At 40.9% G+C, this 72,089-nt stretch overlaps 1 protein-coding gene across 1 annotated transcript; it reads left to right on the forward strand.

The window, feature by feature from the left end:
- Positions 1 to 16,764: 16,764 nt before the first annotated feature.
- On the forward strand, positions 16,765 to 48,383 carry LOC119262340 (CD276 antigen-like). The gene is made up of 9 exons (XM_037533789.1): positions 16,765 to 16,875; positions 40,719 to 41,084; positions 41,605 to 41,859; positions 44,071 to 44,164; positions 44,500 to 44,554; positions 45,485 to 45,618; positions 45,856 to 45,910; positions 48,137 to 48,192; positions 48,323 to 48,383. The coding sequence occupies exons 1-9, from the start codon at positions 16,773 to 16,775 to the stop codon at positions 48,381 to 48,383; spliced, it is 1,179 nt and encodes a 392-aa protein (XP_037389686.1). The 5' UTR covers positions 16,765 to 16,772.
- The last annotated feature ends 23,706 nt before the right edge of the window (positions 48,384 to 72,089 follow it).

Raw genomic sequence — 72,089 nt, forward strand, 5'->3', positions numbered from 1 at the left:
CAAGTTCATTACGCTACCCAGGAGTGGTCAACCAACAAAGATCACACCAAGAACATGGTGTGTAATAGTCTGTGAGGCCACAAAGGAATCCAGGGTACCTAAAGGCCTTTTTCACAGTAGCTACTGTTAATGTTTGAGTCCACCTTCAGGAGAACATTGAACAACAAAGGTGTGCATGGCAGGGTTGCAAGTAGAAAGCTTCTGCTCTCCAGAAAGAACACTGCTGCCCATCTGCAGTTTTCTAAAGATCACATGGACAAACCTAAGGCTATTGGAACAATGTTTTGTGGACGGATGAGATCAAAATAGATTTTTTTGTTTAAATGAGTAGCGTTATGTGTGGAGAAAGGAGAACACTGCATTCCAGCATAAAAGCCTTATCCCATGTGTGAAACATGGTGGTGGTAGTTTCTGCTGTGTCTGATCCACTCGCACCAGCACAACACACACCACCACCACATCAGTGTTACTGCAGTGCTGAAAATGACCCACCACTCAAATAGTACCTGCTCTGTGAAGGTCCATGGAGGTCCTGACCACTGAAGAACAGGGTAAAAGAGGCTAACAAAAGTATCAGAGAAACAGATGGACTACAGTCTGTAACTGTAGAACTACAAAGTGCACCTGTATAGTAAGTGGAGCTGATTAAATGGACAATAAGTATCCATCTAATGTTGCAAAGTCAGTGCAGATCAGACACTCGCAGATAAAAACAGAAGGTTTAAGTTTTCTTGACTGCTCAGGACAGTTAAGGACAGGCAGGATAACCAAAACAAGAGTGGCATCTAGAGAAAAAACAAAACTAGTCCAGGATTGAAAACCAAGAGAGCAAGTAATGCACAGCAATTCAATCCAAAAGGGCAACACAAAATGGCAGGTCATACAAAAAAAAAGGCTTTTTTCACAAAAAATACAGCTCATTATTCCACAAAAGGGGTTTGCAATGCTTCACAAAGAACTGGACTAAAGCCTGGGCTTTTATTCTAACTAACTAATGGCATGAAATGACGTGAAAGCTTAGAACTCCAGTGAGGAGGAGTGCTGGAATGAATGTTCGTTGGTGGTTGGTGATGGTAGGAGAGTCATGTGATCTCCCATTGACTCATGGGAGTTGGAGTCCTCTAGTCAGTCCATGTACTCAAGTGACTCTGCAGGAGAAAGGGAGCAGACAGAGGAGGTAACCTTGGCAGGAGGCGTGGCAGATAACACTGATTAAAAAGAAAACTAAATGTAATAATAATGATCTTACGTATCTGACAGGTTGTTAGAGTGAGAGAGAAGATTTGAGTTAAAAGTTAAAACATAACATTTTTTTTCTTCTTCAGTCCTCACTGATTTCTTAGATTTTATGACACTCATATTTTGCAGGTGTTCTCTCAGATGGTGAATATGGTGTGAATTATCCTGAGCCTGAGATCTGCACTGTGAGAGGATCTGATGTCATCATTTCCTGCACTTATTTCTACCCAAAGTCAGTGCAGCAGGTGCAAAGAGTTTTCTGGTGCTCAATGAACTCAAATTCAGAAAAGTGTCAGAACGGACCGTATGTTTATAACAGTACCTCTACTGCAGCTTCAGGAGACTTTAAGTATGTTGGTGACAAAACATCAAACTGTACTTTATTAATCAGTAATGTACAGTTCAGTCACTCTGGAGAGTATAAATTCAGATTTATAACTAATGTCGAGAAATGGACAGGTGACCCTGGAGTGACTCTTAAAGTGGCAGGTAAGCATTCAGATTAAAATAAAGCTCCAAATTATTAATGTGTATTAAAAACACCTACTTTGTGCTTCCGCTCTGGCCACTTTATTAGAAACACCTACCTTATAGGCTCTGTTCTTCACCTCCCTGCTCTGACTGTGAGGAACTCTGGGAATTATTTCTGTGCTTTGAGGAACTACGAGGCCTTCACGTCTGAAATGATCAGCCTTGATGTGGACGGTAGGCCAAGCTGCTCTGAACATTGTCTACAGAACAAATACAGCCATTATAATTACATTAACTGAAGTAAACTGACTAAGACTAGCTAGTTCAGTGGTCTGCATGTTCGTGCAGACTATATCTCCAGAATCTGGACAAAAAATACATTTTTTTACAGTTTTATTAACCACTTAAATAGCCAGGGCCCACTGGTTTTATTACACACTTCTAAAACCTAAGAGTAGCTCAGCTAATTTGCACTTAAATTCTTGTAGTTACTGACTAATAAGGCTTAGTATGAAACAAGCCTGAGATTTTAAGTGGTTGAATCATGTTTTTATAGAAATGAACAAATATTTAATTAACAAGCAGCAGTTAACAATTATTAACAAGCAGCAGTGACCTTGACAGCCTCAAGACTGAAGCTTTAGCATTAGCAACTGTTCTGCTGCTCTTGGATCAGAATTCATGGCTTCACAAGAATCGTCTTTTAGCCGCTGCTACTATACACTAGCCTAGCTCACAGTAGCCTTAGCTCACAGCAGGGGTCGACAATATGCACCTGTTGTGGCTCCACAGCAGAATTTATAGGTAAAAATAAAATAATCCTCCTGTACAGTAAAATAAAGCTCTGCTGATCGTTCAACATAGTTTAACAATAAATGGTCTTAAATGGCTGAATTAACTGCTAATTAATCTGCTGACATTTAACCCTGAAGATCAGACTGTTGGTTACATAGCAACGCAGACAACTATCTCGCCTAGCTAGTAGCTAACGAAACGGTAAGGATTTTAGATGAACATCAATAATTTGGAGATGAATGGACTTCTTTGCGTTTATATTCACTCCAGCTGGTTTCCTGATACGTTTTATCTTCAACAAGAAACTGACAAACACTAAAAAGTCATGAAGCTGTATTCAGCTTCTTGTTCGAATTTTCACATTCCACCTTCAATTGTGCAACAGTTAACTCAGTTCTAGTGCCTTAGACACCATTTAAGGTGGAACAGAAAAATTAAAATAAGAAGCTGGTGAATGAGAGGCTAACAGCATCTAGATATTAAGCCGATAAAGCTTTTACATAGTCAAAATATCTCAGTAACCCTTTTTTTGGATTGTCCACTTTGAATGCTTTGTAAATATTTAATGTACATTCAAGTTACATTCAACTACATATCTACTAAATTGACCATTGACTCTAAACCTGCTCTTATCCTAACCCTCACCTTAACTTCAACCCAAAACCTAAACCCAACCCTCACCCAGCTGCTAGCCCTAATCCTGGACCAAATCTTAACCCTAACACCACCACTGTTTAGGGTTTCAACGGATAGTTTGTTAACAATTTGAACATCTGTAGTTGATCTATAGGGGACTATAGTGGACTATCCAAATAAAGTGAGACCAATATCCCATAATTATTTGCAGTAATAAGCTGGTCAGTAAAACATTTTCACTGTAATGTCACATTTAAGCAGGAAAGTAATTAGGAAACACCTCCAAGTAACAAGGAAGTTATACGGAGTAAAATAACAATATGAAACTAGTAGAGCCAAAAAAAAGCCCAGATTCACTTTAGTTTATAGATCATAAACAGCCATATGCTGTTTAAGACTCTGTACTTTATTCATCTACAATCTTTTAACTAATAAAATAACAGTTTTCACCGCACACTTACTCAGTTCATATCTAGAACCTGTTGGGTATTTCAGTGTAATTGAGTTACTTGCTTATCATCATATTACCCAAAAAAACTGCCTACTTTAGAGTTTAACCTGTATAACCCCTTAAAATCACAGGCTTTTTACATACTAAGGCTTATTATTCAGAAACTACAGGGGCTTCAACGCAAACAGGCTGAGCTGTTCTTAGTTACAGAGTCTCAGAAATAAAGGTAGTAAACTGTAACTGGGGCAGTACCTCTCTTGTCACTGAGGCGGGACCCTCGAGGGTACAGCTCAGTACCTTTAGTCTTGTCTCCAGGACTTTTATTTTACTATTCTGTTTTAAAACATTCAGTTATGAAAAGGTACAAATACAAACTTTTCACCTGGAAAAACTTATTTAAAGTTCACAATCAGACCTTAAAACCACTGTAGTCCCTTTGAGGGAACATTTATAATGTTTGTACCTTGATGAACGAAAAATGTACCTGCATAGAACCTTTATTTCTAACTGTGTAGTAGCATGTAATAAATCTTTGGGTCTTGTCATATGTGTCAGTGAACTAAACTAACTGGTTAAACCAAAACCAAACTGTTATTTGTTTCTTTCAACAGGACCTTTCCCAGTTTTGGGCATTGTTTGGATTGTCCTTGGAGTAATTCTATTTATGCTACTTGTGGCTATCTTAGCTGTAGTTTACAAAAGGAGGTGAGACTGAACATATTTGCACACATTACGAATGTATACAGTGTAAAACTAAAAGATGACAACAAGTGTGTTACACTTTAATCAGCCTACAGGATTCATAATTATACTGGGTGCTACTTGAAGTACTTTGACATGTGACACTGTACAGCTGAATACAGATACTTTAATAGATTAGATTTGGTCTTCTAACATCAGATATTCAAAAGGGTATTGGTTTAAATGTCTCTGTGGTCAGTAAAACAGTCTAATCAGAGATGTATCAGATGATTCTGTATGCCCTAGATGCTGTTCCTCCAACTGTATTTCATACTCTTCTGTATCCATTAGGAAGAAGGCAAAAGCTCCAGAAGAAGACATTAGAGGAAGTGACAGGGAAACCCAGGTTAGACCCAGAAAAGCATTTCTAGATTTAATTTCTACGTGGCTGCAGTGCTACTGTTACTCTAACACACCTGGTTCAGTCTTATTACTAATCTATTTATGCTCCACTCACAAAAGCGATATGATGTTAATGGAGCTAGCTAGCAATGTTAGCATATCAATCAAATGTTTAGCCTTAAAAAGCATGACTACATGACAAATGTATCCTAACTGAGTGAACTTTCACAAAGTAAGTCATTTAGCAGCTGCACACAAGCCTAAGATCAAAATGCAAAAGGCCAAGCGATGGATGGAGTGGTGTAAAGCGCCACCACTGGACTCTGGAACAGTGGAAACGTGTTCTGTGGAGTGACCAATCACACTTCTCTGTCTGTCAGTCGGATGGATGAGTCTGGGTTTGGCGAATGCCAGAAGAACGTTATCTGCCTAACTGCACTGTGCCAGCTGTAAAGTTTGGTAGAGGAGGAATAATGATTATGGGGTTGTTTTTCATGGGTTCGTTTAGAACCCTTAGTTCCAGTGAAGGGAAATCTTAATGATTCCGCAAACCAAGACATTCTGGACAACATACACTTCCAACTTTCTGTGAACAATTTGGGGAAGATCCTTTTCTGTTCCAGCATGACTGAGGCCCAGAGCACAAAGCAGCTCCATAAAAGCAAGACTGGGTGAGCCTGGTGTGGAAGAACTTTATTGTCCCTCACAGAGCACTGACCTTAACCCCATCAAATGCCTTTGGGATGAACTAGAACAGAGATTGTGATCCAGGCCCTCTCGTCCTCACAAATGCTATTCTGGATGAATGGGCAAAAATTCCCACAGACTGTAATGGTGAAAAAAAGGGGGGGGGCGAGTGGTAGAAGAGATAGCAAGGATTCCTGGCTTCTTTGGAGGCACACAGAGAGGAATACACTCCGTGCGGGGTAGAAGACGTATTTAATGGTAGGTCACCCACTTATCTCACCATCACTGTCCAGATAACTCAGAAGATATTTACAGCAGACCGGCGGCTGGGCTACAGCAGCTCACCATCTTGCACGGAGGGCCTACAACTCCCTCGCGCATGCACAGTAGTACAATACATGTAGGCAATCGTTACAAGACACACTCCAAAATCTTGTAGGAAGCTTCCTAGAGGAGTAGAAGCAGTTAGAGCTGCAAAGGGGGACCAACTCCATATTAATGCCTATGGATTTAGAATGGAATTCACAGAAGCTCCTGTAGGTGTAACGTGTAGGTGTCCCAATACTTTTGTCCATATAGTGTATGGGACAGGGACTCATGCCAGATTATCAGCACCTGTGTATTTTTGTTATGAACTAATGCTGACAAGGTCATGTTTTTATAGGTTGGAGAAAGAACACAGGGTAAACAAACAAAGCTTCAGGATAACCATGTTAATGAGGCTGCTGAAGCCGAGCTGCTGGAGGACGAAATTACGTATGCCTCTGTGTGCACAAAACCTAATAAACCAAAAGAAAGGTAAGAACTAACATCATATATAATGTCTAATTCCTTTCTAGACATATTTCATTTGATATGAACCAAGAGCATTGTAACAGGTTAGGGGACTGTAAAAAGTCCATAATGCACTTCATACCAAACAAAGAATACTTGGAACATCAGTTTAGAGATCTCTGTGGTTACTGAGGTGTATGAGATTACACTGGATCTAACTGAAGCTGCTCTTTCCTCTGTGTATTTTTCTGCATCTATCAGGGAGGTAAACGCTCGAGAAGAAGAAGAGAACAGCAGAAGTGGCTGGAAAACCCAGGTTTGACCTAAATAACTGTTAAAACTCCAATCCTGTGTGAATGCAGTGCTGCAGTTTACTGTTTTGCACATTCAGCACATCAGGTTTAATCTGAGAATTACATTGTCCAGGCTCCGCCCACAAATGTGGTCTTCCATAGCTACTGTTGTGAGGTTGGACAAAAGTGTTACATATAATTAGAAAATGTAGCACAAGTTGTCAAATAACTAAATATGTGATATTTGAAATGATATCTATTTTGTATTTTTTTGTGTTGCAAACTTTTTACAGATAAATATCTGCTATTCTAAGCAGAAGGTCATCTCTTTTAGATGTTTTAATATTGCTTACTAAACTTCCATTTGTCTTTCTTTGCTGTCGCAGAAGAGCTTGACTTTCTGTTTTTTTTTTTTTGCCATAATGTCAAAATATTGCTGCTGTTGGAACAAAACCTCCAATCTCCAAAATAGTAACTTTACAGGAGAAGGAAAAACATAATTTACTTTTACTGGAAGCCAATGGAACCAGACCTTTTGTCTAAGTATTTTGGACCTGTATTGATCTATTGAAATATTGAAATATTGAACATGTATTTTCAAATTATGCCATACAACTGAAAAATGACAGATACAAGGTTTTGTTCTGACAGCAGTGATATATGGCATTACATCATGGAAAATGCTGTTAGCAAATTAACTTCAGCAAAGCTACATTAGTTATTAGTGCATGGCTACGGTGTTAACTTAGCTACCTAGCAACCTGAAAACAGTTTAAGATAGTGAACGTTATTGCTTAGCCTATAAATGAAATAAAAACTTGTAAAAACTTTGATTACACAAAAAATAAACACACAGCCAGTCTATGTTATCATTACCTATGTTTTCATGCTCAAAATAGCCCAAATAAGTTCTTAGTCTAAGACTGAACACAGACGTTTACAAGAGGTGTATAAAGGCCAGTCCATTTATAGTCCCACTTACAAACCATTAACGTCACATGCACAGGCTCATAAGGAAGGTCCAGATCAATGTTTAGGCCTCAAATGCAAAATCAACGATATTCCGATGAAGATATGATACAATGGCAAGTTTGATTCCCGGTGATGCTTCAGAGTCCAAGAGAGCACAGTTGGTCTCGCTCTCTCTGGGTGGGTAAGATGGCCCCCTTTTCCCTCCATCAATCAACGTGATGGTTGTCAGCACAGGCGTCTCTTAGCTGATGTAACAGATCTGGTGGTTGCCGCTTTCCTCCGAACTCGTTTGGCTGTCCAATGACGTTGCGTGAGCGGTGGTTCGAAAAGATGCGGTGATGCTTCACAGATCTCAGAGGAAGCCTATGTTAGCCTTCGCCCTCCTAGCGTTGGTAGTGTCGTGTGACTGGGGGAGGTCCTAACTAGCGGGTAGAATTGGAGACAACTAAATTGGGGAGAAAATTGATATGCTAATAAAAAAGATATGATCGCACACACACACACAAACACACACACACGCTTCTCCTTCTGGAGCCTATCCCAGCTGTCAAAAGATAAGATGCAATAGATAATTCACTCACATCCTCAGAAGCTGTGTTCTTCCCTAAATTTGATTCTGAGTTCTCTTCGAATTCTCTTTCAATCAGAATAATTTGCTCAGGGAAGGGCACTGAAGCACAACTCGTGCTACAAAGTGTTCTTCCACACATTGCGTGCAGTTACACATTTCCGCCAGAGAGGTCTCCAAATCCCAAAAACTTACATAGTGTAGTTTTAAAATAGGTATTATGTTTTTTACTTACGGCTAAATGTTTAATATGAGGGATGTATCTCCTCCTCTACACACTCTGGTTTGTTTTGGTGTCATATAGCTTTCATCACAGATGAGATTCAGCATAAATGTTGCAATAACTGCAACTGTGTGAAAGTCAGTGGAGTGATGTGAGAGTTTACATCCAAATCTATCTTGAATAGTCCGATCAATATCGTCCACATTTAATCACATTGAGGTTTGGTTTGCTAAGACTTTAGTCATTTAGATATTTTGTAAGTTGAGTTCTGACGTTACATTTTCTCACTAGTTTAAACTGTGTTTATTCATGATTCATGTATTTTAACTCTGTGCTGTAACTGGTGGAACATGACCTTTGTGACCACTGAATGAAGCTATATTATAATCATTATTAAACCTGAGAACAGTGTCAGTGTAGATTGTCAGCAGGTTTACTGCAGATCTGATCAGGTTGATGTTGGATCTCTGCTGCAGGATGAAGACGTAATGTACGCTTCTGTGTCCATCCAACCCACTATACCTAAAAAAGGGTAAGAACTGATGGAGAACTGTAAAGGAAGTTGTATTTTCTATGTTCATTCTCTACAATGATCTGCTTTAAGGTGCTAAAAGCAATTTAACCACACAAAAGCATTTTGTTGCTCATAAATAAGCTTCTGTATGATTGCAGACCTGTCCACACTGTCCAAGAAGATGATTCCATTATCTACAGCGAAGTGAAGACAAACTGATCACAGCTCTGCACGTCATGTAACCCCAAAGCATTTGGGCGTATTTGTATATCATTATAAAATCGCTTGCTATGAAACATCTGCTGGGAACCACTAGGTGGAAACTATAAAATAAATTTATTGAAACTTAAACCTTGCACTTTCTGATATAATTTAGTTGCTTCTTTGTTTTAATTTAGTTTTTATAAGAGATATACATTTTTATGACTTTTTTTAACAGCTTTTTGGTATAAAAATGTACTGTACAAACAAAATGGACTGTAACCATTAAAGTATTTGCCTCCCTGAACTGTTCCTGTGAGTCCTCAAACATCTGAAGAGCCGTGAGAATGTGTGGATAACTTATCACCAATGGTTAGCATAAGAACTGGAATGCACTAATGGTTTTAGCAGAAATTTCTGCATGTTCATCTGTGCCAAAGCAGCAAAATGGAAAAGTCAGAGACTTTGATTGTACAACTTAACGCTTTACAACAGCGCACCTAGCACCTGCCCAGCTGTTATCAGGACTAGACTAGCTAGCATATATTTTTTCCGATGTAAAAAAAAAAAAGCTACCACCTATTAACATTAAATTGGAGTCGGTTGACTTCAAATAAAATACAGAATGATTTTTATTTGTAAATTAAATGTTAAGTGGTTTTATATTTTGTAGTTGCAACTTGTACAAGAATACTGGCGCTAGCTAACTAGATGCTACATTATTAATTCCAGAGAACTCGTAGAGGAGAATTCTGGGTTTCTAAACTCTAGAGGGCGCTCCTGAGCAAGCCCAGAATGAATGGGTTAAGATGGAGCATTTGAGCAAAATCGTAGTTTATAAATACTTAAACATTTTTAATGCATAAGAATACAATCCTTTTCTGAACACAGAACAGCATAAAACGTTTTAGCACCGCTGTTATATTTTTTAAGAGCTTATAGGTTATAGGAGTTTAAAACGGCGCCTCATGTAGGTCCATGACGTCAGAGGGCGCGAACAGCCAATGAGCTGCTCCGCTCGCCAATCAATCAGCACTCAGTAGCAGTAAAGCCCGCCTCCTGCTGCCCAAAACCCGTTTGTTGTAGAATAAATTAAACAGTTTCCTTAAACATAGTTTCCTTTGCTTTTTAAAAATAAAATACACCCTTCTACTTTCTAAAACTAAAGGAAAGTCCTGGGCGAGTGATAAGAAACTATTTGAACTTTCCGTTTTTAGCCGTTCATTTACTCCCATTCACTGAGGACTCGCTCGTGTGCGCCCTCTGGCGTTTCGCAGCCCTGTTTTTGATCAAATTGATCAAATAGGCCGGACTCCTCGTTAACCGGCTGTGGTAATTCTCCTCTCTGCAAGTTCTCTAGTATTGTTTTCATCACAACACGTGTTATTTTCCTGACTTTATCGCCGACTAGAGGCCAGAACTCACGCTTCAGCCGTTACCATGGCGACGACGCGCTAACACGGAAGTAGACTCAACGGAGCAGAGCAGCCGTCCACATAAACAAACACGGAGGTGCGTAGAGAAGAATAAAACTGCACTAAAATCTGTTAAAATCAACAAAAGTGTTCTTATTTCACTGAAATTGTGACTCAGGTAAAAGTAAAAAGTGACTTTAGTACTATTTCAGGCCCAGAGCTTCCCCTATACGACTGCAGAGGAAGTTCTTAATCTGTAATATAAGAGCTGAAATTTATTCGACTCTTCAAATTTTTTAGACTGTTTTGGTGTAAAATAAAACCCCACAGCTACAAAATGAGAGGAGTGATCAACAGTAAATCCGAACAGGCGCTCAACCAACACAGCAGAACTAAGTTAAATCTAAGAAAAGAGAGAAATGTTTACAAAGACACATATATTTTAGTAGGAATTGAAGTAAGAAAAGTAGAAGTGCCTGTAACTACTTAACACCTCCCTCTGCACTTAAACCCTGTTATTTATACTGGATTATATTTAAGAAGTCACACTGCTAGCATAAATGTGTGAACCTGTCACTTTGTCTAAACACACTTTTTATTGTGTCCCCTCAAGTGATTGTGAGCCACCAGCCAGGCCAGACTTCCACTCCCCTCTACCATAACTTGTATTGTTTCCCATATGAATAATATGACATTAGCAAATAATAAGGCTATCTAAATTCTCAAAGGTTAAATACAATAAGCACAATAATCTTAAATAAAAATGAACAAAAAATGTAAAAAGAAAATTTACAGACATCATTAACAGATGAATGTGTGCCCAATCCTTAAGCTTTTAAGTTATCCTTTAATAATCCCACAACTAGAAAATTTGCCTCTGCATTAAACCCATCTGTGCAGTGAAATACCACATGCAGTAGGGGGCAGTAAGCACACTTCTCCAGAGCAGTGGGCAGCCATATCCAGAGCACCCAGGGAGCAGTTGGGGGTTAGGTGCCTTGCTCAAGGGCACTTTAGTCATGTACTGTTGGCTCAGGGGATCGAACCAGCAACCTTCTGGACACAGGGATGGGTCCCTAACCTTCAGCACACAACTGTCCCGAATGACGACTTGTCATTTTAAGTTGGACATATGCTGAATGATTTTAGAAATCTACTCAAATGAAGAGCTAATGATCGAATGAACATCCAGATCGACAAATTTCAGTTCACATTTACAAATTACATGTTGACCATGTTCAAACTGTTAGATTCTGTGCAGCTATTATAGATATTATTATTATTCCTTTTGCACTACAGAAGAAACCAGTAATGACTGAAATACGCATACATCCATTTTATGTTCTTTTCATGTAACTCTGACGAATAAGGGCCATTCTGTATTGGAACATCCTCCCATATGTGTAGCGTACTTTGATCAGGCTGCAGGTTTTGGTGAACAAAGAGTTTGAATGAGTTTGTGATACTCCAGGTTGTGTTCAGACTTCAGGCAAATCAGATTTATTTCTCAAATCAGATATTTTGAGACAAATGACCTCTCTGTTAATTGCGAGTGATCAGATCTGATTTGTGTGTCCAGACATCACCAGTCTATCTGCATGGGTTCTTAATCCAAAGGGTTTAATATGATGTTGGCCCACCTCTGCATTTAACCCATCTGAAGCAGCTATAGCAGCTTCAACTCTTCTGGGAAGACTTTCCACAAGGCTTAGGAATGCGTTGTCAACAATGAATTCAACAATGTGTTTATGGGAATTTTTGGCCATTCTTCCAGAAGTGCATTTGTGAGGTCAGGCACTGATGTTGGATGAGAAGACCTGGCTCGCAGTGTTCGCTCTAATTCATCCTAAAGGATTCTTCCACACCACACTCACTCATCCATGTCTTTACGGACCTTGCTTTGTGCACTGGTGTGCAGTCAGGTTGGAACAGGAAATGGTCGTCCTCAAACTGTTCCCACAAAGTTGGGAGCATGAAGTTGTCCAAAGTCTCTTGGTCTGCTGAAGCATTAAATGTTCCTTGCACTGGAAATAATCGGATTGCCAGACGGATACGCGTGATTAGTCACTCCAGAGAACACGTCTCCGCTGCTCTATAGTCCAGTGGCGGCGCTTTACACGACTGCATTCAACGCTTTGCATTGCGCTTGGATGTAAGGCTTGGATGCAGCTGCTCGGCCTTGGAAACTTATTCCACAATCTGAATCTGAAGTCCACATGAAGTTTGGAGGTCTATAGAGATTGACTCTGCAGAAAGTTGGCGACCTCCGCGCACTATGGGCCTCAGCCTCCACTGACCCTGCTCTGTCATTTTCCGTGGTCTACCTCTTCATGGCTGAGTTGCTGTCATTCCCAATCGCTTCCACTTTGTTATAATCCCACTGACAGTTGACTGTGGAATATGTAGTGAGGAAATTTCGTGACTGGACTTGCTGCACAGGTGGCATCCGATCACGGTACCACGCTGGAATTCACTGAGCTGAGAAGACTGAGGAGCAGTCTGCAGGCCTAGGTGCTTGGTTTTATACATCTGTGGCCATGGAAGTGATTGGAACACCTGAATTCAATGATTCGGAAGAGTGAGTGATTACATTTGGCAATATAGTGTATGTAGCTGTGCTGGCTTGCCCTCCAAACTCTTCAAAATTCTCTTCATAATCCTGAATTTTGGAGCTCTTCTTCAATCCCAGCAAAACAAAGTAGACGAGCTGAATGCACAGATAAGGTTTCAGCGTGACATCGAGAGCTGCTGTGTTTTAGCGCTCATAGAGACGTGGCTCTCTGCGGCAATACTAAATAATGGCATCACACCAGCCAGCATCTCCATCTATCACCAGGACAGAACTCTGGACTCTGGTAAGGGCAGAGGCGGCGGATTATGTGTTATGGTGAACTCTCAATGGGGAACAGATGTAACGGTTCTTGCCAGTCACTGATCTCCAGACATTGAACTCGTAACAGTCAAAGTTACGAGTTTTGCACAGAGACTTTAGCTCAGTCATTCTCACTACAGTCTACATCCCACTCAGGCAGATAAGTCACGTGCATTGGAAGTTTTGCATGAGATCATTGATGGACTTCAGAACATTCGACCTGCGGCTGTTTTCATTGTGGTTGGGGATTTTAACAGGGCAAACTTGAAGAAGCTTCTGCAAAAATACTACCAGCACATTAAATTTCCCACCCGAGGAGAACAGACTCTTGACCACTGCTACACCGCAATCAAGGACAGTTACAAACTCCTTTGTACAAACTTAGGATGCTGTTGGCTGGATACTTTTGGTTGGTGGAATATTCTCAGGCTAGCAGTGACACAGCGACACAGCAGCCCTGCTGTATCTGATCCACTCAGACCAGCACAATACACACTAACACACCATCACCACGTCAGTGTTACTGCAGTGCTGAGAATGATCCACCACCCAAACAGTATCTGCTCTGTGAGGGTCCATGGGGGTCCTGGCCACTGAAGAACAGGGTAAAAGGGTCCTAACAGAGTGTGCAGAGATGGACTACAGTCTGTAACTGTAGAACTACAAAGTGCATCTATATAGTAAGTGGAACTGATTAAATGGACAATGAGCGTCAAAACAAAGATCATGCCTGATCGGTGTATATTGTGGTGTTAATAGTGTTAATGTGCTTTTTGGGCTAATTGGGCTTCTGTGATTGCAGGTCTGTCGGCACTGACCAGCAGAAAGAAGACACCTACACCACCATTATCTACAGTACAGTGACCACAGAATAATGCCTTTAAACACAAAAGTACACAAAAGGCCTAATTTATAGTCATTATCATTATAAAGACACCGGCTACAAAACAGATATGATATTTGTTAGTGTGAACTTGTTTATTTATTCCACTATGCTGGTTTTCATAATAAACTATTATAGGAACAAAAGCTAGATTCTGATTTATGACAATTTCATGCTTGGTGCCTTATTTATGATTATTTTGATGATGATCTTTGATGAGATGATCTTTGGTCTGTGTATCACTATATGAGCTATTTGGGCCTTAAGAGTTCTTGAATGGACTATAGGATTGAGAATGTAAGCATTAAATAAACAATGTTTTCCTCCTGAACTGTTTCTGTGGGTCCTTCAGCATGTGATGATTTCTAGGAATGTGTAGCTGACTCATATCAACAATAATCAGAGGCTGAAATGAGCTGGAATGTATAATCCCATATTCTCTTTTCTGGAGGTTCCTCAGCAAAACTACGATGGTTTTTGCTCTTAAATATTGTTAAATTATACAATATATTTCAAAGAAAAATTGTATGATTTAAAAAAAATGGAAGTGAATCAGATCTTCATCAACATATAACATTGCACAGTACTAGGCCTCATTCACCAACATCTTCCTAAGTGTGTTCATGATAAAGGTCCTAAGAAAAAGTCAGCGTCAGATTCATGACGTGTTCTTAAAGCGCAGAACTGTTCTCACCTTTCTGCTCTTCAGTGTGTGTAGATTATTTTCTATATTCTATAATCTAAGAATAAATCCAACATGAGAAGAAATTTCTTCTTAAGAACGGTTGGAGAATGAGGCCTGGTGTTGTTAAGTTTGAGTTGGTGAGGTGCTGCTGTCTGTCACCAGCTCTCAGACGACACTGCACAAAAAAGTTGATCCTTATCTCGTGACAAATTTGGCCTCAGTGGTCACCACTTTAGGTTTATCTGCACTGCGGTTGGACTGAAGCGAACAGGGAGCAGGTTATGAGGAAGAAGTTGGTCTTATGGTGGTGGAGGGGGGATGGGTTGTTGATGGTGGTTGCAGTTCAGTGATGTCAGATACCAAATTACCAGTGAGAAACACTGCCAAACATCCTGAAACTAAAGATGTGGAAACCTCACTTGGTGAAAACATACAAGAGTGAGGACAAACGTGAAACAGGGGTGCAAAAATATTCTGTCTTGTAGGGAGGGGCCAAAGTGCAATGATAAAAAAAATGTAATGAAAAATGAAACAACATTAAGATTTTAATGGTCATAACAATAAATTCCATCACTCGTAAACAAGACCCAGAGATACTTGAACTCCTCCACTTGACAGGCGGATTGGTGCTGGGTCAGCAGTGATGCGAGCTCTTTACCGGTCTGTTGTGGTAAAGAAAGAGCTGAGCCATAAGGTAAGGCTCTCAATTTACCGGTTGATCTACGTTCCCACCCTCACCTATGGTCATGAGCTTTGGGTAATGACCGAAAGAATGAGATCGCGAATACAAGGGGCCGAAATGAGTTTCCTCCGCAGGGTGTCTGGACTCTCCCTTAGAGATAGGTTGAGAAGTTTGGTCATCCGGGAGGGACTCGGAGTAGAGGATGGATGGATAACAATAAATTGCTGGTCAGTAAATGAGCCAGAATTAAACAAACAGCTGCCGTAAGTTAGTGTGGGGCAGTTTTTCTATTTGATTTCTTTAAAAGTTGAAGTTTAAACTAGCAGATGGTCTTTTACAGAAAGAAGAGTCAGTGTTCACTTTAGTTATAGATGCACTACGTATGATTTGGGGATTTGGAGACACCTCTGGTGGAAATGTGTAACTGCATGAACATTTTGTAGCATGGGTTGTGCTTCAGATCTCTTCCCCAAACAAATGAATTCAAAGAGAAACTTTAAATATGTTCATTTTTTTTACAGAAAGAAGAATAAATATTGTTTCACTCAGCACTGATGGCTTTATACAGCTGAAAAACATTGCAAAGCTGGTTTGTGTTTAACCAAGCATTCTCTATAGGGTTTAAATCAGGACTTTGAACAACCAAAACCATCAGTTAATACCATTATATTTTGGGCTTGGCCCATTTTTTTGGGCCACAGGAGTGTAAAAATAAAACAAAATGTATGTTGTAACTTTATGCTATACATTTGGACTAAAATACTTCAAAATTATTTTAAAAGGAAACTAAGAATGTAATAATTTACATTCTTAAAATTGCATAAAATACATAAAATAAATATATGTTTGTTCCATCATTGGTTCAGTTGAGGTATCTGCTCTAAAGTCATTTCCTACATTTTTAAGCAACAAACAAAGTGGTTCACCTTACTTACAACTGCACGATTTGGGGATTTGGAGACCTCTTTGGTGGAAATGTGTAATTGCATGAAAAACATTTAATAGCGTGGGTTGTTGTTCGTACCCCTTCCCCAAGCAAATGAATCTCACAATTGAAAGAGAATTCAAAGTGAACTCAGTCTAAACTTGGTGAAGTTCGTGTCTTCTGAGGATGTGAGTGAATTATCCTGTGGTGGACAAAGTACACAAACCACGTACTTGAGTTAAAGTAGAGATACTGTACTCCGCCTCTCGTTCTAATGCTGGGAATGTACATTTGTGGTATTCGGGTTTGTGGACTTCCTTCTTAAGACATGGTTTGTTTTATTGTTCTATAAAGAGAAGCTCTTTTAGTTCTCACTGTCAGTACAAGACCCCACACTGAGCACATGTTCTCACAGAACCTGCACTGCCTTCTGAGAAGTGGCATGCGCTCCAGAAGAGAGATGAAAACGCTACAGCTTCTGGTTCTGACTCTGCTCACACTGACCGGTAGGAATTATTGCTGCCCCTTTAGTTTCCTACATTCATTATAGCTTTGACATTTTCATTACTTTTTGTTTTTAGGATTTTTTTCATTTTGAGTTTTGATTCTACTTAGTTTGAGGTAGTTTTAAGGGTGTATGAATAGTTCTAGGTTTGTTTTTATTTTCTGAAAAATGACTTTTAGTTTATCTTTAGTGTAGTTTTACTTTTAGTTGTTAGTATTATGATGAATGCTACTATAGTAGGTGTTTGATAAAAGTGGAATAAAACGAATGAGAGTCCTTAAAGACGGCTGAACACAGAAGAGTTTCACATTACAGTTACACTTTTATCAATACTATTGTGATGTTCTGTTATTAACATTGGGCAAAAGGGAGAATTCCAGTGGTCAAGATTGTCGCCGCAGTGTTTATTTGCACTTTCACTGTTCCTGTAGGACAGTAAAGAAGGAGTAAAGGACTTGTATCGTTTGGCTAAACAGAGAGATAGAGCTGGAAAGGATGTACAGCAGGTTAGGCTGATAAAGAGAGGGAAATGTATTAGTGAGTGAACAGAGAGTGTTGAGTAGATGGAAGGAGTACTTTGAAGAACGAATGAATGTGGAAAACGAGAGAGAGAGGAGGACAACCGGGGGAGAGGTAGTGGATCAGGAAGTGCAGAGAATTAGTAAGGTTGAAGTGAGGGCAGCTTTAAAAAGGATGAAGAATGGAAAGGCAGTTGGTCCAGATGACATACCTGTGGAGCTAGCATCCATGCTGGAGAACTACTCCCACCCCATGTGTGAGACTCTGGCAGCACTGGGCAGTTCCTTCAGTGACCGGCTCCTTCACCCCAAGTGTGTGAAGGAGCACTATCGCAGGTCCTTCCTTCCTGCTGCTGTGAGACTGTACAACCAGCACTGCTCCCAGTAGACCACATACAATATACACTTACATTCAGAATGCGAACATTTTTCATTGTGCAATATGCTAAGTGCAATACAGATTCCTATGCAACTCTTATTTTATTTTATTATTATCCTTATTTTGTTGTAAATAGTCTAGAGATTTAGCTTAAATTTTTATTATTTATAATGTTGATAAGGTTTATACTGTTTCCCGTTTCTATTACTGAGTGCCTTACTCCTGTTACTCTGCTGCTGCTGTAATACTGTGAATTTCCCTGCTGTGGGACTAATAAAGGATTATCTTATCTTATCTTATCTGAAGGTATGGGAAAGCGTTGTTGAAGCAAGGCTAAGGTGAGAGGTTCAGATCAGTGAGCAGCAGTTTGGTTCCATGCCCAGAAAGAGTACCACAGATGCAATTTTTGCGTTGAGAGTGTTGGTAGAGAAGTACAGAGAAGGTCAGAAGGAGCTACATTGTGTCTTTGTGGATCTAGAGAAGGCATATGATAGGGTGCCAAGAGAGGAACTGTGGTACTGTATGGGGAAGTCAGGTGTAGCTGAAAAGTATGTTAGGGTGGTGCAGGACATGTATGAGAATAGTGAGACAGTGGTGAGGTGTGCAGTTGGAGTGACAAATGGTTTCAAGGTGAAGGTAGGGTTACATCAGGGATCAGCTTTGAGCCCCTTCTTGTTTGCAATGGTGATGGACAGGTTGTCAGATGAGGTCAGGCAGGAGGCTCCATGGACCATGATGTTTGCAGATGACATTGTAATCTGTGGTGAGAGTAGAGAGCAGGTGGAAGAGAATCTGGAGAGGTGGAGGTTTGCACTGGAGAGGAGAGGAATGAAGGTCAGTAGAGACAAGACGGAATACATGTGTGTGAATCAGAGGGAGGCAGGTGGAAAGGTGAAGATCCCAAGTTTTAAAATGAGGTCTACTAGGGAAATAGGAGGGTTCGAGGGAAAGCAATCAAAGAATGATGTTACAAAGCTTCGCAGCTGTAAATAACTGAAAAAATGTGTCCTAGGGATATTAAATTTATTCACCAGCTGTTCAAAGGATCCAAAATGTTTATTTATATATATATATAGATTCTGTACATGTTGGGGTTTTCCCCGGTGGACGAGAGGGTAGCTTCCCTACGCCTTCGGGTTGGGGAACGGGTCCTGACTGTTGTCTGTGCTTATGCACCGAACAGCAGTTCAGAATACCCAGCCTTCATAGAGTCCTTGGGAGGGGTGCTTGAAAGTGCTCCTCCTGGAGACTCGATTGTCCTACTGGGGGACTTCAACGCTCACGTGGGCAACGACAGTAAGACCTGGAGGGGTGTGATTGGGAGGAATGGCCTATCTGATCTGAACCCGAGTGGTGTTCAGTTTTTGGACTTCTGTGCAAACCACAGTTTGTCCATAACGAACACCATGTTTGAACACAAGGATGTCCATAAGTGCACATGGCACCAGGACACCCTAGGCCGCAGTTCAATGATTGACTTTGTAGTCGTGTCAGCGGACTTGCGGCCATGTGTATTGGACACTCGGGTAAAGAGAGGAGCTGAGCTGTCAACTGATCACCACCTGGTGGTGAGTCGGTTCAGGTGGTGGGGGAAGATGCCAGTCAGACCAGGCAAACCCAAACGTATAGTGAGGGTTTGCTGGGAACGTCTGGCAGAAGAACCTGTCAGATTGATCTTCAACTCGCACCTCCGTCAGAACCAGATATCGGGGGAGGTGGGGGACATTGACTCAGAATGGGCCATGTTCCGCTCCTCCATTGTTGAAGCGGCTGACTGTAGCTGTGGTCGCAAGGTAGTTGGTGCCTGTCGCGGCGGTAATCCTCGAACCCGGTGGTGGACACCCCAGGTGAGAGATGCCGTCAAGCTGAAGAAGGAGTCCTACCGGACATGGTTGGCCTGTAGGACACCAGAGGCAGCTGTCATGTATCGACAGGCCAAGCGATCTGCGGCTTCAGTCGTTGCCAAGGCAAAAACCCGGGTGTGGGAAGAGTTCGGTGAGGCCTTGGAAAGTGACTTTAAGTCGGCTCCGAAAAGATTCTGGCAAACCGTCAGGCGAATCAGAAGGGGAAAGCAGTGTGCCACTAGCACTGTATATAGTGGAGATGGTGTGCTGCTGACTTCGACTGAAGACGTCATTGGGCGGTGGAAGGAATACTTTGAGGACCTTCTCAATCCCACCAACACGTTCTCCAGTGAGGAGGCAGAGTCTGAGGACACGGGAATAGGCTTGTCCATTACTGAGGCCGAAGTCACTAAGGTAGTTAAAAAGCTCCTTGGCGGCAGGGCTGCAGGGGTGGATGAGATCCGTCCCGAGTTCCTCAAGGCTCTGGATGTTGTGGGGCTGTCTTGGCTGACACGCCTTTTCAACATTGCGTGGACATCGGGGGTGGTGCCACCGGATTGGCAGACTGGGGTGGTGGTGCCTCTTTTTAAAAAAGGGGACCGGAGGGTGTGTTCCAACTACAGGGGAATCACACACCTCAGCCTCCCTGGTAAGGTCTATGCAGGGGTACTGGAGAAGAGAGTCCGGCTTATAGTCGAACCTCGGATTCAGGAGGAGCAGTGCGGGTTCCGTCCTGGTCGTGGAACACTGGACCAACTCTTTACCCTCTCCAGGATTCTGGAGGGTTCATGGGAGTTTGCCCAACCAGTCCACATGTGCTTTGTGGATTTGGAGAAGGCATTCGACTGTGTTCCCTGGGGTATTCTGTGGGAGGTGCTTCGGGAGTACGGGGTACATGGCTCTTTGCTACGAGCCATTCAGGCCCTGTACAAACAAAGCAGGAGTTTGGTTCGCATGGCCGGCAGTAAGTCAGACTTTTTCCCAGTGAGAGTTGGACTCCGTCAGGGCTGCCCTTTGTCACCGATTCTATTCATAATTTTTATGGATAGAATTTCTAGGCGCAGTCAGGGGATGGAGGGTGTCCGGTTTGGTGACCTCAGGGTCACATCGCTGCTGTTTGCAGATGATGTGGTCCTATTGGGGACATCAGGCCGTGAACTTCAGCTTTCACTGGATCGGTTTGCAGCCGAGTGTGAAGCGGCCGGGATGAGGATCAGTACCTCCAAATCCGAGGCCATGGTTCTCACGCGGGAAAGGGTGGAGAGCCCTCTCTGGGTCGGGGATGAGCTCTTGCCTCAAGTGGAGGAGTTTAAGTATCTCGGGGTCTTGTTCACGAGTGATGGTACAAGGGAGCGGGAGATTGACAGGCGGATTGGTGCTGGGTCAGCAGTGATGCGGGCTCTTTACCGGTCTGTTGTGGTAAAGAAAGAGCTGAGCTATAAGGTAAGGCTCTCGATTTACTGGTCGATCTACGTTCCCACCCTCACCTATGGTCATGAGCTTTGGGTAATGACTGAAAGAACGAGATCGCGAATACAAGCGGCTGAAATGAGTTTCCTCCGCAGGGTGGCTGGACTCTCCCTTAGAGATAGGGTGAGAAGTTCGGTCATCCGGGAGGGACTCGGAGTAGAGCCGCTGCTTCTTCACGTCGAGAGGAGCCAGTTGAGGTGGTTCGGGCATCTTGTTAGGATGCCTCCTGGACGCCTCCCTTGGGAGGTGTCACAGGCAAGTCCACCGGGGAGGAGACCCCGGGGAAGACCCAGGACACGCTGGCGTGACTATATCGCCCAGCTGGCCTGGGAGCGCCTCGGAATCCCTCCCAGGGAGCTAGTGGAAGTGGCTGGGGAAAGGGAGGTCTGGGCTTCATTGCTCAGGATGCTGCCCCCGCGACCCGAACCCCGGAGAAGCGGAAGATGATGGATGGATGGATGGATGGATAGATTCTGTATTGATGAAATTCCATTCCTAGACCAGTTATTAAATACTCCATCTACTATTGAGGGGGTAAACATATGATTTTTTAAAATATTGGAGTATGAACTGAGGCACAGAAAAGAGCGAAAGCCTGTTTAAACTGGTTCCAAATTTTAACTGATTGTATAACAATGGGATTCTTGCTGTAATAGGAGATAGGCTTTTCCCATGGGAGCCTGGAGCATAATAGTGCTGACAAGGAGGTGGAGTTACAGGATGAATTTTCTAAGATCACCCGCTTAGGGGTGTGAGACTCCTCTATACTCTCCATCCAGTACAGCAAATTTCTAATATTGGCTGCCCATTAATAAAATCGAAAATTGGGGAGCGCCATACCATCCTGGGATCGAGATTTTGGCAATATACACTTCTGTATACGTGGAGTCTTTTATTCCATATGAAGTCTGAAATTAGCGCATCCAAATATCTAAAGAAAGAACTGGTTAAGAAAATAGGAAGGTTCTGAAATAAATATAAAACTTCTTAAAAAATCTTAAACTGTATTGATCCTTCCACATAAAGAGAGGGGTAGCAAATCCCAATGTTTGAAATCTTGTTTTAAGCAGGATATCATGGGAAGAAAGTTTAATTTACAGAGATCTTTGTAGTTGTGTGTAATCCATATTCCCAAGTACCTAAACATCTCTTTACTAATTTTGAAAGGGGTTAAGCTGTAGCGAAAGCCCTTGGCAGTGGCATTAACTGGCATCAGTTCACTTTTAGAAAGATTTATCTTGTAGCCCGATATTTTCCCAAATTCACCAAATAAATCTAACAACCTAGGAAGGCTCTCCATAGGATCAGAGATGTAAAGTAATAAATCGTCAGCATAAAGTGATAATTTATGCTCCTGGTTCCCATGATAAATACTTTTATAAGAATATCCTGACGCAGGGCTAACACTAATGGTTCGATAGCTATATTGAACAATAAGGGGGATAATGGACAACCTTGTTGCGTGCCTCGTTGTAGATGAAAGTGAGCAGACAGGTTTTTATTCGTGCGTACCACAGCCATAGAATAATGAAGAATATATTGTCTTAATACAGGATATATATTTTGGTCCGAAACCAATCTTCTCGAGCGTACAATAAAGATAACCCCACTCCACCCTGTCGAAAGCTTTTTCGGCATCGAGTGATAGTAAAATCTCGGGTGGCGGATGGAGAGGGGTCATAAAGAATATTAAGAAGACGCCTGCTTTTAAAGAAAGAATATCTATTCTTCATAAAATCTGTTTGGTCTGTAGAGATAATGGAGGGTAGAGGCTGTTCAAGACGGAGGGCTAAAAGTTTTGCAAGAATCTTTACGTCTGTATTCAAGAGTGATATTGGACGATATGAACTGCATTGAAGAGGATTTTTGTCCTTCTTTAATATAAGCAAAATGGTTGCTTCACGCACAGTAGGGGGGAGGGACTGAGAGGCAAGCGATTCCTGAAATACAGATAAAAGGAGTGGAGCAAGTTGTTCTGAAAATGCTTTAAAGAACTCAGAGGGATAGCCATCTGGCCCAGGAGATCTACTGCTTTGCATACTCCTAATCGATTCTTTAGAGACTTAACATTCCAGCTTATAAAGTTAACCAAGCAACCTTTAGGTCTTCTTAAGCTATTTGTATCTTCCATTGGGCATAATAAGGAATAACATAATCACAGTTCTGACCCATTGAACCAAATAATAGAATCAAAAGCACATAAAGAAAAAAGAGATAGTAAGTTAGCAAAATAAACAGTTGTAAGTACAGGTCTGATAGGTCCCCAATCCTGTTAACCAAAAGAACATGGTGACTATCACACCCCTCACAATAAAGTTCACACATGACGTCTTAGCAATGGGGAACGACTCAGTGACAAGCCTGTTGGCTCCTGCCAAACCCTCTACAATCAAAGAAACAAGAAGAGCCCGGAGGTAGAAAGGCGCATCTTAGCGTTTGTTGGAGTCAATGAAATATGCAAGGGCTACATCATAGGCTGTAGAATGTAGTCCGTATGATCATCGCTGACTGAAATAGAAAACGCATGAACTGAGGCATTCAGAACAAAATGAGTCAAATTGCAGTGATGCCTTTCACGTAGGTCATCGGCTTTTCAGGATCCAGAAATTCCTTCATGTCCCCGTTGAATGAAATGCGGAGCCGAGCCGGGAATATTATGCCATAGCGAACATCATGCCAGCCTCATGCTAGAACTTTGTGGTATAGTCTGGGAAGATGGCTATTGTTATGCCGTGTAGTGCATTAATGAATAGACACACACGGTCAGCGTGGGTTTATCTGTAACTTTACTGAACTAAAACAACTGCCCGTCAGCCTCTATAGTCCCCTCTGAGTTCTGGGTAATGGAGTATATTTAAGCAACGCATAACAAAAAACATCTCCCCCCTTTTGAAAAGAGATTAACTTTACCCTAACTAAGACTATGACTATGTCTAAGACCTAATGTACCTTGCATTAACTTACTCTAAATGCTCTGTTTTAAACATTCACAACATCACATTATGAATTTTTTTTTCTCTTCACACACAACAAATTTACAGTCTCTAGTGTTCAGCAACATTCAATGAGTCTCTTAAGAGGCTGAACCATGCGCTTTCTTCTCAGAGACCCTCCATGCTCCGTCTGAACTTCATAAGAGCGTGGTGCCACCTCTTTTTGCACTGAACCCCGCAGATTCCAGATGCCTGTCACATGATCTCTGATCCTGACTTGTTCTCCAGGCCTTAATACGCGCAGTTTCCTTGCTCTTTTGTCGTGTTGCAGTTTTTGTCTCTCTTTGTCTTTTTCTTTGTCAATTTTGATCTTGTGTGCTCCTTTGGGTGTCAAGAGATTCTCATGCATTGGCAGATTGGTTCTCAATCGTCGTCCCATTAGCATTTGGGCTGGGGACAGGCCGTTCTGCAGTGGCGCACTTCTGTAGATCATCAGGCTGTGATGAAAGTCTTCTTTTCCATTGTGCGCTTTCTTCATGAGACCTTTGACAACTTTGACTGAGCTCTCTGCAAGGCCATTGGACCTAGGATAATGTGGGCTAGATGTTATGTGCTGAAAACCCCATTCTTTTGCAAAGTCAGCAAATTCACTGCTTGCGAATTGTGGACCATTATGCGATATCAGTTCACATGGGACTCCATGTCTTGCAAATACAGTCTTCAGGAATGCAATGACTGCCTTGCTAGATGTTGTTTGCAAGGTTGCGACCTCAGGGTAGTTTGAGAAGTAATCTGTCACCACTATATGGCTCTTTCCATGGCATTGGCACAGATCTGCTCCTACTCTGTAGAATGGTCTACCTGGCACAGGGTAAGACATAAGTGGTTCTGCCTGCTGCTTGGATCTGTAAGTCAAGCATACTTCGCATGAGGCTGTGGTCAGGCTTATGTCTTGGTTCATTCTCGACCAATACATGACTTCATGAGCTCTGCGTTTACACTTTTCTTCCCCCAGGTTCCCTTCATGTATCTTCCTGAGCATGTCTTTGCGCATTGAAGACGGAATTACAAACTTGTTGCCCTTGAACACAATGTTGTCGACCACTGTCAGCTCTGTTTTGCAGGTACAGTAATCTTGAACTCACTGTGGACAGTCGCTCTTGTGCTCAGGCCAGCCTTGTTTGATCATCCTCTTGAGTTCTGTCAATGTCTCATGCTTTTCAGTTTCTTGTTTAAGTTGTTCCAGTTCTTTCACGTGACACAGGAAGTGATGTCATGATCATGTCAACATATGCCTGTATGTCAGCACATTTTTCCTTGTCTGGTTTCTCATGTTTGTCAACAGGCCGTGACAGTGTATCAGCTGCATACATGTATTTTCCTGGTGTATATGTCAATTTCACATCGTATTTCTGCAGTCGTATTAACATACGCTGTATTCTCAGTGGACAGTCAGTCAAAGGCTTGGACATGATGGCGACCAATGGTTTATGGTCTGTCTCTGCTTCTAAAGTCTGCCCATATACATACTGGTGGAAATGTTCGCATGCATACGTGGTGGCCAGCAATTCCTTCTCAATTTGCGCATAATTGACCTCAGCGCTGGTGAGGGCCCTCGACGCATAGGCCACAGGTTGCCATGTTTCCTGGTGCAACTGTAGAAGGACGGCTCCTAAGCCATCTTGAGAAGCATCAGCTGAGATTCTTGTCTCTCGTTTGGGATCATAGAACCTAAGCACTGGCTCTGAGATGAGTATCTTTTTCAGGTTCTGAAAACACTCCTCTTGCTGTCGTAGCCACATCCACTCATTTTTCTGCTCTAGCAGCATCCTGAGTGGAGCCGTAATGGCAGACAGCTGGGGTATGAACTTAGCTAGGTATGTGACCATCCCTAAGAACCGCCTCACCTCATCCTTGTTCTGGGGCCTCTCCAAATTGACTATGGCTGACGTCTTTCTTGGGTCAGGACTCACCCCTTTCTCAGACACAACATCTCCGATGAACGTCAGTGACTTGACTGCGAATTCACATTTGTCTCTGTTTAGCTTCAGGTTGACACTTCGTGTCCACTCAAGCACTTGTCGTAGCCTTGTGTCATGTTCCTCTCTTGTGGATCCCCACACTATCACGTCATCCATCATGGTTGTGACTCCTGGAATGTGCTCGAATGTGGTGTGAATAGTCTTGTGATAGACCTCTGGAGCAGATAGGATTCCATATGGAAGACGGACGAATCGGTATCTTCCTTCTGGCGTGTTGAAAGTACAGAGTCTTGAACTAGCGTCGTCAAGCTTCATCTGCCAGAACCCAAAAGACGCTTCAAGTTTACTGAACCACTTGGCTCCTGCAAACTGAGACATAATCTCCTCATGGGTTGGCAACTTGAAATGCTCTCTTTTGACTGCTTTTTTCAAATCTCTGGGATCCAGACATATGCGTAATGCACCATTTTTCTTTTGTACGATGACAATGGAACTCACCCAGTCTGTCAGTTCATTGATTTTCTGTATGACCTTCAGCTTTTCCATTCTTCCTAATTCTTCCTTCAGTTTTTCTCTCAGTGCAAATGGAACTTTTCGGCATGCGTGAACTACTGGTGCAACTGTTTCGTCCACATGTATTTTGTGTTCACCTGGTAAGTAGCCTAGTCCCTCAAAAACATCCTTGAACTCAAGTGTCTTGACCGTTGTCTGTGTTCTTTTTGTCTGCTGTCTGTGAAGCCACCATAAACACTCTCTTTACGAGATTGAGTTTCTCACATGCAGTTACACCTAGTATTGGTTGCACTTCCTTTTCAACAATCAACAACTGCGCCTTTAACATCTGGCCTTTGTGTTTGAATATAACTATACAGCTGCCTTTAACTGGTACACTTTCTCCGGCGTAACCTGTCACTTTCAATTTCACTGGATGTATCTTGCTTTTTATTTTCAGCGTTTTGTAATCAGCAAATGACAACAAGTTTACCTGTGTCCCCGTATCCAACTTAAACGGTATTGTTGTCTCATTTACAGTCACTCGAACAACCCATTCTTCTTTTTCAGCATGGGATGCCTGTACCACATCTACGAAAAACTCATCTGGTTCCTCGTCCAGTGTATGCACTTTTTTCTTTGTCTCAGCCGTGCAGCATTTCGCATAATGGTTTCTTTTTCCACAATTATTACACGTTTTCCATAAGCTGGACATGTTGTGACTGCCTCAACATTTCTTACAAGTGCCATCCACCATTTTGTCTTTATTTTGTTTACATTGGCGTTTCTTATGCTGCTCCTTTGTTCTTACTGCATGCACCGTTATTTCTGTTTTGGCCAGTTCTTTGACTTAGTTCCTTGACTCGTGAGCTCTCTGATGCCCTGAACAGGTCTACTGCCTTATCCATAGTCAAATCTTTCTCTCTTAGCAATCTCTCTCTCAGGCCATTGTCTGCAATTCCACAAACTATGCGGCCCTTTATTAGTGAATCTCTCAGTTCACCGAACTCGCATGTCTTGCTAAAATTATACAGTTCTGCCAGGTACAGATCGAAAGCATTGCCAGGCTTTTGGTCACAGGAAAAGAACTTGTATCTCTCAAACATTATGTTTTTTGTAGGCACAAACAGTGTAGGTAGTTTCAGATCAGCGGGTGCAGTTTGGAAACTGTTATAAATGTCCAACGTGTCTTCCCCAATTACGTTTAGAAAGATTTGAGCTTGCAATTTCTCGTCCCCTTGCCTGCTCCACTAGCAGCTAGATACATTTCAAATCTCTGCTTGAACCTTTTCCAATTATCTGCGAGATTTCCACTAAACTGCAAGGGTGAAGGTGAACTTATCCATGACTGCGGGTCTTCTTTCTGTCCTTCCAGCCGACGAATTCTGCTGCGGTGATTGTGACTCTGGCACCACTGCTTCTTCGTGTTTGGCGAGTTCTTCCGTGCTTTCCTCACTGCTAATGCTGCTGCCGTTCTCCTCCGTCGTTATCATTCTACATTTCACTTCTAGGCTCGTAGACACAACCTCACAGCTCAAACTCGCTCACTCGTCACCGAAACTCATCTTCCCTACTTACTTTCAAAGATTTTCACCATCTGACACTATGTTATGCCGTGTAGTGCATTAATGAATAGACACACACGGTCAGAGTGGGTTTATCTGTAACTTTACTGAACTAAAACAACTGCCCGTCAGCCTCTATGGTCCCCCTGCCTTCTGGGTAATGGAGTATATTTAAGCAACGCATAACAACACAGCTATCGGTTCTCCCTTGTAGCGAAGTGGTCCGCTCTCCCGAACTCGGCGCAGCACATGAATACAGTCTGTCACAGGGAGCGAGGAGGCGGATGCACGTGCAGAGATAAGTGACTTTTATCATGGGCAAATCCAAAATCAGAGTCGAGACAGTCCATGGTCATAGAGCCAATACGGATAGATCGGGGGGGCAGACATGACAAAAACCAGAATAACATCACAAACAAACAAATAACAAGACACAACACACCAAGCCAACACACAACAATGCAGATAACACCAACACAGCAAAGAAATTCAAACAAACAGCAAACAAAGGGCAAACACAGGGCTTAAATACACATGGAAAATGAGGGACAGGTGGAAAACAGGTGGACACAATCAGGGGCGGAGTCATGAAACGAGGGGGCTAAACCAAAACAAATGCACATGGGCTAAACCAGAACATGAACACATGGACAAGACTAGGAGGGGCCAATCGTGACACAGTCCTGGTAGTAATGGAGATTGGCGATAACAACACGTGCTTTCCCGTTCGGCTTTCCGAGAGTTAGACCACTGTGCAAGCAGTCGACACGAATGTCTTTTTCCAGATGCAACACTTCTTCAGAAGATTAGAGACTGTAGTTGAGTATGAGCCGGATTCTTCCGCGATCCCCACGATACAGATATTGCATCTTCGCATTCTCCCTTCCAAATCCTCGCACTTCTCCTTCAGTTCAGCCATTTCGGTTTTGAGCCCCGCCACTGTAGTCCGCAGCTCAATTACCTCACTGACCATGAAGACAGGCCCTCTTCCTTGTCGCTGACGGTGTGCTTCATGGGGTCCATTCCAGTACAAATAGCCGCTGTGTTGTTTACAATTTTGGCCTTAATTTCTTTCAGCTCACAGAGAGCTGAATTCTTCAGCAAGTGCACTCTTTAGCTCTGACTTGATAATTGCAGAGATGTCCATTTTCAATGAGGCAAGGACGTCTGTTCTCAGGGCTGCGGTGTCCACTGCTGACTCACACACTTTTAGCGATACTGGCGTTTTAGGCCTGCTACTTGTGGTCCCGTTATACTTGTATTTACGGAGACTGGCGGCCATAGGTGTAATATTTATAACTCTGACTAGCTTTGAGGTGTTCTTACATGCAATGACGTGCAACTTATTCCGTACTTATGAAAATAATGTGCAATAAAATAAAGAAGTAATTGAAGTAAGGAGTAAGCAGGAGTAAGTAAGCAGGAGCCATGTTCTACACAGCCTACTCATTGCCTGCTCCACTGTGCCCCCAAGTTAGGAAATCTTAATCCCACTTCATTAAAGTGGACAATCAACTGTCATGTCTATTACCTAGCAAACGACCATAAACACAACTGAAACATGAACACATAATTAGGATAATCAAGTTAGTTAGCCAGACTGGTGTAAAAAAGTTTAAAAAAACTAAAATGTGCTAAACTTGAAGTTAAGAATATGGTGGCTGCACTCTGTGGTGTTTATCAGAGTGTCCCCAGTTTCAGTCTCCATTTCCCAAATGCTTTAGCTGAGCATGCTAACATTATTCCTCCTAATAAACAGGCAGACGTTCAGCTCTTTCTCCTCATTATTTACCATCATCACTGTAATATTTCATCATCAACATTAACACACAAAGGTAATAAGAGGGATAGCTGAGTTCAAGTCTGCAGCGTTTGAGATTTTTAAAACGCAGATTTAGAAAAGAAAAGCATCTTACAGTGAAAGCAGCATTTTACAGTAGAAATAAATGTAGCTCATTATGCTGGTAGTGAGCTATGCTGCCTGACACAGCTGCCTAAAAACCATAGAAACGGACCTTAAACAGAAAGTTTATCCTAAACTTAGGACAGTATTTAGGGAGGTTTAGTTTAATTAGAATGTTTCTGTGATACTGACTTAAGAAGTTTCTGCAATACGGCCCCAGATGTGGCCATAGAGCACAGTTTAGATATAAGCATAAAATGTTGTGGTAGTTTTGCTGTCTGCATCATTGATTCTAAAGTGTGAAGGGGAGGGAACAGCTGTGGTGTTTGGGTTTGTTCTTCTTTAGAAGCAGTTTTTTTTGTAAGAACCAGCACTTTAATTTCCCACAGAGATAAGCAGATGCGAGCGCTCACAAAACCTTCACCACATGTTGAAAAGTGGCTCGCGCTCCAGAGGAGAGATGAAGATGCTGCACCTTTTGGTTCTGACTCTGCTCACACTGACCGGTAGGAATTATTGCTACTCTTTTAGTTTCTTACATGCAGAAGTGGGTAGAGTCACTTAGTTAATCTGAGATAAAAACAATGAAAGAAGGTGTGAGCAAGTGTGAAGAACCTTTTTAACCCCTTAAAGTATTTTTAACTGGTGATACTGATACAGTACAGTGAGGGGAAACAAGTGTTCAGACACTTGTTTGTGGTTAGTTAAGGTCAGAAATCAATCAAGTTCTTCATTGCTACATGTTAATACTGCAAAAAAAGTAAATGTAATTTACGGTCATTATAAAAGATGTTGCCGTTGGTTGAGAAGATTGCACGTAACAAATGATGAATAATGAAAGTGGAAGAGCTTCTTAAAGTAGCATTATTAAAAAGCCAAAGCAAAGACCTAAACATCCCCCCGGTGCGTCCACTCTTAAAAAAGAAGGTTCTTTAGTAAAGAAAATGGTTCTATATAGAAGCAAGAACACTCAAAGAACCCTTATTTGCATGGTGACAGGGTTCTTCAGATGGATGGAGACTGTACTTTAGATGGTATATATTTAGATGGTATGTATATAGCACCAAGAAGGGTTCTGTTATTGTTACAATGTCAAGCTTTGTTGTAAAAAAGTTGTAAAAAAGGGAAGAATAGACTAAAAGAATTCACTTCTTATGCTGATAGAAGCTGGATGGAGTAAGACGTTCCACTGCGCTTCTACAAGTTACTCAGTACAGATCGAAAGCATTGCCAGGCTTTTGGTCACAGGAAAAGAACTTGTATCTCTCAAACATTATGTTTTTTGTAGGCACAAACAGTGTAGGTAGTTTCAGATCAGCGGGTGCAGTTTGGAAACTGTTATAAATGTCCAACGTGTCTTCCCCAATTACGTTTAGAAAGATTTGAGCTTGCAATTTCTCGTCCCCTTGCCTGCTCCACTAGCAGCTAGATACATTTCAAATCTCTGCTTGAACCTTTTCCAATTATCTGCGAGATTTCCACTAAACTGCAAGGGTGAAGGTGAACTTATCCATGACTGCGGGTCTTCTTTCTGTCCTTCCAGCCGACGAATTCTGCTGCGGTGATTGTGACTCTGGCACCACTCCTTCTTCGTGTTTGGCGAGTTCTTCCGTGCTTTCCTCACTGCTAATGCTGCTGCCGTTCTCCTCCGTCGTTATCATTCTACATTTCACTTCTAGGCTCGTAGACACAACCTCACAGCTCAAACTCGCTCACTCGTCACCGAAACTCATCTTCCCTACTTACTTTCAAAGATTTTCACCATCTGACACTATGTTATGCCGTGTAGTGCATTAATGAATAGACACACACGGTCAGAGTGGGTTTATCTGTAACTTTACTGAACTAAAACAACTGCCCGTCAGCCTCTATGGTCCCACTGCCTTCTGGGTAATAGAGTATATTTAAGCAACGCATAACAACACAGCTATCGGTTCTCCCTTGTAGCGAAGTGGTCCGCTCTCCCGAACTCGGCGCAGCACATGAATACAGTCTGTCACAGGGAGCGAGGAGGCGGACGCACGTGCAGAGATAAGTGACTTTTATCATGGGCAAATCCAAAATCAGAGTCGAGACAGTCCATGGTCATAGAGCCAATACGGATAGATCGGGGGGGCAGACATGACAAAAACCAGAATAACATCACAAACAAACAAATAACAAGACACAACACACCAAGCCAACACACAACAATGCAGATAACACCAACACAGCAAAGAAATTCAAACAAACAGCAAACAAAGATCAGCAAAGACAAGGGGCAAACACAGGGCTTAAATACACATGGAAAATGAGGGACAGGTGGAAAACAGGTGGACACAATCAGGGGCGGAGTCATGAAACGAGGGGGCTAAACCAAAACAAATGCACATGGGCTAAACCAGAACATGAACACATGGACAAGACTAGGAGGGGCCAATCGTGACACAGTCCTGGTAGTAATGGAGATTGGCGATAACAACACGTGCTTTCCCGTTCGGCTTTCCGAGAGTTAGACCACTGTGCAAGCAGTCGACACGAATGTCTTTTTCCAGATGCAACACTTCTTTCAGAAGATTAGAGACTGTAGTTGAGTATGAGCCGGATTCTTCCGCGATCCCCACGATACAGATATTGCATCTTCGCATTCTCCCTTCCAAATCCTCGCACTTCTCCTTCAGTTCAGCCATTTCGGTTTTGAGCCCCGCCACTGTAGTCCGCAGCTCAATTACCTCACTGACCATGAAGACAGGCCCTCTTCCTTGTCGCTGACGGTGTGCTTCATGGGGTCCATTCCAGTACAAATAGCCGCTGTGTTGTTTACAATTTTGGCCTTAATTTCTTTCAGCTCACAGAGAGCTGAATTCTTCAGCAAGTGCACTCTTTAGCTCTGACTTGATAATTGCAGAGATGTCCATTTTCAATGAGGCAAGGACGTCTGTTCTCAGGGCCGCAGTGTCCACTGCTGACTCACACACTTTTAGCGATACTGGCGTTTTAGGCCTGCTACTTGTGGTCCCTTTATACTTGTATTTACGGAGACTGGCGGCCATAGGTGTAATATTTATAACTCTGACTAGCTTTGAGGTGTTCTTACATGCAATGACGTACAACTTATTCCGTACTTATGAAAATAATGTGCAATAAAATAAAGAAGTAATTGAAGTAAGGAGTAAGCAGGAGTAAGTAAGCAGGAGCCATGTTCTACACATCCTACTCATTGCCTGCTCCACTGTGCCCCCAAGTTAGGAAATCTTAATCCCACTTCATTAAAGTGGACAATCAACTGTCATGTCTATTACCTAGCAAACGACCACAAACACAACTGAAACATGAACACATAATTAGGATAATCAAGTTAGTTAGCCAGACTGGTGTAAAAAAGTTTAAAAAAACTAAAATGTGCTAAACTTGAAGTTAAGAATATGGTGGCTGCACTCTGTGGTGTTTATCAGAGTGTCCCCAGTTTCAGTCTCCATTTCCCAAATGCTTTAGCTGAGCACGCTAACATTATTCCTCCTAATAAACAGGCAGACGTTCAGCTCTTTCTCCTCATTATTTACCATCATCACTGTAATATTTCATCATCAGCATTAACACACAAAGGTAATAAGAGGGATAGCTGAGTTCAAGTCTGCAGCGTTTGAGATTTTTAAAACGCAGATTTAGAAAAGAAAAGCATCTTACAGTGAAAGCAGCATTTTACAGTAGAAATAAATGTAGCTCATTATGCTGGTAGTGAGCTATGCTGCCTGACACAGCTGCCTAAAAACCATAGAAACGGACCTTAAACAGAAAGTTTATCCTAAACTTAGGACAGTATTTAGGGAGGTTTAGTTTAATTAGAATGTTTCTGTGATACTGACTTAAGAAGTTTCTGCAATACGGCCCCAGATGTGGCCATAGAGCACAGTTTAGATATAAGCATAAAATGTTGTGGTAGTTTTGCTGTCTGCATCATTGATTCTAAAGTGTGAAGGGGAGGGAACAGCTGTGGTGTTTGGGTTTGTTCTTCTTTAGAAGCAGTTTTTTTTGTAAGAACCAGCACTTTAATTTCCCACAGAGATAAGCAGACGCAAGCGCTCACAGAACCTTCACCACATGTTGAAAAGTGGCTCGCGCTCCAGAGGAGAGATGAAGATGCTGCACCTTTTGGTTCTGACTCTGCTCACACTGACCGGTAGGAATTATTGCTGCTCTTTTAGTTTCTTACATGCAGAAGTGGGTAGAGTCACTTAGTTAATCTGAGATAAAAACAATGAAAGAAGGTGTGAGCAAGTGTGAAGAACCTTTTTAACCCCTTAAAGTGTATTTAACTGGTGATACTGATACAGTACAGTGAGGGGAAACAAGTGTTCAGACACTTGTTTGTGGTTAGTTAAGGTCAGAAATCAATCAAGTTCTTCATTGCTACATGTTAATACTGCAAAAAAAAGTAAATGTAATTTACGGTCATTATAAAAGATGTTGCCGTTGGTTGAGAAGATTGCAGATAACAAATGATGAATAATGAAAGTGGAAGAGCTTCTTAAAGTAGCATTATTAAAAAGCCGAAGCAAAGACCTAAACAGCCCCCAGGTGCGTCCACTCTTAAAAAGAGGGTTCTTTAGTAAAGAAAATGGTTCTATATAGAAGCAAGAACACTCAAAGAACCCTTATTTGCATGGTGACAGGGTTCTTCAGATGGATGGAGACTGTACTTTAGATGGTTGTATATAGCACCAAGAAGGGTTCTGTTATTGTTACAATGTCAAGCTTTGTTGTAAAAAAGTTGTAAAAAAGGGAAGAATAGACTAAAAGACTTCACTTCTTATGCTGATAGAAGCTGGATGGAGTAACACGTTCCACTGCGCTTCTACAAGTTACTCAGCACTTTTGTTCTTCTACTCAAGCTGGTTTTTGGAAACATGCTTTTACATGAATGATTATTTCACAGGAAGAAGAATAGGAATATGGGTTTAGGCTGCTTTCCACACATCTGTTTAGACTGTAATAAGTCTGTCAAATTGAATGTGGGTCCACACACCAAAGTCTGTAAACTTTTAGCAACGTTTATTTTTACCTTAAAGGAACTTCTTACTCCACCAAGTGTCAGTCTGTACAGGAAGTGAAGTTTGCTGAGGCAACGTGAGAGATCTGAGCAACAGTAATCCAGTAATCAACTACTTCATCTAATCTCAGCTGTGTTCAGTCAGTGAATCACTCTTTACCTTTATTTCAGATTCCATTCTTTTCACGAGACTCACTTTCAGTTCCTCAAAGAATCTGTAGGCACACCTCCAAAGTTCAGTCTTAGAAGTTGGTTTAGCCCAAGTTCGGCAACATGTGGCTCTTTTACTTTCATGTAAAATGTCTCCACATGAGAATTAGATTTTTAGGTAAAAATAAAATATTTCCTTTACAGTTAAATAAAGCTCTGCTAATTGTTCAACACAGTTTTAACAATAAATGGTCTTAAACATTGGAGTTAATGTAGAACTGCTAATTCAGGCTTTAACCCCGAAGCACAGACTGCTGGTCACCATAACAACGCAGACAACAATCTTGCCTAGCTAGTAGCCAATGAAATGCAAAGAGAATGATTTAAAATGAGCATCGATAATTTGGAGACAAACTTATTTGTGTTTATAATCACTCCAGCTGGTTTCCTGATATATTTAATCTGCAATGAGAAACTGACAAAACAATGAAAATGTCATGAAGCTGAAGTCAGTTTCTCAGGTTCCAGCTTCTCGTTCCACCTTAAATGGTGTCTGAGGTGCCAGAATGTAACTGCAGAACAAGGTGGAATGGGTACAATTGAACAAGAAGCTGGCGAATGAGAAGCAAAAAAGTTGAATGTTGAGAGACATTTTACAAGAAACTGTTCTACGTTTGTGGAAAAGTTTCCTGCTGGAGATGTGAGAAAAGTGGCTGTAGCTGAGCTAAAGATTAAAGCAGAGCAAAGTAAGTCTGTGTTTTCATGTATATTAGATTTGTTAGCCTTTACCAGCACATCAGCACATACTGAGACATATTTACAGCCAAGATGGTAAAATGCACATTAACTCCCAAGGTGACTCCCAAGGTGGTTTGATTTTTTGGTGAAAGGACAAAATGGCTCTTCTTGGCATTTGGGTTGCGAACCATGGTTTAGCATTTTCTGTAATATCCAGGTGTATTTATTGTTATTGAGATCTGAACTCTGGGGTGGTGAGTCCATTGTTCAGCTTCTTTGTTTGATTTGTTTCCTGACGGGGACAGTGTTTATCATGTACCTGGGGCACGTTTAATCTCTGTTGTGCACTGTTTTGCTATGGTTTCCAGCTTGGACCAGGCTTTGTCCTCTGGTGTACTGCATGTGTCACAGGTGTCGCTCAATCAGCAGTGACATGCAGTGTATATAAACCCCATCATATTAAAAAGGCAATGCACACAATGGATTCGAAAAAATGAACACTAGAATTAAAGATGTTAAAAGACACGTTTTCATATTTAAACTCTTTGAAAAGAAAATTCTTTAAAAAGAACACAGAGTGTCCTTCTCAGTGGCCACAGTTGCTCTTGCTATACAACAGAGTCTTCAACACATCACCAGTTCCATTTAAATAAACGCTTTGCTGCATTTTGTTGTGGCTGAATGCGGCTCAGGTCCTGCATGGCTGTAACACTCTTCAAAAAATGGTTCTTCAAGGCTTCATCAGTAAATGCAATGTGCAAATACAGAACCATGAACACTCAGAGGACCTTTTGATGCATGGTTAAACTGTTCTGCTCTATGATGATTCTTTAAACAACCCTTCTAAAATGTCAAAGAACCCTTTATCAATACTATACAGAAGCTTTTTTGCTGGGTGTATTTGTATATTATTATATTATTGATATTATATATATCATTGTCATTTTATGTTTTCTGCTTTTTTCCTGATGCTGGAAAATTAAAAATACTTAATTGTCATTTTGACAGATAATTGAATACATATCATCTATCTGGGTCGCGGGAGCCTATCCCAGCTGATACAACCTGGACGGGTCGCCAGTCCATCGCAGGGCAGGCAGACAGACATACACGCACACGCATTCACACCTAGGGGCAATTTAGAATGTCCAGTTAGTCTTACTGCATGTCTTTGGAGAATGGGAGGTAACCGGATAACCCAGAGGAAACCCATACAGACACAGGGAGAACACGCAAACTCACCCAGCCAGGAATTGAACCCAGACCTTTCTTGCTGTGAGGCGACAGCACTACCCACTGTGCCTCTGTGCCACCATGCCACCCTGATAATTGAATAGAAAGGGTGAAACAAGTTTTTCCAGGTGAAAAGTTCATATTTGTACCTTTTCACGATCGAATGTTTTAAAACTGAACAGTAAAATAAAAAGGCTGGAGATGAGACGGGGTGTGTGGAGTCAGTACAGCTTAGAAACCATCATTTCAGTGGATTAGGGTACAGTTATGTTCCCGGACTAAAGGTACTGAGCTGTACCCTTAAGGGTCCCACCCCAGTGACAAGAGGGGAACTGCCCCAGTGAGTAGTTAGTACCTTTATGACTGTGAGTGAACTGCACTTAAGTAAAACTATTATTATTTGTAAATACTGAGAAAAGTGCAAATCCATGAAAGATTTGCTGGAAAATACATGTAACTGAGTAACTGGAGCTGGTTGCTGCTTAGATACAAGCACAGAGAGAAGACTGTTAAGCAACATTCAGTACAGCTTCACATTCATTGGGTTGGAAACCAAAGTATTGCTAAACTGGTGTGTCGGTTCTTCTTCTGGCCGAGCTTTTCTTTTTCTCTCTCTGCTGGAGAGCAGATCTCATGCACTGCAGTTTTTGTCTCATTTGCATATTGTCTAGCATTCTTTGCCAGACTGTTATAATCTTGTTACAATCTTTAAAAGTGTTGTTGAAAGTATAAAGGTGTGTAGTTAACTTGTTGGTGAAGTTCTGATTCTTAAATTAGAACAATTATGTAAAGTAAATTGTTAAATGTGGTCAAAACAATTACAAAAAAATTATGCAGTAAATGAAAGAGAACAGAAAATAATGGGGAGGCCACTAATTTATCACATTTTATGCATAATATCAGTGTGTGAGATGTAAACAGAGTGATTCAGAGTGGTTTGGTGTGAAATGGTTCAGTGGTGGTGATAGGAACCAGGGGTCGCCATGACTACAACACACATATAGATATTTGATTTATTTATAAAAAATCTCTCGCCTGCCAGTCAGTCTTTCCTGTCTTTTTCATTTTGTTTCTACAAGTGCTGGGAATGGAGAATTTTATTTTAATACAATTTTAAAGGGAATTTTATTTGTTAAACCACCAGTGAGCTTACTTGTGTCTTCTGAGTTTTATATGGTTGCTGTTGGAACAAAACCTCGTCTTTCCAAAATGGAAACTTTACAGAAGGAAAAAAACATATATTAATTTCAATGTCAATGGAACCAGGCATTTTTTTTCAAGTCATTTTTGGCCATTTATTTTGGTCCCTCTTTCATGAAATTTACACACAATATAAAAGTGTCATGATTGGCCCCTCCCAGTCCAGTCCATGTGCTTGTTTTGTTTACTTTCAAGTCCTGTCCATGTGCTTCTGTTTTGGTTTTCAGTCCTGCTGTCTAGTTTCATGGCTCCACCCCTGATTGTTCCCACCTGTTTCCCACCTGTCCCTTGTTGTCCTGGTTTGTATTTAAACCCTGTGTTTGCTGGTCTTTGTTTGTTTGTATGGTTTGTTGGATGTACTGTTCAAAGTGTATGTATTGTTTGAAGAGTTTTGTTTATTTCTGGTCTGTTTGGAGTTCTTTGTTCAGATTGTCATGTGAGTGACCAACCTGTTTTATGTAAAGAACAGGGATCTGTCACAATCTGACCTTCACAACACGTTTGTGAAAGTGTATCATGACACGAACAAAGGAGATTTCTGAGGACATCAGAAGAAGAGCTGTTGATGCTTGTCAGGCTGGAAAAGGTTAAAAGACCATCTATAAAGAGTTGGGACCCCACCAATCCACAATCAGACAGACTATAGTACAAATGGTGGAAATTCAAGTTCATTACGCTACCCAGGAGTGGTCAACCAACAAAGATCACACCAAGAACATGGTGTGTAATAGTCTGTGAGGCCACAAAGGAATCCAGGGTACCTAAAGGCCTTTTTCACAGTAGCTACTGTTAATGTTTATGAGTTCACCTTCAGGAAAACATTGAACAACAAAGGTGTGCACGGCAGGGTTGCAAGTAGAAAGCTTCTGCTCCCCAGAAAGAACACTGCTGCCCATCTGCAGTTTGCTAAAGATCACATGGACAAACCTAAGGCTATTGGAACAATGTTTTGTGGACGGATGAGATCAAAATAGATCTTTTTTGTTTAAATGAGTAGCGTTATGTGTGGAGAAAGGAGAACACTGCATTCCAGCATAAAAGCCTTATCCCATGTGTGAAACATGGTGGTGGTAGTGTCATGGTTTGGGCCTGTTTGCTGCATCTGGGCCATGACGGCTTGCCATCATTGATGGAACAATGAACTCTGAATTATACCAGCAAATTCTATTCCATTCTTGTCCATGCCAGGACATTGGTCTGTGAGCTGAAACTATATATGTATATTTATTAAAATATGTTATAAATTAACTATTGAAAAATTATTTGGGTGGTGGATCATTCTTAGCAATGCAGTAACACTGGTGGTGGTGTGTTAGTGTGTGTTGTGCTGGTATGAGTGGATCAGATGCAGGAGTGCTGCTGGAGTTTTTAAACACCTCGGTGTCACTGCTGGACTGAGAATAGTCCACCAGCATACACCGTCCTGTCACCACTGATGAAGGTGAACTGCTGTGTCTGATCCACTCGCACCAGCACAACACACACCACCACCACATCAGAGTTACTGCAGTGCTGAAAATGACCCACCACCCAAATAGTACCTGCTCTGTGAAGGTCCATGGAGGTCCTGACCACTGAAGAACAGGGTAAAAGGGGCAAACAAAAGTATCAGAGAAACAGATGGACTACAGTCTGTAACTGTAGAACTACAAAGTGCACCTGTATAGTAAGTGGAGCTGATTAAATGGACAATGAGTATCCATCTAATGTTGCAAAGTCAGTGCAGATCAGACACTCGCAGATAAAAACAGAAGGTTTAAGTTTTCTTGACTGCTCAGGACAGTTAAGGACAGGCAGGATAACCAAAACAAGCGTGGCATCTAGAGAAAAAACAAAACTAGTCCAGGATTGAAAACCAAGAGAGCAAGTAATGCACAGCAATTCAATCCAAAAGGGCAACACAAAATGGCAGGTCATACAAAAAAAAGGCTTTTTTCACAAAAAACACAGCTCATTATGCAACAAAAGGGGTTTGCAATGCTTCACAAAGAACTGGACTAAAGCCTGGGCTTTTATTCTAACTAACTAATGGCATGAAATGACAAACAGGCGTGAAAGATTAGAACTCCAGTGAGGAGGAGTGCTGGAATGAATGTTCGTTGGTGGTTGGTGATGGTAGGGGAGTCATGTGATGTCCCACTGACTCATGGGAGTTGGAGTCCTCTAGTCAGTCCATGTACTCAAGTGACTCTGCAGGAGAAAGGGAGCAGACAGAGGAGGTAACCTTGGCAGGAGGCATGGCAGATAACACTGATTAAAAAGAAAACTAATTGTAATAGTAATAATTTTAAGTATCTGACAGGTTGTTAGAGTGAGAGAGAAGATTTGAGTTAAAAGTCTCAAAAACATTTTTTTTCTTCTTCAGTCCTCACTGATTTCTTAGATTTTATGACACTCATATTTTGCAGGTGTTCTCTCAGATGATGGATGGGATGTGAATTATCCTGAGCCTGAGATCTGCGCTGTGAGAGGATCTGATGTCATCATTTCCTGCACTTATTTCTACCCAAAGTCAGGGCAGCAGGTGGAAAGAGTTTTGTGGTGCTCAATGAACTCAAATTCAGGAGAGTGTCATGACGGACCGTATGTTTATAACAGTGACTCTACTGCAGCGTCAGGAGACTTTAAGTATGTTGGTGACAAAACATCAAACTGTACTTTATTAATAAGTAATGTACAGTTCAATCACTCTGGAGAGTATAGATTCAGATTTATAACTAATGTCGAGAATGGAAGATGGACAGGTGACCCTGGAGTGAGTCTTAAAGTGGCAGGTAAGCATTCAGATTAAAATAAAGCTCCAAATTATTAATGTGTATTAAAAACACCTACTTTGTGCTTCCGCTCTGGCCACTTTATTAGAAACACCTACCTTATAGCACCACTATGTAGGTGTACAGTTTATCACCCCTCCTCTACCCATTCATCACTGGTCAGTTTCTGACCACAGGGGTGCTATTGTCCAGGTATTATTTTGGTGTTGGTCCATTCTCAGCACAGCACAGCAGTAACACTGACACTCAACTAGGCTGAGAGTGGAGCACCACCCAAAAAACCTCCAGACAAGAGAGGATCTGTGTTCAGAAACTGATTATTAATCACACAAACTGTACATTAACAGATGATCTACAGTCTCTATCTATACACCAACAAGGTAGAGCTACAAGAGAGGGGTTTCTGATAAAGTGGCTGCATATGAAAAAGCATTATTATCTTCACAAACATGCAGTGTTTTCATGTGGTAATAAGCTCTTAATGTCACACTCATGTGGACTCTTTCTTGCTCTCTAAAAGTTGTGCAGGTGTCGATGATCAGACTGTCTGTAAATGGGAATCTAAAAGAAGGAGACTCTGTAAATCTGACTTGCACTGTGAGCTGCACTCTCAGCTCTCCACAGTTTGTGTGGTTTCAGAATACAGAGTGTTTACCTGAATCAGGCTCTGTTCTTCACCTCCCTGCTCTGACTGTGAGGAACTCTGGGAATTATTCCTGTGCTTTGAGGAACTACAAGAACATCACGTCTGAAATGATCAGCCTTGATGTGGAAGGTAGGCCAAGCTGCTCTGAATATTGTCTACAGAACAAATACAGCGATTATAATTACATTAACTGAAGTAAACTGACTAAGACTAGCTAGTTCAGTGGTCTGCATGTTCGTGCAGACTATATCTCCAGAATCTGGACAAAAAATACATTTTTTTACAGTTTTATTAACCACTTAAATGGCCAGGGCCCACTGGTTTTATTACACACTTCTAAAACCTAAGAATAGCTCAGCTAATTTGCACTTACATTCTTGTAGTTACTGACTAATAAGGCTTAGTATGAAACAAGCCTGAGATTTTAAGTGGTTGAATCATGTTTTTATAGAAATGAACAAATATTTAATTAACAAGCAGCAGCTAACAATTATTAACAAGCAGCAGTGTCCTTGACAGCCTCAAGGCTGAAGCTTTAGCATTAGCAACTGTTCTGCTGTTCTTGGATCAGAATTCATGGCTTCACAAGAATCTTCTTTTAGCCACTGCTACTATACACTAGCCTAGCTCACAGTAGCCTTAGCTCACAGCAGGGGTCGACAATATGCACCTGTTGTGGCTCCACAGCAGAATTTATAGGTAAAAATAAAATAATCCTCCTTTACAGTAAAATAAAGCTCTGCTGACCGTTCAACACAGTTTAACAATAAATGATCTTAAATGGCTGAATTAACTGCTAATTAATCTGCTGACATTTAACCCTGAAGATCAGACTGTTGGTTACATAGCAACGCAGACAACTATCTCGCCTAGCTAGTAACTAACGAAACGGTAAGGATTTTAGATGAACATCAATAATTTGGAGATGAATGGAGTTATTTGCGTTTATAATCATTCCAGCTGGTTTCCTGATATGTTTTATCTTCTACAAGAAACTGACAAACACTAAAAAGTCATGAAGCTGTATTCAGCTTCTTGTTCGAATTTTCACATTCCACCTTAAATTGTGCAACAGTTAGCTCAGTTCTAGTGCCTTAGACACCATTTAAGGTGGAACAGAAAAATTCAAATAAGAAGCTGGTGAATGAGAGGCTAACAGCATCTAGATATTAAGCCGATAAAGCTTTTACATAGTCAAAATATCTCAGTAACCCTTTTTTTGGATTGTCTACTTTGAATGCTTTGTAAATATTTAATATACATTCAAGTTACATTCAACTACATATCTACTAAATTGACCATTGACTCTAAACCTGCTCTTATCCTAACCCTCACCTTAACTTCAACCCAAAACCTAATCCTGGACCAAATCCTAACCCTAACACCACCACTGTTTAGGGTTTCAACTGATAGTTTGTTAACAATTTGAACATCTGTAGTTGATCTATAGGGGACTATAGTGGACCAGTATCCCATAATTATTTGCAGTAATAAGCTGGTCAGTAAAACATTTTCACTGTAATGTCACATTTAAGCAGGAAAGTAATTAAGAAACACCTCCAAGTAACAAGGAAGTTATATGGAGTAAAATAACAATATGAAACTAGTAGAGCCAAAAAAAAAAAAGCCCAGATTCACTTTAGTTTATAGATCATAAACAACCATATGCTGTTTAAGACTGTATTTTATTCATCTACAATCTTTTAACTAATAAAATAACAATTTTCACCGCACACTTACTCAGTTCATATCTAGAACCTGTTGGGCATTTCAGTGTAATTGAGTTACTTGCTTATCATCATATTACCCAAAATAACTGCCTACTTTAGAGTTTAACCTGTATAACCCCTTAAAATCACAGGCTTATTACATACTAAGGCTTATTATTCAGAAACTACAGGGGCTTCAACGCAAACAGGCTGAGCTGTTCTTAATTACAGAGTCTCAGAAATAAAGGTAGTAAACTGTCACTGGGGCAGTACCTCTCGTCACTGAGGCGGGACCCTCGAGGGTACAGCTCAGTACCTTTAGTCTTGTCTCCAGGACTTTTATTTTACTGTTCTGTTTTAAAACATTCGGTTATGAAAAGGTACAAATACAAACTTTTCACCTGGAAAAACTTATTTAAAGTTCACAATCAGACCTTAAAACCACTGTAGTCCCTTTGAGGGAACATTTACACTGTTTGTACCTTGATGAAGGAAAAATGTACCTGCATAGAACCTTTTATTTCTAACTGTGTAGTACCATGTAATAAACCTTTGGGCCTTGTCATATGGGTCAGTGAACTAAACTTACTGGTTAAACCAAAACCAAACTGTTATTTGTTTCTTTCAACAGGACATTTCCCAGTTTTGGACATTGTTTGGATTGTCCTTGGAGTAATTCTATTTATGCTACTTGTGGCTATCTTAGCTGTAGTTTACAAAAGGAGGTGAGACTGAACATATTTGTACACATTACGAATGTATACAGTGTAAAACTAAAAGATGACAACAAGTGTGTTACACTTTAATCAGCCTACAGGATTCATAATTATACTGGGTGCTACTTGAAGTACTTTGACATGTGACACTGTACAACTGTACAGCTAAATACAGATACTTTAATAGATTAGATTTGGTCTTCTAACATCAGATATTCAAAAGGGTATTGGTTTAAATGTCTCTGTAGTCAGTAAAACAGTCTAGTCCGAGATGTTTCAGATGATACTGTATGTCCTAGATGCTGTTCCTCCAACTGTATTTCATACTCTTCTGTATCCATTAGGAAGAAGGCAAAAGCTCCAGAAGAAGACATTAGAGGAAGTGACAGGGAAACCCAGGTTAGACCCAGAAAAGCATTTCTAGATTTAATTTCTACGTGGCTGCAGTGCTACTGTTACTCTAGCACACCTGGTTCAGTCTTATAACTAATCTATTTATGCTCCACTCACAAAAGCGCTATGATGTTAATGTAGCTAGCTAGCAATGTTAGCATATCAATCAAATGTTTAGCCCTAAAAAGCATGACTACATGACAAATGTATCCTAACTGAGTGAACTTTCACAAAGTAAGTCATTTAGCAGCTGCACACAAGCCTAACATCAAAATGCAAAAGGCCAAGCGATGGATGGAGTGGTGTAAAGCGCCACCACTGGACTCTGGAACAGTGGAAACGTGTTCTGTGGAGTGACCAATCACACTTCTCTGTCTGTCAGTCGGATGGATGAGTCTGGGTTTGGCGAATGCCAGAAGAACGTTATCTGCCTAACTGCACTGTGCCAGCTGTAAAGTTTGGTAGAGGAGGAATAATGATTATGGGGTTGTTTTTCATGGGTTCATTTAGAACCCTTAGTTCCAGTGAAGGGAAATCTTAATGATTCCACAAACCAAGACATTCTGGACAACATACACTTCCAACTTTCTGTGAACAATTTGGGGAAGATCCTTTTCTGTTCCAGCATGACTGAGGCCCAGAGCACAAAGCAGCTCCATAAAAGCATGACTGGGTGAGTCTGGTATGGAAGAACTTTATTGTCCCTCACAGAGCACTGACCTTAACCCCATCAAATGCCTTTGGGATTAACTAGAACAGAGATTGTGATCCAGGCCCTCTCGTCCTCACAAATGCTATTCTGGATGAACGGGCAAAAATTCCCACAGACTGTAATGGTGAAAAAAAAGGGGGGGGGGGGACAGGGACTCATGCCAGATTATCAGCACCCGTGTATTTATGTTATGAACTAATGCTGACAAGGTCATGTTTTTATAGGTTGGAGAAAGAACACAGGGTAAACAAACAAAGCTTCAGGATAACCATGTTAATGAGGCTGCTGAAGCCGAGCTGCTGGAGGACGAAATTACGTATGCCTCTGTGTGCACAAAACCTAAAAAACCAAAAGAAAGGTAAGAACTAACATCATATATAATGTCTAATTCCTTTCTAGACATATTTCATTTGATATGAACCAAGAGCATTGTAACAGGTTAGGGGACTGTAAAAAGTCCATAATGCACTTCATACCAAACAAAGAATACTTGGAACATCAGTTTAGAGATCTCTGTGGTTACTGAGGTGTATGAGATTACACTGGATCTAACTGAAGCTGCTCTTTCCTCTGTGTATTTTTCTGCATGTATCAGGGAGGTAAACGCTCGAGAAGAAGAAGAGAACAGCAGAAGTGGCTGGAAAACCCAGGTTTGACCTAAATAACTGTTAAAACTCCAATCCTGTGTGAATGCAGTGCTGCAGTTTACTGTTTTGCACATTCAGCACATCAGGTTTAATCTGAGAATTACATTGTCCAGGCTCCGCCCACAAATGTGGTCTTCCATAGCTACTGTTGTGAGGTTGGACAAAAGTGTTACATATAATTAGAAAATGTAGCACAACTTGTCAAATAACTAAATATGTGATATTTGAAATGATATCTATTTTGTATTTTTTTGTGTTGCAAACTTTTTACAGATAAATATCTGCTATTCTAAGCAGAAGGTCATCTCTTTTAGATGTTTTAATATTGCTTACTAAACTTCCATTTGTCTTTCTTTGCTGTCGCAGAAGAGCTTGATTTTCTGTTTTTTTTTTTGCCATAATGTCAAAATATCGCTGCTGTTGGAACAAAACCTCCAATCTCCAAAATAGTAACTTTACAGGAGAAGGAAAAACATAATTTACTTTTACTGGAAGCCAATGGAACCAGACTTTTTGTCTAAGTATTTTGGACCTGTATTGATCTATTGAAATATTGAACATGTATTTTCAAATTATGCCATACAACTGAAAAATGACAGATACAAGGTTTTGTTCTGACAGCAGTGATATATGGCATTACAACATGGAAAATGCTGTCAGCAAATTAACTTCAGCAAAGCTACATTAGTTATTAGTGCATGGCTACGGTGTTAACTTAGCTACCTAGCAACGTGAAAACAGTTTAAGCTAGTGAACGTTATTGCTTAGCCTATAAATGAAATAAAAACTCGTAAAAACTTTGATTACACAAAAAATAAACACACCCAGTCTGTTATCATTACCTATGTTTTCATGCTCAAAATAGCCCAAATAAGTTCTTAGTCTAAGACTGAACACAGACGTTTACAAGAGGTGTATAAAGGCCAGTCCATTTATAGTCCCACTTACAAACCATTAACCTCACATGCACAGGCTCATAAGGAAGGTCCAGGTCAATGTTTAGGCCTCAAATGCAAAATCAACGATATTCCGATGAAGATATGACACAATGGCAAGTTTGATTCCCGGTGATGCTTCAGAGTCCAAGAGAGCACAGTTGGTCTCGCTCTCTCTGGGTGGGTAGGATGGCCCCCTTCTCCCTCCATCAATCAACGTGGTTGTCAGCGCAGGCGTCTCTTAGCTGATGTAACAGATCTGGTGGTTGCCGCTTTCCTCCGAACTCGTTTGGCTGTCCAATGACGTTGCGTGAGCGGTGGTTCGAAAAGATGCGGTGATGCTTCACAGGTCTCAGAGGAAGCCTATGTTAGCCTTCGCCCTCCTAGCGTTGGTAGTGTCGTGTGACTGGGGGAGGTCCTAACTAGCGGGTAGAATTGGAGACAACTAAATTGGGGAGAAAATTGATATGCTATTAAAAAAGATTGCGCGCACACATACACACACACACACACACACACACACACACACACACATCGTCTAAGCCTCTTCTCCTTCTGGAGCCTATCCCAGCTGTCAAAAGATAAGATGCAGTACATAATTCACTCACATCCTCAGAAGCTGCGTTCTTCCCTAAATTTGATTCTGAGTTCTCTTCGAATTCTCTTTCAATCAGAATAATTTGCTCAGGGAAGGGCACTGAAGCACAACTCGTGCTACAAAGTGTTCTTCCACACATTGCGTGCAGTTACACATTTCCACCAGAGAGGTCTCCAAATCCCAAAAACTTACATAGTGTAGTTTTAAAATAGGTATTATGTTTTTTACTTACGGCTAAATGTTTAATATGAGGGATGTATCTCCTCCTCTACACACTCGGGTTTGTTTTGGTGTCATATAGCTTTCATCACAGATGAGGTTCAGCAGAAATGTTGCAATAACTGCAACTATGTGAAAGTCAGTGGAGTGATTTGAGAGTTTACATCCAAATCTATCTTGAATAGTCCGATCAATATCGTCCACATTTAATCACATTGAGGTTTGGTTTGCTAAGACTTTAGTCATTTAGATATTTTGTAAGTTGAGTTCTGACATTACATTTTCTCACTAGTTTAAACTGTGTTTATTCATGATTCATGTATTTTAACTCTGTGCTGTAACTGGTGGAACATGACCTTTGTGACCACTGAATGAAGCTATATTATAATCATTATTAAACCTGAGAACAGTGTCAGTGTAGATTGTCAGCAGGTTTACTGCAGATCTGATCAGGTTGATGTTGGATCTCTGCTGCAGGATGAAGACGTGATGTACGCTTCTGTGTCCATCCAACCCACTATACCTAAAAAAGGGTAAGAACTGATGGAGAACTGTAAAGGAAGTTGTATTTTCTATGTTCATTCTCTACAATGATCTGCTAAAAGCAATTTAACCACACAAAAGCATTTTGTTGCTCATAAATAAGCTTCTGTGTGATTGCAGACCTGTCCACACTGTCCAAGAAGATGATTCCATTATCTACAGCGCAGTGAAGTCAAACTGATCACAGCTCCGCACGTCATGTAACCCCAAAGCATTTGGGCGTATTTGTATATCATTAGAAAATCGCTTGCTATGAAACATCTGCTGTGAACCACTAGGTGGAAACTATAAAAGAAATTTATTGAAACTTAAACCTTGCACTTTCTGATATAATTTAGTTGCTTCTTTGTTTTAATTTAGTTTTTATAAGAGATATACATTTTTATGACCTTTTTTAAACAGCTTTTTGGTATAAAAATGTACTGTACAAACAAAATGGACTGTAACCATTAAAGTATTTGCCTCCCTGAACTGTTCCTGTGAGTCCTCAAACATCTGAAGAGCCGTGAGAATGTGTGGATAACTTATCACCAATGGTTAGCATAGGAACTGGAATACACTAATGGTTTTAGCAGAAATCTCTGCATGTTCATCTGTGCCAAAGCAGCAAAATGGAAAAGTCAGAGACTTTGATTGTACAACTTAACCCTTTACAACAGCGCACCTAGCACCTGCCCAGCTGTTATCAAGACTAGACTAGCTAGCATATATTTTTTACGATGTAAAAAAAAAAAAAAAAAGCTACCACCTATTAACATTAAATTGGAGTCGGTTGACTTCAAATAAAATACAGAATCATTTTTATTTGTAAATTAAATGTTAAGTGGTTTTATATTTTGTAGTTGCAACTTGTACAAGAAGTTGGCGTTGGCTAACTAGACGTTACATTATTAATTCCAGAGAACTCGTAGAGAGGAGAATTCCGGGTTTCTCAACTCTAGAGGGCGCTCCTGAGCAAGCCCAGAATGAATGGGTTAAGATGGAGCATTTGAGCAAAATTGCAGTTTATAAATACTTAAACATTTTTAATGCATAAGAATACAATCCTTTACTGAACACAGAACAGCATAAAACGTTTTAGCACCGCTGTTATATTTTTTAAGAGCTTATAGGTTATAGGAGTTCAAAACGTCGCCTTATGTAGGTCCATGACGTCAGAGGGCGCGAACAGCCAATGAGCTGCTCCGCTCGCCAATCAATCAGCACTCAGTAGCAGTAAAGCCCGCCTCCTGCTGCCCAAAACCCGTTTGTTGTAGAATAAATTAAACAGTTTTCTTAAACATAGTTTCCTTTGCTTTTTTAAATAAAATACACCCTTCTACTTTCTAAAACTAAAGGAAAGTCCTGGGCGAGTGATAAGAAACTATTTGAACTTTCCGTTTTTATCCGTTCATTTACTCCCATTCACTGAGGACTCGCTCGTGTGCGCCCTCTGGCGTTTCGCAGCCCTGTTTTTGAAAAAATTGATAAAATAGGCCGGACTCCTCGTTAACCGGCTGTGGTAATTCTCCTCTCTGCAAGTTCTCTAGTTTTGTTTTCATCACAACACGCGTTATTTTCCCGACTTTATCGCCGACTAGAGGCCAGAACTCACGCTTCAGCCGTTACCATGGCGACGACGCGATAACACGGAAGTAGACTCAACGGAGCAGAGCAGCCGTCCACATAAACAAACACTGAGGTGCGTAGAGAAGAATAAAACTGCACTAAAATCTGTTAAAATCAACAAAAGTGTTCTTATTTCACTGAAATGGGGACTCTGGTAAAAATAAAAAGTGACTTTAGTACTATTTCAGGCCCAGAGCTTCCCCTATACGACTGCTGAGGAAGTTCTTAATATGTAATATAAGAGCTGAAGTTTATTCGACTCTTCTCATTTTTTAGACTGTTTTGGTGTAAAATAAAACCCCACAGCTACAAAATGAGAGGAGTGATCAACAGTAAATCTGAACAGGCGCTCAACCAACACAGCAGAACTAAGTTAAATCTAAGAAAAGAGAGAAACGTTTACAAAGACACGTACATTTTAGTAGGAATTGAAGTAAGAAAAGTAGAAGTGCCTGTAACTACTTAACACCTCCCTCTGCACTTAAACCCTGTTATTTATACTGGATTATATTTAAGAAGTCACACTGCTAGCATAAATGTGTGAACCTGTCACTTTGTCTAAACACACTTTTTATTGTGTCCCCTCAAATGATTGTGAGCCACCGGCCAGTCCAGACTTCCACTCCCCTCTGCCATAACTTGTATTGTTTCCCATATGAATAATATGACATTAGTAAATAATAAGGCTGTAGAATTTAGGCAAAATTTCCACATTTCTGTGTAATATTTTGAACTCTTTTTACTATTAATGTCCTGTGTTGTGTGCGGGCTACTGGCTGCAGAATTTCCTTGGGGATCAATTGTGTATGTATGTATGTATGTATGTATGTATGTATGTATGTATCTATCTATCTATCTATCTATCTATCTATCTATCTATCTATCTAAATTCTCAAAGGTTAAATACAATAAGCACAATAATCTTAAATAAAAATGAACAAAAAATGTAAAAAGAAAATTCACAGACATCATTAACAGATGAATGTGTGCCCAATCCTTAAGCTTTTAAGTTATCCTTTAATAATCCCACAACTAGAAAATTCGCCTCTGCATTAAACCCATCTGTGCAGTGAAATACCACATACAGTAGGGGGCAGTAAGCACACTTCTCCAGAGCAGTGGGCAGCCATATCCAGAGCACCCAGGGAGCAGTTGGGGGTTAGGTGCCTTGCTCAAGGGCACTTTAGTCATGTACTGTTGGCTCAGGGGATCGAACCAGCAACCTTCTGGACACAGGGATGGGTCCCTAACCTTCATCACACAACTGTCCCGAATGACGACTTGTCATTTTAAGTTGGACATATGCTGTATGATTTTAGAAATCTACTCAAATGAAGAGCTAATGATCGAATGAACATCCAGATCGACAAATTTCAGTTCACATTTACAAATTACATGTTGACCATGTTCAAACTGTTAGATTCTGTGCAGCTATTATAGATATTGTTATTATTCCTGTTGCACCACAGAAGAAACCAGTAATGACTGAAATACGCATACATCCATTTCATGTTCTTTTCATGTAACTCTGACGAATAAGGGCCATTCTGTATTGGAACATCCTCCCATATGTGTAGCGTACTTTGATCAGGCTGCAGGTTTTGGTGAACAAAGAGTTTGAATGAGTTTGTGATACTCCAGGTTGTGTTCAGACTTCAGGCAAATCAGATTTATTTCTCAAATCAGATATTTTGAGACAAATGACCTCTCTGTTAATTGCGAGTGATCAGATCTGATTTGTGTGTCCAGACATCACCAGTCTATCTGCATGGGTTCTTAATCCAAAGGATTTAATATGATGTTGGCCCACCTCTGCATTTAACCCATCTGAAGCAGCTATAGCAGCTTCAACTCTTCTGGGAAGGCTTTCCACAAGGCTTAGGAATGTGTTGTCAACAATGAATTCAACAATGTGTTTATGGGAATTTTTGGCCATTCTTCCAGAAGTGCATTTGTGAGGTCAGGCACTGATGTTGGATGAGAAGACCTGGCTCGCAGTGTTCGCTCTAATTCATCCCAAAGGATTCTTCCACACCACACTCACTCATCCATGTCTTTACGGACCTTGCTTTGTGCACTGGTGTGCAGTCAGGTTGGAACAGGAAATGGTCGTCCTCAAACTGTTCCCACAAAGTTGGGAGCATGAAGTTGTCCAAAGTCTCTTGGTCTGCTGAAGCATTAAATGTTCCTTGCACTGGAAATAATCTATCGGATTGCCAGACGGATACTCGTGATTAGTCGCTCCAGAGAACACGTCTCCGCTGCTCTATAGTCCAGTGGCAGTGCTTTACACAACTGCATTCAACGCTTTGCATTGCGCTTGGATGTAAGGCTTGGATGCAGCTGCTCGGCCTTGGAAACTTATTCCATAATCTGAATCTGAAGTCCACATGAAGTTTGGAGGTCTATAGAGATTGACTCTGCAGAAAGTTGGCGACCTCCGCGCACTACGGGCCTCAGCCTCCACTGACCCTGCTCTGTCATTTTCCGTGGTCTACCTCTTCATGGCTGAGTTGCTGTCATTCCCAATCGCTTCCACTTTGTTATAATCCCACTGACAGTTGACTGTGGAATATGTAGTAGTGAGGAAATTTCGTGACTGGACTTGCTGCACAGGTGGCGGTACCACGCTGGAATTCACTGAGCTGAGAAGACTGAGGAGCAGTCTGCAGGCCTAGGTGCTTGGTTTTATACATCTGTGGCCATGGAAGTGATTGGAACACCTGAATTCAATGATTTGGATGAGTGAGTGAATACATTTGGCAATATAGTGTATGTAGCTGTGCTGGCTTGCCCTCCAAACTCTTCAAAATTCTCTTCATAATCCTGAATTTTGGAGCTCTTCTTCAATCCCAGCAAAACAAAGTAGACGAGCTGAATGCACAGATAAGGTTTCAGCGTGACATCGAGAGCTGCTGTGTTTTAGCGCTCATAGAGACGTGGCTCTCTGCGGCAATACTAAATAATGGCATCACACCAGCCAGCATCTCCATCTATCACCAGGACAGAACTCTGGACTCTGGTAAGGGCAGAGGCAGCGGATTATGTGTTATGGTGAACTCTCAATGGGGAACAGATGTAACGGTTCTTGCCAGTCACTGTTCTCCAGACATTGAACTCGTAACAGTCAAAGTTCGACCCTTTTTTTTTGCACAGAGACTTTAGCTCAGTCATTCTCACTACAGTCTACATCCCACTCAGGCAGATAAGTCACGTGCATTGGAAGTTTTGCACGAGACCATTGATGGACTTCAGAACATTCGCCCTGAGGCTGTTTTCATTGTGGTTGGGGATTTTAACAGGGCAAACTTGAAGAAGGTTCTGCAAAAATACTACCAGCACATTAAATTTCCCACCCGAGGAGAACAGACTCTTGACCACTGCTACACCGCAATCAAGGACAGTTACAAACTCCTTTGTACAAACTTAGGATGCTGTTGGCTGGATACTTTTGGTTGGTGGAATATTCTCAGGCTAGCAGTGACACAGCGACACAGCAGCCCTGCTGTATCTGATCCACTCAGACCAGCACAATACACACTAGCACACCATCACCACGTCAGTGTTACTGCAGTGCTGAGAATCAGGCCCGTAGCCAGGGGGGGATCGAAGGGTTCGTTTGATCCCCCCCCTCGCCCCCTCCCCCCGTACACACATGCCCCTCAAGATAGGTAGGCTATTCAATGAATGAATTGTTAATCTCCGGTGAATATACATCAAATTTTAATTTACAATATCACATCCAGACTAATAAAAAAGAAAAGTAGACTCAGTGAAGTGAGGAGTAAGAAAAATGGTTAATGTTTCTCTTTACACATTTTGTTCAGGCTGTTTTACACCAATCCAGTAGGTGGCGGTAATTCCCCCATTTCTGTTGTTAGCTAGTGGAAAGAATAAGAATAAGGGGATTAAGTTACTTGAGAAAATGGGTAAAAAAGAAGACAAGGAGTGAAAACGGAAGAAATCGGCAGCAACATTGTCCCAAAACATTGGTGACTTATTCAATAAAAGGCCCAAAATCGGTAAAGCTGCTGGGTGCAGGGCTTCTATTTCTTTACAACTCCCCTGCGTTAACAGTGCCGGACAGACAATGGTGGGTCATTTCATGTGAAATCAGACACTTTGGGGCCCGACCAACATGGATTTTCATCAAACTTTGTGTGCCTTTTTAGTGGCAAGGTAGAACCCCAGAACTGCATTTGCATAAATCTGCCACTAATATAAAGGGAGAAATGGACTATGAATGTTTTAAGTAAGAGGGTAGGGCACTACACATTCAGCTCTTTTCTGGCTCTACAGAGTACACAAACAACATTGAACTCAACAGTTAGCCGAGTATAAATTATGAGATATTAAAATACTAAAATCTGAATATAAAAAAAAAAATATATTAAAATGGTCAGTATCTTTTCCACACATAGCCTGCAATGTCATGAACAACCTCTGAAATATTAGTGGCAGATTCATGCAAATGCAGTTTTGGAGTTCTACCTTGCCACTAAAAAGGGCCTAACTGTTGAGTTCAATGTTGTTTGTGTACTCTGTAGAGCCAGAAAAGAGCTTTCAAACAGCATCAAAACCATCTGTTTGTGATTTAAATTGACATAATCAAGGTTGAATGTGTAGTGCCCTACCCTCTTACTTAAAACATCCATCTAAGCCGCTTCTCCGTCAGGGTCGCGGGGGGATGCTGGAGCCTATCCCAGCAGTATTCGGGCAGAAGGAAGGATACATCCTGGACAGGTCGCCAGTCCATCGCAGGGCAGACAGACAGTCACTCACACCTAGGGGCAATTTAGCATGTCCAATTGGCCTGGCTGCATGCCTTTGGACTGTGGGAGGAAACCCACGCAGACACGGGGAGAACATCCAAACTCCACACAGAGAGGACCCTGGCCGCCCGGCCGGGGAATTGAACCCAGGCCCTTCTCGCTGTGAGGTGATAGCGCTACCCACCACGCCACCGTGCCGCCCTACTTAAAACATTCTTAGTCCATTTCTCCCTTTATATTAGTGGCAGATTCATGCAAATGCAGTTCTGGGGTTCTACATTGCCACTAAAAAGGCACACAAAGTTTGATGAAAATCTGTGTCGGTTGAGTTCAAAAGTGTGGTTCAAATGACCCTAAAGGAGAGGAAAAACAAACAGACAGTGAAGGCAAGACCCAATTAAAAAATAAAGAAAAAGAAGGCGAGATACAAAAGATGGAGAGGAAAAATAGACAGACAATGAAGAAAAGCAACAGAGACAGACAGCAACAGAGATACAGAGGAGGGAGAGCAACAACAGACCTAGGTGAGCAACAGAGAGAGACAATGAAGTCCCAGCACAGTTGTAGGAAGATTTGAATAAGACGGAACACTTCAATTTATATCATTATTAATTCATGTTTAAGTTTTAATGACCATACCGATAGTGTACCTCATGAAGTAATTCTTATCTATTTATGTCAACAGTAGAGAGGCAATAAAGGACCGCAACATCAGAGACAGACAATGGAGGGCAGCAACAGAGACAATGGAACAAAGCAACAGACAACTGAGGTGAGCAACAGAGACAGACAATGAAGTCACATCACAGATGTAGGAAGTTTGAGTAACACTTACATTTATATCAAATTTATGTTAACAGTGGGGAGCAACAGACGAACAAATAAGGACAGCAACAACAGACTCACAACAAATTTATAATGAATAAAATATGTCTAAATTAAAAAGTTTGAAGTGTGCTTGTGTATTTAGGGGGCGTTGGAGTAGAGAGCCAAATGAAGTCCACTTTTGGGGGAAAAAGATCCCCCCCATCACAATGCTGGCTACGGGCCTGAGAATGATCCACCACCCAAACAGTATCTGCTCTGTGAGGGTCCATGGGGGTCCTGGCCACTGAAGAACAGGGTAAAAGGGGCCTAACAGAGTTTGCAGAGATGGACTACAGTCTGTAACTGTAGAACTACAAAGTACATCTATATAGTAAGTGGAACTGATTAAATGGACAATGAGCGTCAAAATAAAGATCATGCCTGATCGGTGTATATTGTGGTGTTAATAGTGTTAATGTGCTTTTTGGGCTAATTGGGCTTCTGTGTTTGCAGGTCTGTCGGCACTGACCAGCAGAAAGAAGACACCTACACCACCATTATCTACAGTACAGTGACCACAGAATAATGCCTTTAAACACAAAAGTACACAAAAGCCCTAATTTATAGTCATTATCATTATAAAGACACAGGCTACACAACAGATATGATATATTTATTAGTGTGTAATTTGTTTATTTATTCCACTATGCTGGTTTTCATAAAAAACTATTATAGGAACAAAAGCTAGATTCTGATTTATGACAATTTCATGCTTGGTGCCTTATTTATGATTATTTTGATGATGATCTTTGATGAGATGATCTTTGGTCTGTGTATCACTATATGAGCTATTTGGGCCTTAAGAGTTCTTGAATGGACTATAGGATTGAGAATGTAAGCATTAAATAAACAATGTTTTCCTCCTGAACTGTTTCTGTGGGTCCTTCAGCATGTGATGATTTCTAGGAATGTGTAGCTGACTCATATCAACAATAATCAGAGGCTGAAATGAGCTGGAATGTATAATCCCATATTCTCTTTTCTGGAGGTTCCTCAGCAAAACTACGACGGTTTTTGCTCTTAAATATTGTTCAATTATACAATATATTTCAAAGAAAAATTGTATGATTTAACACTAGTCCTCCTGAGATTTCAAGATCCTCAGGACATCACCCCTCCTTCTTGCCAGCAATTAGCAGGACCATACATCACCCTTTATTATGTTAATTCACAGAGGAGGACTGAGACAGCAGCTCTGTGGTGCACACAGAAAGTCTAATACTACTACTAATATCCTCTGCAAATATATAATATTCTGCTAAATGTTTGTTGTATGTCAGATTATTTTTTTTGTATCTGATTTGATCAGAATAATGTTGTTTAGCACCACATGTATTTGTTTCATCCTCTTATTGCTTTTATTGAGTATATTCTGTCTAGAGTAGCTTCAAACTGTAGTTTATTTTGTTATTTAGTGGGACTCATTAGTGAAATAGTCGTCTGTACGTCATCTGCTACGTGCAATTGAATTAGATAGATAGATAGATAGATAGATAGATAGATAGATAGATAGATAGATAGAGAGAGAGATTCAATTTTTCTTTTCAGCTAGAGGTATGGAGCCACAGATTTTCTTGTTTATGCATGTCATTAGCGCCACACATTTACATCGGTGGACCATTATCATGGGTCCATATTATTGCCTTTCATATTGTTCCGTGTATGCATGTCATTAGCGCAGTATTGACGTTATGTATGAAGCGCCACGGATTTACATTAGTATGAGCTGCTGTGGGCGTGTTCTTCAGAGTTATGATAAAAGCAGAAACACAAATGCAGTTGAATTACATTTTCCCTACTATCCTGTGTGGAGAAGAATGCGGGCATACACATGTGTATGTGTAGATTATGTTCTCACCTAAGAACAAATCCAACATGAGAAGAAATTTCTTCTTAAGAACGGTTGGGGAATGAGGCCTGGTGTTGTTAAGTTTGAGTTGGTGAGGTGCTGCTGTCTGTCACCAGCTCTCAGACGACACTGCACAAAAAAGTTGATCCTTACCTCGTGACAAATTTGGCCTCAGTGGTCACCACTTTAGGTTTATCTGCACTGCAGTTGGACTGAGGCGAACAGGGAGCAGGTTTTGAGGAAGAAGTTGGTCTTATGGGGGTGGAGGGGGGATGGGTTGTTGATGGTGGTTGCAGTTCAGTGATGTCAGATACCAAATTACCAGTGAGAAACACTGCCAAACATCCTGAAACTAAAGATGTGGAAACCTCACTTGGTGAAAACATACAAGATTTCTATTTGATTTCTTTAAAAGTTGAAGTTTAAACTAGCAGATGGTCTTTTACAGAAAGAAGAGTCAGTGTTCACTTTAGTTATAGACGCACTACGTATGATTTGGGGATTTGGAGGCACCTCTGGTGGAAATGTGTAACTGCATGAACATTTTGTAGCATGGGTTGTGCTTCAGATCTCTTCCCCAAACAAATGAATTCAAAGAGAAACTTTAAATATGTTCATTTTTTTTTACAGAAAGAAGAATAAATATTGTTTCACTCAGCACTGATGGCTTTATACAGCTGAAAAACATTGCAAAGCTGGTTTGTGTTTAACCAAGCATTCTCTATAGGGTTTAAATCAGGACTTTGAACAACCAAAACCATCAGTTAATACCATTATATTTTGGGCTTGGCCCATTTTTTTGGGCCACAGGAGTGTAAAAATAAAACAAAATGTATGTTGTAACTTTATGCTATACATTTGGACTAAAATACTTCAAAATTATTTTAAAAGGAAACTAAGAATGTAATAATTTACATTCTTAAAATTGCATAAAATACATAAAATAAATATATGTTTGTTCCATCATTGGTTCAGTTGAGGTATCTGCTCTAAAGTCATTTCCTACATTTTTAAGCAACAAACAAAGTGGTTCACCTTACTTACAACTGCACGTTTTGGGGATTTGGAGACCTCTTTGGTGGAAATGTGTAATTGCATGAAAAACATTTAGTAGCATGGGTTGTTGTTCGTACCCCTTCCCCAAGCAAATGAATATCACAATTGAAAGAGAATTCAAAGTGAACTCAGTCTAAACCTGGTGAAGTTCGTGTCTTCTGAGGATGTGAGTGAATTATCCAGTGGTGGACAAAGTACACAAACCACGTACTTGAGTTAAAGTAGAGATACTGTACTCTGCCTCTCGTTCTAATGCTGGGAATGTACATTTGTGGTATTCGGGTTTGTGGACTTCCTTCTTAAGACATGGTTTGTTTTATTGTTCTATAAAGAGAAGCTCTTTTAGTTCTCACTGTCAGTACAAGACCCCACACTGAGCACATGTTCTCACAGAACCTGCACTGCCTTCTGAGAAGTGGCATGCGCTCCAGAAGAGAGATGAAAATGCTACAGCTTCTGGTTCTGACTCTGCTCACACTGACCGGTAGGAATTATTGCTGCCCCTTTAGTTTCCTACATTCATTATAGCTTTGACATTTTCATTACTTTTTGTTTTTAGGATTTTTTTCATTTTGTGTTTTGATTCTACTTAGTTTGAGGTAGTTTTAAGGGTGTATGAATAGTTCTAGGTTTGTTTTTATTTTCTGAAAAATGACTTTTAGTTTATCTTTAGTGTAGTTTTACTTTTAGTTGTTAGTATTATGATGAATGCTACTATAGTAGGTGTTTGATAAAAGTGGAATAAAACGAATGAGAGTCCTTAAAGACGGCTGAACACAGAAAAGTTTCACATTACAGTTACACTTATATCAATACTATTGTGATGTTCTGTTATTAACATTGGGCAAAAGGGAGAATTCCAGTGGTCAAGATAGTCACCGCAGTGTTTATTTGCACTTTCACTGTTCCTGTAGGACAGTAAAGAAGGAGTAATGGACTTGTATCGTTTGGCTAAACAGAGAGATAGAGCTGGAAAGGATGTACAGCAGGTTAGGCTGATAAAGGATAGAGAGGGAAATGTACTAGTGAGTGAACAGAGAGTGTTGAGTAGATGGAAGGAGTACTTTGAAGAACGAATGAATGAGGAAAACAAGAGAGAGAGAGGAGGATAACGGGGGGAGAGGTAGTGGATCAGGAAGTGCAGAGAATTAGTAAGGTTGAAGTGAGGGCAGCTTTAAAAAGGATGAAGAATGGAAAGGCAGTTGGTCCAGATGACATACCTGTGGAGCTAGCATCCATGCTGGAGAACGACTCCCACCCCATGCGTGAGACTCTGGCAGCACTGGGCAGTTCCTTCAGTGACTGGCTCCTTCACCCCAAGTGTGTGAAGGAGCGCTATCGCAGGTCCTTCCTTCCTGCTGCTGTGAGACTGTACAACCAGCACTGCTCCCAGTAGACCACATACAATATACACTTACATTCAGAATGCGAACATTTTTCATTGTGCAATATGCTAAGTGCAATACAGATTCCTATGCAACTCTTTTTTTATTTTATTTTATTATTATCCTTATTTTGTTGTAAATAGTCTAGAGATTTAGCTTAAATTTTTATTATTTATAATGTTGATAAGGTTTATACTGTTTCCCGTTTCTATTACTGAGTGCCTTACTCCTGTTATTCTGCTGCTGCTGTAATACTGTGAATTTCCCCGCTGTGGGGCTAATAAAGGATTATCTTATCTTATCTTATCTGAAGGTATGGGAAAGCGTTGTTGAAGCAAGGCTAAGGCGAGAGGTCCAGATCAGTGAGCAGCAGTTTGGTTTCATGCCCAGAAAGAGTACCACAGATGCAATTTTTGCGTTGAGAGTGTTGGTAGAGAAGTACAGAGAAGGTCAGAAGGAGCTACATTCATGAACTGAGGCACAGAAAAGAGCGAAAGCCTGTTTAAACTGGTTCCAAATTTTAACTGATTGTATAACAATGGGATTCTTGCTGTAATAGGAGATAGGCTTTTCCCATGGGAGCCTGGAGCATAATAGTGCTGACAAGGAGGTGGAGTGACAGGATGAATTTTCTAAGATCACCCGCTTAGGGGTGTGAGACTCCTCTATACTCTCCATCCAGTACAGCAAATTTCTAATATTGGCTGCCCATTAAAAAATCGAAAATTGGGGAGCGCCATACCATCCTGGGATCGAGATTTTGGCAATATACACTTCTGTATATGTGGAGTCTTTTATTCCATATGAAGTCTGAAATTAGCGCATCCAAATATCTAAAGAAAGAACTGGTTAAGAAAATACGAAGGCTCTGAAATAAATATAAAACTTCTTAAAAAATCTTAAACTGTATTGATCCTTCCACATAAAGAGAGGGGTAGCAATTCCCAATGTTTGAAATCCTGTTTTAAGCAGGATATCATGGGAAGAAAGTTTAATTTACAGAGATCTTTGTAGTTGTGTGTAATCCATATTCCCAAGTACCTAAACATCTCTTTACTAATTTTGAAAGGGGTTAAGCTGTAGTGAAAGCCCTTGGCAGTGACATTAACTGGCATCACTTCAGAAAGATTTATCTTGTAGCCCGATATTTTCCCAAATTCACCAAATAAATCTAACAACCTAGGAAGGCTCTCCATAGGATCAGAGATGTAAAGTAATAAATCGTCAGCATAAAGTGATAATTTATGCTCCTGGTCCCCATGATAAATACTTTTATAAGAATATCCTGACGCAGGGCTAACACTAATGGTTCGATAGCTATATTGAACAATAAGGGGGATAATGGACAACCTTGTTGCGTGCCTCATTGTAGATGAAAGTGAGCAGACAGGTTGTTATTCGTGCGTACCACAGCCATAGAATAATGAAGAATATATTGTCTTAATATAGGATATATATTTTCATCCGAAACCAATCTTCTCGAGTGTACAATAAAGATAATTCCACTCCACCCTGTCGAAAGCTTTTTCGGTATCGAGTGATAGTAAAATCTCGGGTGGCGGATGGAGAGGGGTCATAAAGAATATTAAGAAGACGCCTACTGTTAAAGAAAGAATATCTATTCTTCATCTGTTTGGTCTGTAGAGATAATGGAGGGTAGAGGCTGTTCAAGACGGAGGGCTAAAAGTTTTGCAAGAATCTTTACGTCTGTATTCAAGAGTGATATTGGACGATATGAACTGCATTGAAGAGGATTTTTGTCCTTCTTTAATATAAGCAAAATGGTTGCTTCACGCACAGTAGGGGGGAGGGACTGAGAGTCAAGCGATTCCTGAAATATAGATAAAAGGAGTGGAGCAAGTTGTTCTGAAAATGCTTTAAAGAACTCAGAGGGATAGCCATCTGGCCCAGGAGATCCACTGCTTTGCATACTCCTAATCGATTCTTTAGAGACTTAACATTCCAGCTTATAAAGTTAACCAAGCAACCTTTAGGTCTTCTTAAGCTATTTGTATCTTCCATTGGGCATAATAAGGAATAACATAATCACAGTTCTGACCCATTGAACCAAATAATAGAATCAAAAGCACATAAAGAATAAAGAGATAGTAAGTTAGCAAAATAAACAGTTGTAAGTACAGGTCTGATAGGTCCCCAACCCTGTTAACCAAAAGAACATGGTGACTGTCACACCCCTCACAATAAAGTTCACACATGACGTCTTAGCAATGGGGAACGACTCAGTGACCAGCCTGTTGGCTCCTGCCAAACCCTCTACAATCAAAGAAACAAGAAGAGCCCGGAGGTAGAAAGGCGCATCTTGGTATATTAGCATTTGTTGGAGTCAATGAAATGTGCAAGGGCTACATCATAGGCATGGAGATTTGTACTACCTGACTGTAGTCCGTATGATCATCGCTGACTGAAATAGAAAACGCATGAACTGAGGCATTCAGAACAAAATGAGTCAAATTGCAGTGATGCCTTTCACGTAGGTCATCGCCTTTTCAGGATGCAGAAATTCCTTCATGTCACCGTTGAATGAAATGCGGAGCCGAGCCAGGAATATTATGCCATAGCGAACATCGGAATCTCCTTCGAGGCTGGCATGAACATCCTTGAATGCCGCGCAGGCCTTGGCGACCTTTGTGGTGTAGTCTGGGAAGATGGCTATCGGTTCTCCCTTGTAGCGAAGTGGTCCACTCTCCCGAACTCGGCACAGCACATGAACACAGTCTGTGACAGGGAGCGAGGAGGCGGATGCACGTGCAGAGATAAGTGACTTTTATCATGGGCAAATCCAAAATCAAGGTCAAGACAGTCCAGAGTCATAGAGCCAATACGGATAGATCGGGGGGGCAGACATGACAAAAACCAGAATAACATCACAAACAAACAAATAACAAGACAGCCAACACACAACAATGTAGATAACACCAACACAGCAAAGAGATTCAAACAAACAGCAAAGACCAGCAAAGACAAGAGGGAAACACAGGGCTTAAATACACATGGAAAATGAGGGACAGGTGGACACAATCAGGGGGGGAGTCATGAAACGAGGGGGCTAAACCAAAACAAACGTACATGGGCTAAACCAGAACAAGAACACATGGACAGGACTAGGAGGGGCCAATCGTGACACAGTCCTGGTAGTAATAGAAATTGGCGATAACAACACATGCTTTCCCGTTCGGCTTTCCCAGAGTTAGACCCCTGTGCAAGCAGTCGACACGAATGTCTTTTTCCAGATGCAACACATCTTTCAGAAGATTAGAGACTGTAGTTGAGCATGAGCCGGATTCTTCCAAAATCCCTACGATACAGATATTGCATCTTCGCATTCTCCCCTCCAAATCCTCGCACTTCTCCTTCAGTTCAGCCATCTCGGTTTTGAGCCCCGCCACTGTAGTTCGCAGCTCAATTACCTCACTGACCATGAAGACAGGCCCTCTTCCTTGTCGCTGACGGTGTGCTTCATGGGGTCCATTCCAGTACGAATAGCCGCTGTGTTGTTAACAATTTCGGCCTTAATTTCTTTCAGCTCACAGAGAGCTGAATTCTTCAGCAAGTGCACTCTTTAGCTCTGACTTGATAATTGCAGAGATGTCCATTTTCAATGGGGCAAGGACGTCTGTTCTCAGGGCCGCGGTGTCCACTGCTGACTCACACACTTTTAGCGATACTGGCGTTTTAGGCCTGCTACTTGTGGTCCCGTTATACTTGCATTTACGGAGACTGGCGGCCATAGGTGTAATATTTATAACTCTGACTAGCTTTGAGGTGTTCTTACATGCAATGACGTACAACTTATTCTGTACTTATGAAAATAATGTGCAATAAAATAAAGAAGTAATTGAAGTAAGGAGTAAGCAGGAGTAAGTAAGCAGGAGCCATGTTCTACACATCCTACTCATTGCCTGCTCCACTGTGCCCCCAAGTTAGGAAATCTTAATCCCACTTCATTAAAGTCGACAATCAACTGTCATGTCTATTACCTAGCAACCGACCACAAACACAACTGAAACATGAACACATAATTAGGATAATCAAGTTAGTTAGCCAGACTGGTGTAAAAAAGGTTAAAAAAACTAAAATGTGCTAAACTTGAAGTTAAGAATATGGTGGCTGCACTCTGTGGTGTTTATCAGAGTGTCCCCAGTTTCAGTCTCCATTTCCCAAATGCTTTAGCTGAGCACGCTAACATTATTCCTCCTAATAAACAGGCAGACGTTCAGCTCTTTCTCCTCATTATTCACCATCATCACTGTAATATTTCATCATCAACATTAACACACAAAGGTAATAAGAGGGATAGCTGAGTTCAAGTCTGCAGCGTTTGAGATTTTTAAAACGCAGATTTAGAAAAGAAAAGCATCTTACAGTGAAAGCAGCATTTTACAGTAGAAATAAATGTAGCTCATTATGCTGGTAGTGAGCTATGCTGCCTGACACAGCTGCCTAAAAACCATAGAAACGGACCTTAAACAGAAAGTTTATCCTAAACTTAGGACAGTATTTAGGGAGGTTTAGTCTAATTAGAATGTTTCTGTGATACTGACTTAAGAAGTTTCTGCAATACGGCCCCAGATGTGGCCATAGAGCACAGTTTAGATATAAGCATAAAATTTTGTGGTAGTTTTGCTGTCTGCATCATTGATTCTAAAGTGTGAAGGGGAGGGAACAGCTGTGGTGTTTGGGTTTGTTCTTCTTTAGAAGCAGTTTTTTTTGTAAGAACCAGCACTTTAAGTTCCCACAGAGATAAGCAGACGCAAGCGCTCACAGAACCTTCACCACCTGTTGAAAAGTGGCTCGCGCTCCAGAGGAGAGATGAAGATGCTGCACCTTTTGGTTCTGACTCTGCTCACACTGACCGGTAGGAATTATTGCTGCTCTTTGAGTTTCTTACATGCAGAAGTGGGTAGAGTCACTTAGTTAATCTGAGATAAAAACAATGGAAGAAGGTGTGAGCAAGTGTGAAGAACCTTTTTAACCCCTTAAAGTATTTTTAACTGGTGATACTGATACAGTACAGTGAGGGGAAACAAGTGTTCAGACACTTGTTTGTGGTTAGTTAAGGTCAGAAATCAATCAAGTTCTTCATTGCTACATGTTAATACTGCAAAAAAAGTTAATGTAATTTATGGTCATTATAAAAGATGTTGCCGTTGGTTGAGAAGATTGCACATAACAAATGATGAATAATGAAAGTGGAAGAGCTTCTTAAAGTAGCATTATTAAAAAGCCAAATCAAAGACCTAAACATCCTCCCGGTGCGTCCACTCTTAAAAAAGAGGGTTCTTTAGTAAAGAAAATGGTTCTATATAGAAGCAAGAACACTCAAAGAACCCTTATTTGCATGGTGACAGGGTTCTTCAGATGGATGGAGACTGTACTTTAGATGGTTGCATATAGCACCAAGAAGGGTTCTGTTATTGTTACAATGTGAAGCTTTGTTGTAAAAAAGTTGTAAAAAAGGGAAGAATAGACTAAAAGACTTCACTTCTTATGCTGATAGAAGCTGGATGGAGTAACACGTTCCACTGCGCTTCTACAAATTACTCAGCACTTTTGTTCTTCTACTCAAGCTGGTTTTTGGAAACGTGCTTTTACATGAATGATTATTTCACAGGAAGAAGAATAGGAATATGGGTTTAGGCTGCTTTCCACACATCTGTTTAGACTGTAATAAGTCTGTCAAATTGAATGTGAGTCCACACACCAAAGTCTGTAAACTTTTAGCAACGTTTATTTTTATCTTAAAGGAACTTCTTACTCCACCAAGTGTCAGTCTGTACAGGAAGTGAAGTTTGCTGAGGCAACGTGAGAGATCTGAGCAACAATAATGCAGAATATAGGTCACCAACATAATAGAAACAGAAAAAAGTGTGATTGGCTAAATTGAAACTGAGTCTGAAGTAGATTATGTTCTTCACAGATGTGCAGTACCGCGTAAAAGTCAGAGACTGCATTAGTGTTTATAACATTTTTAGTCAAATTAGCCATAATGTACAAATTATTCATGTCCAAACATCAAGAAAAAAACAGAAGCATCAACTACTTCATCTAATCTCAGCTGTGTTCAGTCAGTGAATCACTCTTTACCTTTATTTTAGCTTCCATTCTTTTCGCGAGACTCACTTTCAGTTCCTCAAAGAATCTATAGGCACACCTCCAAAGTTCAGTCTTAGAAGTTGGTTTAGCCCAAGTTCGGCAACATGTGGCTCTTTTACTTTCATGTAAAATGTCTCCACATGAGAATTAGATTTTTAGGTAAAAATAAAATATTTCCTTTACAGTTAAATAAAGCTCTGCTGATTGTTCAACACAGTTTTAACAATAAATGATCTTAAACATTGGAGTTAATGTAGAACTGCTAATTCAGGCTTTAACCCCAAAGATCAGCACAGACTGCTGGTCACCATAACAATGCAGACAACAATCTTGCCTAGCTAGTAGCCAATGAAATGCAAAGAGAATGATTTAAAATGAGCATCGATAATTTGGAGACAAACTTATTTGTGTTTATAATCACTCCAGCTGGTTTCCTGATATGTTTAATCTGCAATGAGAAACTGACAAAGCAATGAAAATGTCATGAAGCTGAAGTCAGTTTCTCAGTTTCCAGCTTCTCGTTCCACCTTAAATGGTGTCTGAGGTGCCAGAATGTAACTGCAGAACAAGGTGGAATGGGTACAATTGAACAAGAAGCTGGCGAATGAGAAGCAAAAAAGTTGAATGTTGAGACATTTTACAAGAAACTGTTCTACGTTTGTGGAAAAGTTTCCTGCTGGAGATGTGAGAAAAATGGCTGTAGCTGAGCTAAAGATTAAAGCAGAGCAAAGTAAGTCTGTGTTTTCATGTATATTAGATTTGTTAGCCTTTACCAGCACATCAGCACATACTGAGACATATTTACAGCCAAGATGGTAAAATGCACATTAACTCCCAAGGTGACTCCCAAGGTGGTTTGATTTTTGGTGAAAGGACAAAATGGCTCTTCTTGGCATTTGGGTTGCAAACCATGGTTTAGCATTTTCTGTAATAATCCTGGTGTATTTATTGTTATTGAGATCTGAACTCTGGGGTGGTCAGTCCATTGTTCAGCTTCTTTGTTTGATTTGTTTCCTGACGGGGACAGTGTTTGTCGTGTACCTGGGGCACGTCTAATCTCTGTTGTGCACTGTTTTGCTATGGTTTCCAGCTTGGACCAGGCTTTGTCCTCTGGTGTACTGCATGTGTCAGAGGTGTCGCTCAATCAGCAGTGACATGCAGTGTATATAAACCCCATCATATTAAAAAGGCAATGCACACAATGGATTCGAAAAAATGAACACTAGAATTAAAGATGTTAAAAGACACGTTTTCATATTTAAACTCTTTGAAAAGAAAATTCTTTAAAAAGAACACAGAGTGTCCTTCTCAGTGGCCACAGTTGCTCGCGCTATACAACAGAGTCTTCAACACATCACCATTTGCATTTAAATAAACGCTTTGCTGCGTTTTGTTGTGGCTGAATGCAGGAATTGAACCCAGACCTTTCTTGCTGTGAGGCGACAGCACTACCCACTGTGCCTCTGTGCCACCATGCCACCCTGATAATTGAATAGAAAGGGTGAAACAAGTTTTTCCAGGTGAAAAGTTCATATTTGTACCTTTTCACGATTGAATGTTTTAAAACTTAACAGTAAAATAAAAAGGCTGGAGATGAGACGGGGTGTGTGGAGTCAGTACAGCTTAGAAACCATCATTTCAGTGGATTAGGGTACAGTTATGTTCACACACTAAAGGTACTGAGCTGTACCCTTAAGGGTCCCACCCCAGTGACAAGAGGGGAACTGCCCCAGTGAGTAGTTAGTACCTTTATGACTGTGAGTGAACTGCACTTAAGTAAAACTATTATTATTTGTAAATACTGAGAAAAGTGCAAATCCATGAAAGATTTGCTGGAAAATATATGTAACTGAGTAACTGGAGCTGGTTGCTGCTTAGATACAAGCACAGAGAGAAGACTGTTAAGCAACATTCAGTACAGCTTCACATTCATTGGGTTGGAAACCAAAGTATTGCTAAACTGGCGTGAAGGTTCTTCTTCTGGCCGAGCTTTTCTTTTTCTCTCTCTGCTGGAGAGCAGATCTCATGCACTGCAGTTTTTGTCTCATTTGCATATTGTCTAGCATTCTTTGCCAGACTGTTATAATCTTGTTACAATCTTTAAAAGTGTTGTTGAAAGTATAAAGGTGTGTAGTTAACTTGTTGGTGAAGTTTTGATTCTTAAATTAGAACAATTATGTAAAGTAAATCGTTAAATGTGGTCAAAACAATTACAAAAAAATTATGCAGTAAATGAAAGAGAACAGAAAATAATGGGGAGGCCACTAATTTATCACATTTTATGCATAATATCAGTGTGTGAGATGTAAACAGAGTGATTCAGAGTGGTTTGGTGTGAAATGGTTCAGTGGTGGTGATAGGAACCAGGGGTCGCCATGACTACAACACACATATAGATATTTGATTTATTTATAAAAAATCTCTCGCCTGCCAGTCAGTCTTTCCTGTCTTTTTCATTTTTCATTTTGTTTCTACAAGTGCTGGGAATGGAGAATTTTATTTTAATACAATTTTAAAGGGAATTTTATTTGTTAAACCACCAGTGAGCTTACTTGTGTCTTCTGAGTTTTATATCATTGCAGTCGGAAACAAAACCTCGTATTTCCAAAATGGAAACTTTACAGAAGGAAACAAACATATATTACTTTCAATGTCAATGGAACCAGACCTTTTTGTCCAAGTCATTTTTGGCCATTTATTTTGGTCCCTCTTTCATGAAATTTACACACAATATAAAAGTGTCACGATTGGCCCCTCCCAGTCTAGTCCATGTGCTTGTTTTGTTTACTTTCCAGTCCTGTCCATGTGCTTCTGTTTTGGTTTTCAGTCCTGCCGTCTAGTTTCATGGCTCCACCCCTGATTGTTTCCATCTGTTTCCCACCTGTCCCTCGTTGTCCTGGTTTGTATTTAAACCCTGTGTTTTGCTGGTCTTTGTTTGTTTGTATGGTTTGTTGGATGTACTGTTCAAAGTGTATGTATTGTTTGAAGAGTTTTGTTTATTTGTTTATTGGTCTGTTTGGAGTTCTGTGTTCAGTTCGTCATGTGAGTGACCAACCTGTTTTATGTAAAGAACAGGGATCTGTCACAGTCTGACCTTCACAACACGTTTGTGAAAGTGTATCATGACACGAACAAAGGAGATTTCTGAGGACATCAAAAGAAGAGCTGTTGATGCTTGTCAGGCTCTAAAAGGTTAAAAGACCATCTCTAAAGAGTTGGGACCCCACCAATCCACAATCAGACAGACTATAGTACAAATGGTGGAAATTCAAGTTCATTACGCTACCCAGGAGTGGTCAACCAACAAAGATCACACCTAGAACATGGTGTGTAATAGTAATAGGAATCCAGGGTACCTAAAGGCCTTTTTCACAGTAGCTACTGTTAATGTTTGAGTCCACCTTCAGGAGAACATTGAACAACAAAGGTGTGCATGGCAGGGTTGCAAGTAGAAAGCTTCTGCTCTCCAGAAAGAACACTGCTGCCCATCTGCAGTTTGCTAAAGATCACATGGACAAACCTAAGGCTATTGGAACAATGTTTTGTGGACGGATGAGATCAAAGTAGATCTTTTTTGTTTAAATGAGTAGCGTTATGTGTGGAGAAAGGAGAACACGGCATTCCAGCATAAAAGCCTTATCCCATGTGTGAAAAATGATGGTGGTAGTGTCATGGTTTGGGCCTGTTTGCTGCATCTGGGTCATGACGGCTTGCCATCATTGATGGAACAATGAACTCTGTCTGAATTATACCAGCAAATTCTATTCCATTCTTGTCAATGCCAGGATATTGGTCTGTGAGCTGAAATTATATATATATTAAAATATGTTATAAATTAACTATTGAAAAATGATTTGGGTGGTGGATCATTCTCAACACTGCAATAACACTGGTGGTGGTGTTTTAGTGTGTGTTGTGCTGGTATGAGTGGATCAGATGCAGGAGTGCTGCTGGAGTTTTTAAACACCTCGGTGTCACTGCTGGACTGAGAATAGTCCACCAGCAAACACCGTCCTGTCACCACTGATGAAGGTGAACTGCTGTGTCTGATCCACTCGCACCAGCACAACACACACCACCACCACATCAGTGTTACTGCAGTGCTGAAAATGAACCACCACCCAAATAGTACCTGCTCTGTGAAGGTCCATGGAGGTCCTGACCACTGAAGAACAGGGTAAAAGGGGGCTAACAAAGTATCAGAGAAACAGATGGACTACAGTCTGTAACTGTAGAACTACAAAGTGCACCTGTATAGTAAGTGGAGCTGATAAAATGGACAATCCATCTAATGTTGCAAAGTCAGTGCAGATCAGACACTCGCAGATAAAAACAGAAGGTTTAAGTTTTCTTGACTGCTCAGGACAGTTAAGGACAGGCAGGATAACCAAAACAAGAGTGGCATCTAGAGAAAAAGCAAAACTAGTCCAGGATTGAAAACCAAGAGAGCAAGTAATGCACAGCAATTCAGTCCAAAAGGGCAGCACAAAATGGCAGGTCATACAAAAAAAAGGCTTTTTTCACAAAAAACACAGCTCATTATGCAACCAAAGGGGTTTGCAATGCTTCACAAAGAACTAGACTAAAGCCTGGGCTTTTATTCTAACTAACTAATGGCATGAAATGACGTGAAAGATTAGAACTCCAGTGAGGAGGAGTGCTGGAATGAATGTTCGTTGGTGGTTGGTGATGGTAGGGGAGTCATGTGATCTCCCACTGACTCATGGGAGTTGGAGTCCTCTAGTCAGTCCATGTACTCAAGTGACTCTGCAGGAGAAAGGGAGCAGACAGAGGAGGTAACCTTGGCAGGAGGCGTGGCAGATAACACTGATTAAAAAGAAAACTAAATGTAATACTAATGATCTTAAGTATCTGACAGGTTGTTAGAGTGAGAGAGAAGATTTGAGTTAAAAGTTAAAAAACATTTTTTTTCTTCTTCAGTCCTCACTGATTTCTTAGATTTTATGACACTCATATTTTGCAGGTGTTCTCTCAGATGGTGAATATGGTGTGAATTATTCTGTGCCGATCTGCGCTGTGAGAAGATCTGATGTCATCATTTCCTGCACTTATTTCTACCCAAAGTCAGGGCAGCAGGTGGAAAGAGTTCTCTGGTGCTCAATGAACTCAAATTCAGGAAAGTGTCTGGACGGACCGTATGTTTATAACAGTACCTCTACTGCAGCTTCAGGAGACTTTAAGTATGTTGGTGACAAAACATCAAACTGTAATTTATTAATCAGTAATGTACAGTTCAATCACTCTGGAGAGTATAGATTCAGATTTATAACTAATGTCAATAAATGGACAGGTGACCCTGGAGTGACTCTTAACGTGACAGGTAAGCATTCAGATTAAAATCAAGCACCAAATTATTAATGTGTATTAAAAACACCTACTTTGTGCTTCCGCTCTGGCCACTTTATTAGAAACACCTACCTTATAGCACCACTATGTAGGTGTACAGTTTATCACCTCCTCTACCCATTCATCACTGGTCAGTTTCTGACCACAGGGGTGCTATTGTCCAGGTATTATTTTGGTGTTGGTCCATTCTCAGCACAGCACAGCAGTAACACTGACACTCAACTAGGCTGAGAGTGGAGCACCACCCAAAAAACCTCCAGACAAGAGAGGATCTGTGTTCAGAAACTGATTATTAATCACACAAACTGTACATTAACAGATGATCTACAGTCTCTATCTATACACCAACAAAGTAGAGCTACAAGAGAGGGGTTTCTGATAAAGTGGCTGCATATGAAAAAGCATTATTATCTTCACAAACATGCAGAGTGTTTTCATGTGGTAATAAGCTCTTAATGTCACACTCATGTGGACTCTTTCTTGCTCTCTAAAAGTTGTGCAGGTGTCGATGATCAGACTGTCTGGAAACGGGACTTTAAAAGAAGGAGACTCTGTAAATCTGACTTGCGCTGTGAACTGCACTCTCAGCTCTCCACAGTTTGTGTGGTTTCAGAATACAGACCGTTTACCTGAATCAGGCTCTGTTCTTCACCTCCCTGCTCTGACTGTGAGGAACTCTGGGAATTATTCCTGTGCTTTGAGGAACTACGAGACCTTCACGTCTGAAATGATCAGCCTTGACGTGGAAGGTAGGCCAAGCTGCTCTGAACATTGTCTACAGAACAAATACAGCCATTATAATTACATTAACTGAAGTAAACTGACTAAGACTAGCTAGTTCAGTGGTCTGCATGTTCGTGCAGACTATA

This window comes from Pygocentrus nattereri, chromosome 24 (assembly GCF_015220715.1).
Source record: "Pygocentrus nattereri isolate fPygNat1 chromosome 24, fPygNat1.pri, whole genome shotgun sequence".
Lineage (NCBI taxonomy): Eukaryota > Metazoa > Chordata > Actinopteri > Characiformes > Serrasalmidae > Pygocentrus > Pygocentrus nattereri.

Coding starts and splice junctions, on each gene's coding strand:
- LOC119262340 (XM_037533789.1), top strand. CDS start 16,773: ATGTTCTCACAGAACCTGCACTGCCTTCTGAGAAGTGGCATGCGCTCC. Junction 44,165..44,499: donor GCTGTAGTTTACAAAAGGAG/GTGAGACTGAAC, acceptor TGTATCCATTAG/GAAGAAGGCAAAAGCTCCAG. Junction 44,555..45,484: donor GAAGTGACAGGGAAACCCAG/GTTAGACCCAGA, acceptor ATGTTTTTATAG/GTTGGAGAAAGAACACAGGG.